The sequence below is a fragment of the Zalophus californianus genome, chromosome 5 (assembly GCF_009762305.2).
Source record: "Zalophus californianus isolate mZalCal1 chromosome 5, mZalCal1.pri.v2, whole genome shotgun sequence".
Lineage (NCBI taxonomy): Eukaryota > Metazoa > Chordata > Mammalia > Carnivora > Otariidae > Zalophus > Zalophus californianus.
Window position 1 is genome coordinate 92,521,704 of NC_045599.1, and position 70,886 is coordinate 92,592,589.

A 70,886-nucleotide genomic window follows, 5' to 3' on the forward strand; every position below is an offset into this window, starting at 1 on the left:
TTCCTGGGGGTCGGATGAGAAAGTTGGGAGACTGGCTTAGTGCAGTGCCGGGCACCCCATAAGGGCTCAATCACTCAAAGTGATCGCGATGGACCAGATAGCTGCCTCTGCTTCCATCTTCCACTTAATGGTTCATTTGAATGGTTTTCACTGAGACCTGGCTGTGAGCCAGGTCCCTACAGGGCATGCTGGTTGTCTCAGGCAGGTTGCAACCTGCTCTGTGACTTGGCCCTGCACAGACCTCTCTGAGCCTCAGCTTCATCCTGCAAAATTAAGAGGTAATCGGTATCTCCCTCCAGGATGGGTGGATTAGAGGAGATGGTAGATGAGGTAACACAAGACTGGCATAAAGGAAACTAATTCTGAACTTCCCCTGGGGTTCTGTCGCTGGCCCCACCTCCAAGGTTTCCCTCACAGGGCTTGAAAAATCCCAGGGGAGGCAGGTGGAGGCTCATGTTCTAAAAGCAGGGCCAGAAGGCAGTTTCCTCATCTATAAGTAGAGGTAAATCATGGTACCTGTTCATCTGGGAGGATTCAGAATGCACAGAGCCAGCACTGGGTCTGGCGGGGTGGGGCCAATGAGCCAAAATCTTCCCCTGGAGGTAGATACACCATGGCCTGACCAGTTGCCTCTCCCTCCTTCTGACCTCCAGCATTACCTTTTCTTTCATTCATTCATTCATTCATTCATTCATTCAACAAGTGGCCTGGTACTTTGGAGAGACAGAGGAAATCAGCCTGAACTGGAAGTCTGGGTTAGCAAGAAGGGTGTAAGGGCCTTGTGTGGCCTGCCGCCAGGCCCAAACCACTATTTGTTGGCCCTCTGCAGGAAGGGAGTCATGCAGTGGTGGGCTTTTGACCACATGTCCTCCCTCCTCAAATTGTGGTCCCCAGTCTATCTGGTGGTAGCCCACAAGCCAGATGCTCGGGCATCATGGGGCAAATTCTAGGTCCCAGTCCTGTTGAATCAGGTGTGCTTTTAGTATGATCGCCAAGAGATTTGTTGGCACATTTAAGTTTAAGAGGCACTGTTATAAAGGACCTCGCTCCTGGAAGCAGACAGGGGTGGGGTTTGCCTTGTCTATTCCTTTTGCCTGGAGCACTTTCTTCTTTGTCTTCCACGCTGCTATATGGGCAGAGACTGTGCATGTCCCCCAATATCTATTCTCCCTTCCTTTGTAACTGTTAACCATGTGAACAGCGCCCAGACTCTGGAGCCACACCACATGGGGTCATGTTCCAGCTTGTCCACTTAGTGACTTGTTTTACATCTGTATCTCAGTTTCCCCATTTGTAAAATGGGGGCAAAAGTAGTACCTTCCTCACAGATCTGTTGTGAGGATGAAATGAGCTGATACGTGTCAAGGACTTAGGAAAGTGCTTTGACAGTCATGCACGATAGGGTTGATGGTCATTGCTGTTTTTGCATGGTGATGGAGCTCTAATGTTTGGCTGGGCCTATGGGTGCTCAGAATGAAAGTTGCATTTTTCAGCTTCCCTTGCAGCTAGGTGTGGTCATGTGACTAAGTTTTGGTCGTTGAGATGTAAGGGGAAACATCTTGTGGCAGCTTCAGGGATAAATGGTATATATTACCTTCTATCTCTGTATCCCTTTCTCCATATGGCTGTCCAGAATGTGGATGCCACCATCTCAGACCACCTGGTAAAGGTCATGCGGAGCAGAGCAACAAGGTAGAAGGAACCTGGATCCCTGTCACTGAGTGGCACAGTCCCTGTCCTCAAACACCTTCCCAGACTTCTAAGCAAGAGAGAAATAAACATCTCTCTTGTTTAAGCTACCTTTATTTTGAATTTTCTGGCACTTGCTCCTGAACCTAATGCTAATACGCTTGTACAGACTAGTTAATTACTCAACAGCTCAAATCTGACATGCGGAATTGGCCAGGACCCCCATTATATGTTTTCATGGCACCTGTAGTTTTCCTTGGGAGACCATGTCACAATTTGTGATTAGATTATTGTTAATTGGCTAACATCTACCTCTCCATCTGACTGGAAGCTCTCCAGGGAGGATGGATGTCTGTTTGCTCACTCTTGTATTCCAGCATCCAACCAGAGCCTGCACTTGGCAGAAGTGCAATAACTCTGGGTCAAAGGCTGGATTGGGCTTCCCAGGGAAGTAGGCCTTCCCACCGAACAGAGGGGGGGGAGGGGACCATATCCATAAGGCTCTCTGTGGGGACTGTTGGGGTCGTGAAACAGACCAGGCTGTCAGGCCCAGGTGATCTATCCACCCAAAAGACAGTGGGAGATAGGACTGAGGAAATCAGATTATGTGCTGCAGGATGTGGGAAAGTTCTGGATCTCTTTGACCAATGGAGTGACTTCATTAAAGTTGAGTTTTAGGATTACTAATCTTGTAGGACCCTACGGTCGCCAGCCTTCAATGATCCTCATCTGATGTTCCCATGACCTTGTGTAATCCTCCCACAACAAACAGGACTGACTTGGGTAACCAACAGGACATTGCAGAAATGACAGTGTGTGACTCCTGAGCCAAAGTCACAAAGGGCAGTGAGGCTTCCGCTTAGGCTCTCTTGAATCACTTATTCTGGAGGAAGCCAACTTCTATGTCACAAAGATACTCAAGCCCCATTATAGAGGGGTCGGTGCAGCCGGGAACTGAGGCCTTCCATCAACAGCCATGTGAGTGAGCCATCCTGGAAGGGGATCCCGAGCCCCAGTCAAATCTTCAAAGCTGCAGTTCTGGCCCACAGCTTAACTACACCCTCACGAAAGACCCTGAGTCAGAACCACCCCGCCAAGCTGCCTCTGAATTCCTGGCCCTTAAAAACTATGTGAGATTATCAATGTTTATTTTAAGCCCCAAAGTTGTGGGTAATCAGTTACACAGTGGTGGAATGAATATAGGGCTCTATCCCCATTTGTTTTTCTATCAGTACCTTCTCCCGGACTTCCTCCACCTCACCCCCAACTGGCCATGCAGACAGTACCTTAGGTGAGTGACCTGGCCACATTGCTTAACTAGCTGGGTGTCTGAGTATGAAATGAAGGATAATAATACCTTATCTGTGGCAGGAAGCCTCTAAAATTGCCACCCTAACCAATCCACCTCCTGGTATTCATACCCTTGTGTAATCCTCTTCCTTAGAGTATAAACTGGACTTACTGATTCACTTCTAAAGAACAGAATATGCAGAAGACATGGCATATTACTCCTAAGACTAAGTTATAAAGAGATCGTGGCTTCTACCTAGGGCCCTCTTGCTGTCATGCACATGGGCGAGCCAGCTGCCATGTTGTGAGGCAGCCCTGTGGAGAGGCCCGCGGGAGTTAGCCAGTGTGTGAGAGGCCTGTGTGAATTCCTGAGGCCTGACAACAGCCCTGTGAATGAGCTTGGAAATGGATCCTGCAGCCTCAGCTGAGCCTAGAGGCAACTGTGGTCCTGGTGGACAGCTTGATTGCCACCTCATAAGAGACCTTGACCCAGCAGCAACCAGCTGAGCTGTCTGTGAATCCAGGGAGATACCAAATGTTTGCTGCTTTAAGCCACTAAGTTTGGGGTGATTTGTTATATAGCGTAACAAGTACGTGGTCCTAAAAGCGTGCTGTAAAGAGGAAGTAACATGTGCCTAGCACATCACAGGTGCTAATTAAATGCTTGCCAAGTGAATCAACCAATAAGCAAATGAATGTTCGATAACATAGAATGTCCCCTGCTTCCAAGTGCTCACTTGCCTCCACCCCCTCCTGCCAAACAGGTCACCAAAAGGTGTTTTAAGCAAGGGAATGGCTGGGTCAGATTTCCTTTTCTGTAATGGGAGACTGGTTTGTGTTCCACAGGTGTGGCTGGTTCAGCTGTGGTTGGTCTGGATGGAGAGAGATTAAGAAATAATAATCTTTGTCAGCTCAGAGAGGTCTTGAGGGTAACTTGGGCCTCTGAACAAACAACTCTTCTTTCTTGCTCTACTCAAGTTTACTCACCAACTAGAAGACATTCATTCATTATGAGTTGTTCACTGAACCCCTCTTGATGACAGGACTTCTGGATGAACATGACACATCCCTCCTTTCAAGAAGCCAGGAAGGAAGTGAACGACAGTGTGATACCACTATAAACAACCAGGGTCAGGGCATTAATTCCTTGTGTGGATGCAGCTTCTTGTGGTAAGTGCCATGGTATGGCCAACACCAGAGGTCCTGGGAGTCCAAGGAGGGGCCCCCCATTGCTCCCATAGGGATTGGAATTGGTCTGAACTCTTTCAGTTGAAGGTGAAAGAAATCATCTCAAATCAATGCACACTGTCTCGGCGGGGGCAGTGGTGGGGGGGGGGCGGCGCGGAGTCCAGAGGTAGATTTGGGTTTCAGATACAGTTGGATCTAGGCACATCACATCAGGAATCTCTCTCTCTCTCTCCATCCTAGGCTCATCTTTTTTCTTCTGACTTCATTTCAAGGCAGGCTTGCCCTTTGTGGTGGCAAAATGTCTGACTGTTGGTCCAGGCTGATGTTTTCCCTCTCAGCAACGTCAGCAGAGATGATGACCCACTCTGCGGATACCTCCAGCAAAGTCTCCTGGGCTGACCCACAAGGGCCTGGCTTAGGTCTCGGCCCTGACCAGTGGCTCCAGGAGAATGGAGTGTGCTGAACACCAGCCTCTAGTGCCTGGAGTGGAATCAGACTCATCCTACGCATACAGATTCAGATGGGAGAAGGGTGGCTTCCTAATGAAATGTCAGCATTGCCATAGATGGGAAGGATGCTGGGAGGCTAAATCACTAACCTCTGTATCCTACACAGGGCACGTTTGGCGGGAGGATACATGGTTGCAGCGCGCTCCGTGTTTCCATTTTATATTAAGTGCCAGGGGTTCCCCACAGCTATGCAGGAAACTTCTTGGTCACCAGCCCCTGGCAGATAGTGTTCCAGCATCTTCAATGCCCATGAGGAAATCTCAACTCTTTGGATTCTCTTTTTCTGAGCCCCACCTTCTTCCTTTTTCATGAGTCTTCACTCTGTCTCTGAATTCAGATAAATCTAGGTGGGTCTAATTTCTCATGCAAGGTGCAGTGCAGTTCAGTCTTGCCTCTTTCTTGAGATCCACTTGCCTGACCTTTTTCTCCTTGGCACATTGACTATTCACTGAACTCCTGATCTGTGAGGCTCACGACCCGGTGTGCTTTTTATCGTGCCGGCATGTGTTTCAGTCCTGGCTCCTCCAGTCTCCAGTCTGTGTGACCCTGGGCAAGTTACTGATCCACTCTGTGCCATGGTTCGCTCATTGGGAAACTGGGTTAGTAATGCTTCTGTCAATTTAAAATGCCTTGATATAGGGCCAGCACCTAACACAGAATCAGGCACATTTTATGTTAATAAAATTGCAGTTTTCCCACACCCTGCCACTCTGAGAATTCTAGGGAGGGCGAATGCAAAAGGAGTGGCATTTGGTCCACGCGGGAAGGGAGCCTTTGTCTCACACAGATAGTAGACCTCTTGATAGCCTAGGGCGTGGCAGTTCATCCACACATTTTTTTTTTAAGATTTTATTTATTTATTTGAGAGAGAAAGAGAATGAGAGAACGAGCAGGGGGAGGGGCTGAGGGTGAGGGAGAAGCAGACTCCCCACTGAGCAGGGAGCCTGATGTGGGGCTCTATCCTAGGACCCTGGGATCATGACCTGAGCTGAAGGCAGATGCTTAACCGACTGAGCCACCCAGGTGCCCTCATCCACACTTTTCTTTCTTTCTTTTTTTTTTTTTTAGGAATAAATAGTTTTTTATTTTTTTAATAATTTTTTATTGTTATGTTAATCACCATACATCATTAGTTTTTGATGTAGTGTTCCATGATTCATTGTTTGTGCATAAAACCCAGTGCTCCACGCAGAACGTGCCCTCTTTAATACCCAATACCAGGCTAACCCATCCCCCCACCCCCTCCCCTCTAGAACTCTCTGTTTTTCAGAGTCCATCGTCTCTCATGGTTCGTCTCCCCCCCCAACTTACTCCCCTTCATTCTTCCCCTCCTGCTATCTTCTTCTTCTTTTTTTTTCTTAACATATATTGCATTATTTGTTTCAGAGGTACAGATCTGTGATTCATCAGTCTTGTACAATTCGCAGCGCTCACCATAGCACATACCCTCCCCAATGTCTATCACCCAGCCACCCCATCCCTCCCTCCCCCCTCATCCACACTTTTCAAGAGCTGTGAAGGTCACCTGTTTGAGGTCTCCTCCAGACGGTGCTAACTTCTGCCTCCAGCAGTGGTCTTCAAGAGCCACGTGACTCAGGGCCACCTGCTTACTTTCTTCATCTCTTTCTGACCCGGAGCTCACCTGGACCCTTCCCTGCATTGTCTGTGGTATGGTTTGGGGCGGGGTGGGGCCTGCATTAGCCAGAGACTCAGCTGTGCCCCCATCCCCATGGGTTTCTCCCTCCATTCCCGCTCCTCGGCTGGACCTGAGGAGCCTGGGGAGGCCTTTGTGTGGCCCAAGCATGAGTGTGTGTCACAGTGTGTGGGTGTCACCATGTGTTGGCAGTGCTGACGTCCAACCTGGGGCAGGTAGGTCTGTTCTCCTGATGATTGTGCATGCTTCCTCAGGGTGAGCTGGTGACTGGCGGAGTGTCAAACCAGCCTTGACTCTGAGGAGGTAATAGAATAGGGAGGCCCAGGTGTGGCTCCACATAACCAAAGTCCCTTCAGCTCCCTGAACCTCAACCTCTTTCCGTGTAAATTGGGGATCTTTGAGGAGTGGAGGTCATTTGCTCATTCATTCACAAGTCAGTGATACATCAGCGAGCAGAACAGAAACTCCTTGCACACACAAGTGTTCAGCGCCCCATAAGTCGTGATAAATAGACAAAAGCCCCCAGTAATAATATGTCCTGGGTGTCCCCAGCCAGATCCACACATTTTCTAAGATGCCTGCAAACAGAGAAAGTCCAAATGAAAACCTGGCTCACTGTGACCCCAAGAGTTACCTGACAAGAGATGAGGTCAAAGGTGGAAGAGAAAGCTCTGGGGTCAGAGAGCAGAATCCTAGGCCTAGCTCAGTTGGTTTCTGTCTGCATCGCCTTGGGGTTGTCTCCTTCCCTACTATAGCCTTAATTTCCTCCTCCGCAAGATGGACGTGGCACCCAGGTCATGGGGTAGTTGGGAGGGTCAAGTGTTTATCCTGTGGTCATTTTGGAGCCCCCACTACTTTCAATCTAGTTCTATCTAGATCTCAAGTCCCACCCCCTCTCTAGTCTCATGGCCATACCAGTGAAGTGAGGAGATCTGTGGGAACAGCCAAGGTCTCTCCTTGCGCAGTGAGTTTATTCTTTTTTTTCTTTTTCTCCTTTCCCAAACAAGTACATTCTTCGCAGACCCTAGATGTGGTTTCCTACTAAGTTAAATTCAAGAAATCCTGACTGAGCCCCAGGAAATGTTTGAATATTTGGAGTATAGATGTCCGCTGGACCCTCCTCTCCAGAAGAGTCACCCCCTCAAATGACCTCTTTATGCCCTGCCCAACCCCCACCCCAAGTCATCTATTCATCAAGAACTCTAATCTGGCCTAGATCAGAGTTATTAAAATAGAATTAGCTTCTGTGATTTCTTTTGTTTTCACGAACTGATTAAAGGAATAGTAATTACTTAATTTAAAAAGTAACATATGAAAAAAGATATTCAAACAGGAATAAGAGTCCGCAGTGGAGAGTGAAGTCTCTCTTGTCCCCCCACATCCCAGCAGAGGTGGCCACTGCTGAAAGTTTTCTTTACTGGACTGGGCTTTTTGGTAGCTGGTGGTGACCCCAGCCTTTCTTTGGGAAGAAAATGGACACAGACACCTCTCAGCTTTCCCAGCCAAAAGCTTTGAGGCCAGGAAGGAGGAGCAAGAGTGGGAGCTTCCCAAGGAGTTGAGGGTCCACCAAAAGGCCAGAGGGACGGCAGTGCCCTCAGGGGCCCTGCTGAGGACCAAGTTCAGTCCTTTAGGCAGCCTCCAGGGGAGGTCTTAGGGTCAGAGGTTGGCCAAGGAGACCTTTATCCCACTTCCAAGAAACCCACTAACCCTGTCAGGAAAGGTCTTCTACAAATATTTGTTGAGTGACTGTGACAGGCCTCCAACTAGGGTTGGAATTAGGGTGAATTAGGAAACTGAACTGGAAAGACCCCGAATCTCACTATGAAAGCAAGCAAAAGGGAGAGAACATTGAGTGAAAATCTACTCTCTGTCAAGGGCGTTTGTCAGGTTGTTTTATTTATTTTTTTTAAAGATTTTATTTACTTATTTGACAGAGAGAGAGAATAGGCAGGGGGAGCGGCAGGCAGAGGGAGAGGGAGAAGCAGGCTCCGCCCCGAGCAGGGAGCCCGATGCGGGGCTCGATCCCAGGACCCTGGGATCATGACCTGAGCCGAAGGCAGACGCTTAACTGACTGAGCCACCCAGGCGCCCCTGTCAGGCTATTTTAAAATTAATTTTTTTAAGTATACAAATAGTGTAGGAATACATTTTCCATGTAAAAACAAAAACCTGACAGATAAGGTGAAGCCCCCCTTTGATCTCTAGCTCCAGTCCTGGTTTTCTTCTGCCTCTCTTTCAATTTCGTGTAAACCCTTCCAATGTTTTTCTCTGCATTTTTCATACATATATGTGTTCTTTCTCTTTTTCCTTTAAGATTAATGGTATCATATGTATTATTCTGCCATTTAATCTTTGGATCAGTGATATATCCGAGAGATTTTCTTTTCAGGTGAATACAGACCTACACAAGAGCTCATGGTGTTCCACTGGGTGCTCGCATTAGCCCCACTACAGATGATCACATAGTGGCTCAGAGAACAGAAGTGACTCACCCCAGCTGGTGAGTAGTGGAGCAGGATTCAGAGGTGGACTTGGTTTTCCAAATTTGGACTCTACCTGCCCTTTGCCTAATCTGCCTGTGGTTTATACCCTAAGTTTCCTTTGGCTTATGACATCATCAGAAGGGTCATTTAAAGGAAATTGATCATAATGCATGGGACAAATTGGACACCTCTCTTTCCTGTTAAAATGCCTCCATGGTTGCCCAGTACCCAGGGGCTGGGTCTAAGTCCCCCAACCTGGTAATATAAGATCTTCGACACAGGGCTCCTTATAAATTCTCCAGCCTCTTCTGGTCAATGCTCCATGCAGAATGTGTTCTCTAGCACCTCCAAACAGTTAACTCAATTCTGGCACTATCTACCTAGAGATAGCATCAGATCTCACAGGTTAAGGACTCAGCCCTATAAGACTGCCCCACTGCAGATGCCATTCTCAAGTCTGGGTTGTCGTCTGTGCTTCTGAGTGGCTATAAGTGAGAGGTTCCTGAGACCCCCTCCTCGGGTTGAATTAATTTGCTAGATTGGTTCCCAGAACTCAGACATTTCTTTATGTTTAGCAGTTTATTATAAAGAATATTATAAAGGTACTGACGAACAGGCAGATGAAGTACATAGGGTGAGGTGTGTAGGAAGGGTGAGGAGCTGCCACTGTCCCAGCACCTCCATGTGTTTCCCAGCATGGAAGCTCTCCAAACCCCGTGCTTTGGGGTTTTTATGGAGGTTTCATTACACAGGTATGACTGATCAAACCATTGCTATTGATGACTGAACTCAATCTCCAGGTCCTCTCCCCTTCCTGAAGGTGGTGGAAGGGGCTAAATTACAACCCTCCAATCAATCTTGTGTTTGGTTCCCCTGGCACCAGCCCCACCCATCTTTAGGGGCTTTCCAAAAGTCCCCTCGGTAACATACATTCAGGTGTTGTTCAAAGCGGCTCACTGTGAATAACGAAAGACAACTTTATCATGCTTATCATTTAGGAAATCTTAAGAGTTTTATTTTTTTATTTTTTTTTAAAGATTTATTTATTTATTTTAGGAGAGAGAGAGAGAGAGAGAGCATGCGCGTGAGTGGGGGAAGGGGCAGGAGCAGAGGGAGGGAAAGAATCTTAAGCAGGCTCCACACTGAGCACGGAATTGATCCCATGACCCTGAGATCATGACCTGAGCTGAAATCAAGAATCAGACGCTTACCCAGCTGAGCCACCCAGGCGCCCCACAATCCTAAGGGTTTTAGAAGCTCTACATCAGAAACAGGATGAAGACCAAATATTTATTTCTTATATCACAATCGCACTCCAGAAAAAAACCCAACTACTGGCGGTTCCCCTCATGCCATGTGGTTATTTCTCCTCCACATCCATGCCTGTATAGTCTTCCCTGCATGGCAGACCAAGCTCCTCATCCTAACCCTTCTTTGCCTAGTTTACTCATCCTTTACGCATCCCTACGTATCCTTTGCAACTTGATAGAGGGCCGTCTCCTGGTCGCCCTTCCAGTCACTCCCAGGCTAGGTTAAATGTCCCACCCCTGTGCTGTGGCCCACAATGTCTTCTACTTATGGAGGTCAAAGCATTTTCCATCCCATTCTAAAAGATTTATTTATTTATTTGTCAGAGAGAGAGAGAGAGAGAGAGAGCACAAGCAGGGGGAGCGGCAGGCAGAGGGAAAAGCAGTCTCCCCACTGAGCAGGGAGCCCGATGCAGGACTCCATCCCAGGACCCTGGGATCATGACCTGAGTTGAAGGCAGATGCTTAACCGACTGAGCCACCCAGGCGTCCCATTTCCAACCCATTCTAACTGCCATTATATCTGCTTCCCACTCTTGAGGGTGAGCTCCTTGAAGTGAGGGTCTCTGTCTCATTCATCTGTATCTCCAGGCTCCAGACAAGTCCTGCACTCAAGGTGGGGGCTGCCTACATGTTTGTGAAGTACAGGCATGCCTCAAAACTGTGAACAATGAGGTCTGTTGTCTTGTGTTGAGCTTTCAGTGATGATATGAGAGAGAGGAGGTACATAATGATAGTACAGAAAGAAAAACTCAAGATCTCTTGAATTAAATTTACCCAAATGGCAGTCATGCTATCCAGATATATGGTGACTGTTGAATCATATTTTCTTTCAAACCATCTTCTAGCTCAACTATTTCTCTTAGCTCTGTGATGTTCCTCTTTTTCTTCTTTTTCATCTGGTCTTTAAGGCTGCTGAAAGGGGATGTGTGCCAAAGTTTTCATCTGAAACCAACACTGACAAGGACTGGTTGAGCCTCGTGGCTTCATCTCCTTGGTTATGTCCCTTGTTTCAAAAGGGCATTAAAACCCTCTGCCCACTCTTGAGACCAGCAGGGATTTCCTGAGAAGAGGGACTGGGGAGTTTGCCTTTGGAGGAACCATTCCCCTCCTCGAGATTGCAGTGAAAACTCATTATCTCTTAATTAGCATTTTGCCTCTTGCCTCAACATTTTAATGTCATCTTCTGTTCCTACTAGAATTAAGGGAAGCCCAAAGCTTTCACCCATTTCCCCTCACTTCCTTTTTCTCTGAACAAATCTGAGGGAAAAATCTCTCTTCGTTTCTTTTTTTCTAAATATAATTTAATGCCTGTTTCCCTATAGAAGTGTGAAAGAATATTTAAAAAAATACAGGAAAATAGAAAGTAAAAGGGCCCTACTTCTGCGACACCATCACATGTAGAGTTCTTCCACTCCTTTTTCTATGTGTAGGTTTTTTAAAATTATGCAATACTGTATATACACACCAAAAGACTATATAATACAGATGCATTACTTAAAAGAATTATAGAGTAAATATCCATGTATCATCACCCCGCTTAGCAAATCATCAGATACCTTAGAAATCCCCATGTGCCCCTCCCTCACAACCCACCCAGGGGTTTATTTATTTACCCGTTCTCTTGCTGATGGACATGTGGATGGTTTCCAGGACTTTTTTTCATCTTTAAAACATTTTTTAATTAAACACAATGATTAAGGATCTATTTTTATTGTGATAAATAGATATAAACATAAAATTTACCATTTTTAAGCGTCCAGTTCAGTGGCATTAAGTACCTTCACCTTGTGTAACCGTCACTCTCATCCAGCTCCAGAACTTTTTTCCTCTTTCCAGGCTGAAACACTGTGCCAGTTAAACAATACCTTCCATTCTCTCCCCACCCCAACCCTTGACAACCACCATTCTAATTTCTGCTGCTATAAATTTGGCTACTTTGGGTACCTCATTTAAGTGGAAAGTCTTTGTCTTTTTGTGAATGGCTTATTTCACTTACCATTATGTCCTCAAGTTTCATTCATATTGAAGCATGTGTTGGAATTTCCTTCCTTTTTAAAGAGAAGTAATATTCCATAGTATGTATATACCACCTTTTGTTTATCCATTCACGTGTTGGTGGATTCTTGGGTTGTTTCAACCTTTTGGCTCTAATGCTGCTATGAACCTGGGTGTACAAATATCTGTTCAAGACCCTACTTTCAATTCTTTCAGGTATGTATCTACAAGTGGAATTGTTGGATCATATGGTTATTCTATTTTTCATTTTTGAGGAACTGCCATATTGTTTTCCACAGCAGCTACACCATTTTACATTCTTACCGGCAGTGCTCAAGGGTTCCAATTTCTCCATGTGCTCATCAACACTTAATATTTTTTGGTTTTGGGGTTTTTTTTTTTTCTTGGTGTTTTAATAATAGCCATCCTAATGTGTATGTGAAGTGGTTTCACTTTTTTTTTAAACAAAACAGTTGTGGCTATTCTAGTATATATACCCTGGTGCACATGTGTAAGAGTTTTTCCACTGATATAATTAAGAATGGAATTTCTGGGTCATAAGATATGTGTGTGTTATTTTTCGGTGTGGCATCCCAATGTACATTGTTGTTCTGTGAAAGGGAGGTATGGGCAAAATGACCTCCAAAGGAGCTGTAAGACTCAAGAAAAAAGCCGACAAGTCCAGCTTGATGAGAAGTGGTTTATTAAGGGGACTTACAGACAGAAGCATGCCTTGGGCATGTCTTGGGCAGCCACAGGACGAGTAGATCTCTGTGACCCCACCTGTGTCAGACCTGCTTTTACAGAGCCGATCAAGGATGTTATACCCCAAGGGTGTATTTAAGGGTGTGGTTAGACAAAAAGAAAGAATGTGGGGGTGGGGGGACTGTGCTCAAGAAAGCTTCAGGTCATAGAGTCGTCATCATGGCAGATTTGTCCAAGATGGCATCAGTATGGTTTACATACCTGTTGTCATCAAGAGTAAGTGATCCTTTTAGCTGCTCAGTATCCTAACACTATTGTCACAGCTACAGTTTTCACTGGTTTGGTGGGTGTGAAACGACAATGTGGTTTTATTTTGCATCTTTATGAGTAATAAGAGGATTAAGCATCTTGTCATAGGTTTCTTGGTCATATTTATTTCCTCTTATGTAGAATATCTGTTTAAGTCTTTTGCTCATTTTCCTATTATATTGTCTCAGTTTTATGAATGTGTAGGACTTTATTTTGGATATTAATCATTTATTGATTATACATTACAGATATCTTCTTCAAATGTATCATTTGTCGTTTCATCTCTTTCGCTGTCTTTTGATGAACGGAAATTATTTTAATCTAGTTGGATGTATTGATTTTTTCTTTGTGGTTTCACTTTCTGTATTTTGCTCAAGAAGTCTGTCTCTCCCTGAGATCATAAAGATATTCTTTATCTTAGTCTAAGAGCTTTTATCTCCCACCTTTATTGAGATATAATTGATAATGTTGGATAAGTTTAAGGTGTATGATGTGATGATTTGACACACATACATATTGTGAAATGATTATCACAATAAGGTTAGTTAATGCATCCATTACCTAACATAGTTACCATTTGTGTATGTGTATGTGGGGGGCGAGGACATTCAAGATCTACTCTGTTAGCAGATTTCAAGTGTACAATGCAGTACTGTAAATATAGTCACCATGCTGCACATTAGATCTTCGGAACGAATTTATCCCATAACTGAAGTTTGTACCTTTTTAAAGAAGATTTATTTATTTATTTGAGAGAGAAAGAGCATGCAAGCATGCGAGTGAGGGAGTAGAGGGAGAAGGAAAAAGAATCTTCAGCAGACTCCCCACTGAGCATAGAGCCCAATGCAGGGCTCAATTTCATGACCCTGAGATCATGATCTGAGCCAAAACCAAAAGTCAGACACCTTACAAATTGAGCCACCCAGGTGCCCCTGAAGTTTGTAGCTTTTGATCAATATCTCCCCATTTCCTCCACTCCCAGCCGTTGGTAACCACAATCTACACTTTGTTTCTATGAGTTCAGTTTTCTTAGATTCCACATACAAATGAGATCACACAGTATTCTTTCTCTGACTTACTTCACTTAGCATAATCCCTTCAAGTCCATCCATGTTGTCACAAGTGGCAGGATTCCCTTCTTTTTTCTATAATTCTTGTAAGTTTTAAGGTTTTTCTTTCATATTTAAGCCCTTGACCCACCTGGAATTGATTTTTCGTGTGCTAAGGGGTATTGTTTTCCCCATTTGGAGAGCCAATTTTCCCAGTCTTATTTATGGAATAACTAGTTCCTTACCTCATTGTTCTTCAGGGCATTCTCCATCAGAAATCAGGTTTTCTAATACATCTGGATCCTTCTATTAGGACCTTTTATTCTAAATGTATTTGTCAATCCCTGTACCAATTTCATACTGTTGAAAATGTGTTTGCTTTATCATATATTTTGATATATGGTATGCTAATTCCCTGCCCAGAATTCTGCTTTGGGAGTGTCTTAACCTTTCTTGGCCCTGTGCCCTTCCATATAAACTGAAGATTCAGCTTGCCAGGTTATCAGAAAAACTGAGTTGGGCTTTTGATTAAAATAGTGTTAGGACACTTTAAGGAGAATTGCCCTCCTATCCATGAACACAGTATGCATCTTCATGTATTTAGGTTTTCTTCAATGTCATTTAATAAAATGTTGTAATTTTCCTAAAAAGGTCTTGACAACTTATGTTAGGTACCTTAAATTTGTGGTTGCTTTTGTAAATAGTATCTTGAGTCCATGTACTTTTAAGACACACTTGTCGTTATGCTATATATAAGGTGCTTTTTCTACTTATGTCGTATTACATCACCTTTTCATAGGCTTACTGAATATCAGTAGGGAGGAGTAACTATGTTGCTATTACTGGACATCTCAGACTTCTGGTTTTCATTTTGCTCAAGTCTCATAAGATATTCAGTCTTCTGTTAGAACTTGGAGTTTGGGGTCTGACCACCTTTAATCACGAACCTTGTTCTCCCTCACCCTAGCCCATATCCTTCACCTCGGTGCACCTGTGTTCTTCATCTCTAAAATGGAAATGATGATGATACCTCCTTTGTGGGCTGATTGTGATGATTGAATGAGATAATAGAGTGCATTGCCTAGCATGGAGCCTGGCGCATAGTAAGAGCTCAGTGAAAGTTAACTATCATTATTTCTTGACACAAACTTTCTACTTCACTTCTGATTTGCTGGGTATTGCTATTTCTAGCTGAAATCAGGGTTTGAAAAATTGGACAACAAAAATCAAGATTTCTGTTTTCCATTTCACCAACTCTTTCTCTCGCATTATTCCCCCTCCTGCCACTCTGCTCCCCATCCCCCACCCCTACCCCCTGGTTAAATCCAGATGATCGGTGTTGGACAGTGTTGTCACCTAGACTCTCTAGGTGACAACAGAGTGGCAAATGAGGACACCTTCTCCTTTACTCCAGGCCAGCTCTTGAATCTGTCCCCACTTTCCCAGTCACTGCCCGAGTACAGGTCTCATGGCCATTGCCTGGTCTCCCCGCTTCTTGCCTCTCCCCATCTTGCCACCTGAGCAAGACTTCCCACATCTCAACTCCACCATCTGGTAGTGCCACCCCTGTTTAGAGCCTTCCATGGCTCCCCACCACCCTCAGCATGAAGCCCACACTCACTAGTCTACTTTTCAAGGCCCTGCATGATCTGGCCTCCACCTAAATTGCCATCACTCACCAAATTCCTGTTCAGTGTCTTACACATGTTGGTGATCTGTGATACAAAACTGGGTAAGAATCATTCTTTCGTTTTTTTTTTAAACATTGTATTTATTCATTTGAGAGAGAGAGAGAGATTACAAGAGAGCACAAGCCAGGGGGAGGAACAGAGGGAGCTGAGCAGGGAGCCTGACATGGGGCTCGATCCCAGGACCCCGAGGTCATGACCTAAGCTGAAGGCAGATGCTTAGCCTACTGAGCCACCCAGGTGCCCCTCATTCTTCCATTTTATAAATGAGGACACTGATGCTCATATTGGTGCAATGACTCCTCAGAGACTCACAATTAGAAGTACAGACACGGGACTTTAATCCCAGTCTCTGGCTCCCCAGCCGGCTTTATGTCCACTTACCTTGGCTCTCTGATCAAGAAATGAAATCTTAGCTTAAGCCAGTTTAACATGTAAATGACCCTGGGAACACACCAATTTGAGCTCATTCACACTGCTTCTGCAGAGGTGACTAAGAGGCTCTGAAATGGGCCAGGGAGAGAGTAAATGTCAAAATAGTAGCTTGAGGTAAAAGAGAAAGTGTGCCCGCTGGCCCTTTTCATCTCAGGCTGAGCTCCGGGTTGGGGGTGAGCTAAGCACGGGGCAGGGAGTAGTGATGTGGCTAATGGGAGGGACAGGGCAGGGAGGGTGGATGAGGTAAAGGCTGAGGATGACGTAAGAGGTGATAAAGGAAGTGATTATGACCAGGAAATAAGTGTGTTGAAACCACCCTAGGAGGATCATCAAAATATTCCTGGCATCGATTGACATTTAAAAAATAGTAACTATATTTAAAAATCTTTGTGCCACTCATTTGCCTGGCCACTCAATCATTCCAATAACCCTGCAAATGGTTATGACTATTCCCATTTAACAGAGAAGGAAATTGAAGCTGCGAGAGCTAAGTGAGTTTGCTCAAGGCCCTCAGCTAAGAAGTGACAAAATCCAAAATGTGCTATAGCTCTGCCTGGTGCCCCAGCCTTCCCTCCTCACAGTGCCCTCCGCCCATGTGCCATTCTGCGGTCATCTTGTTCCTCCAAATGTGGCTGAGTAATTTGGGGGCCATGTAAAGATCATAAATGTTCTGCTAGATGTAAAATGTTCCAACAATAAGGAAGAATTGAAGAGAAAGACACTGGTAATCCTGCTGTTGGATGGATGTAATATTAACACGTCCTCACATTTTTGGGGCACCCAGGACCTGTGCATTTCCTGTTTAATATTCCCTAGTCCATTCCCAGAGCCTGCATAGGCCTCTTTCCAGGCGCTACCTAACAAGGGTAGACCAAAGATCTGCTTTTGGCTGTGAGGGAGTTGGCAGAGCAAATGTGGACCGGGCTGTCTCCAGATGGCTGCCCAGAGGCTGGATCCAGGACAGGAAGGGAAGGAGAGGGTAGGCAGTGGTCACAGGCCTCCTTTTGCTCTCTTTCTCTGCGCCCCTGCAATGTTAGAGACAGGCCTCATGGGGATATCATTATTTATTTATTTATTTTTATTTTATTTTATGTTTTTAAAGACTTATTTATTTGTGTGAGAGAGAGAGTGAGAGTGGGAGGAGGGGCAGAGGGAGAGAGAGCTTCAAGCAGACTCCTCGGGTGCATGGAGCCCGACATGGGGCTGGATCTCACGACCCTGAGATCACGACCTGAGCCGAAACCGAGAGTCGGACGCTCAACTGCCTGAGCTACCCAGGCGTCCCTCATTATTTTTTTTTAAATATAAAATTAATGTACGTGCAAAGAAGAAATTAATTGTTCAAAAGGGTATAAATTGGTATGCCAAAGCCTTGGGGTCCCTCCAGCAGTAACCACTGGAAGGAGTTTCTCGTGAGTACAGGCGAGACCCAGGACACTGAATGGCAGCAGTGCCCCAGCTGCTTGTGTTGACACATGCTCAGTTCCCTTAGCTTTGGTCTTGCCAAGTGGGAAATGGTAGGAAGAGAAAGGAGAGAAAGCCTGGGTGCTTGGAGAGCAGGGAGGAGCGTTCACAGTTGTGGCTGGCAGTGGAGAGCCGGGAAGAGGTGGAGAGGGGCTTTGGGGAAGGGAGCAGGGCTACTTAAGTGGAGTTTTCAGAAGGCTCCAGAGCTTCTGGATGACTTCTGGCCTTCCAGACCCAGGTGCTGTTCTGTCACCGTGTTAGGTGACATGACCTCTGGACTCCCCAGCCCCTTGGGCTATCTTCTGTCTGGTCCCTCTCTATCCCCACTTACCACAGAGGCCTGCTTCTTCCTCTGCCTCCCTGGGGGCTCCTGACCCAAGTACCTGGCACATGGCAGGGCTCACATGTGGGTCGCAGAGGAATAGAGTGAGTGGCAGAAGGACGATTACCTGGGGGCGGGCGGGGGGGCGGGGAGCAGGCACCTACAGCACGATTTGGTCGAAGGCAGCTCTTTTCCTGATGCAATCATGAAAGAAATTCTCTATTCGTGAAGGAATGGAGAAACAGATGAGCAATTAAATGCCTGAGTCCAGAGTAATGATGATTAAGGAATGTTGGGAAAGGACATTATTACAAGGCTCTGAAAGCATTTGAAAGCTCTCAGAGTTCAGGAGAGTGGTTTGGGCGGGCAGGACCCGACTGTTATCAGAAGATGCCAGGCCCCTCATTCCTACCTTGTTAGGTCACTGAGAGCCAAGAGCAAGGCCAGGTGTCATCATTTGCACCCCACCGTAGCTCACGCCCCTTTGAAAGGCAATGACAGACAGAGCTGGGGAAGGGGAGTCCTTGCAGGTGGGTTCCTAAAGAAGGAGAATGTGATTTGTTAAATGGGATAACAATTATGAGACATAAAATTTGTCTCATGAATCCACTAAGGAGATTAAATGAAGTACTGTTGGCGCGGTGCATGGTACAGGGCTCAGCACCTAGTAAAGCCTCAATAAATGGAGTAGGGCGTTGTTAGTGTGTATTTTTCTTTCAGAATGTTTCTTCTAGAACTCCCTGAAGCAGGAATGCTGTGTCTGGCCCCATGGTGCCCCCAGAGTTTGAAACAGCACATGGCACACAGTTGGCACTCAATATACAATTGTTGAGGGAATGAGCAAACCGATTACGTAAGTGGTAACAGACTCAAGAAGACAGCTCCCAGGCCTGAGCACTTGGTTCCCGATGCGCTGTGCCGCAATCTGCCCATTTCCCCGCCAGCCCTGCGGGGCCCTGACAGGCAGTGATCACACAGAGCAGATGACTTGCAGAGTACTTCTCCAAATGCTCCCTGGGGCCGGCGGAATCCCCAGGGCCTGGCTCATCAGAACAGGCAGATGACTTGGGCCCCAGTGTGGCCCACCTTCCCGTCAGCCTGGCCCTGGTCATTAGGCCTGCCAATTCTTGAGGTTCTGCTTGGGGAACGGAACAGAATGTGCTGTCCCAGGGAGGAAGGAGCCTGCACAGGCCCCCTGAAGCAGGAATTGAACCTTCGCCTGTCCTACACGACAGCCTCTTTCTGAAGCTCACTTCTCTCCCTCCTCTGCCCCGATCCTGCCTTGGTCCAGGGAGGCGATTGGGTTCTTTGCAGTGAGTCTTAGCAATATCGACTACTAACCGCCAGGGAACAAGTTCATGAACTATCTGACAGTAATAGTGACCAACTTTTATTGAGCACTTACTCTGTGCCAGGTCCTGTGCTCAATGAAAAGACTTTCTTTCACTTCCTCTAAAGACACACCCAACTCTTCCCCAAACACTCTGTTTTTGTGACGTGGCTGGGCCTTCACATAGGCTATTCCTCAGTTTAAAATGCTCTTTCTGGGGGTGCCTGGGTGGCTCAGTCGTTAAATGTCTGCCTTTGGCTCAGGTCATGATCCCAGGGTCCTGGGATCGAGCCCCTCATTGGGTTCCCTGCTCAGCGGGAAGCCTGTTTCTCCCTCTCCCACTCCCCCTGCTTGTGTTCCTGCTCTCGCTCTCTCTCTCTCTCTCTCTGTCAAATAAATAAACAAAATATTTAAAAAAAAATAAAATGCTCTTTCTGGCTTTATCCATCCAGTGACTACTCACCCTTCAGCACCCAGCTCCTCTGTCACCTCCTCTTGGAAGTCTTCCTAAGTTTGCCCAAGACAATAACATTACAGCTTCCAGTGGGCCCCCACAACCATCATTTGGGTCTATGTGTCTGTTTCCCCTTGAGCTGTGGCCCCTCCAAAGCCCCAGGCTGTACCATTTTCACCTACTTACGCTGCTGTCCACCTCCATGCCTGGCACATGGCAGGGGCACGTAAATGTCAGTGTTTCCCTTCTCAATCCCATGGTACTTTATTTCCATCTCTTGTATGTGCCTCGTTTCTTTGCCTTCATGTAATATTTTTGTCTTTATTCCAAGAACAATGCTAGTTACATTATAGGTATTTATAAATGTAAATTGAATGACACAAATGAATCAATGATCTTACCTGCAGGGTACCAGATAGGTGGCATCGAATTATTTGCCCGTAGACGCCATGGGTACCTCCAGCAAGACATCATCAGAACCGGTAGGGAAGGATGAAGTCAGAAGAAGGAAGAGAATGAGAGAAGATGATGGAACTAACATTTTCTGAGCACTTATGTGTGCGTGCCAGGTGTGTGTTTCACTAACTCCCCACAACAATCCAGTGAAGTGAATACTATGATTTTTTTAATAGACAAATAAATAAAAAACAATAAAGGCACAGAGAGGTAAAGTGATTTGCCTAAGATCACACAGTGAGCAAGTGGCAGAGCTGGGATCTGAGCCCAATCTTCCCAGTTCCAACAGTTGGACGGAGAAGGCTCGGGTGTCCCTGCAGAATGAGAGCTTGGGGAAAGTGAGGAGGGGTACAGGACCGTGGGGGAGAAGAAATGGAATGTCTGCCCCCTGGATCAGAGCCAAATCCCTGGGCATGCCCCGCTCCTGCCTTCCAGATGTCGCATGTCCTGTTTCCTTGGGACAGATGTTTGCTGGCCTACAGACCCACCCCAGACTCTTCCAATACATTTAACCACTTTTAAGCTCCACTTTTAAGTAGCGTCTTTCTTTTTTCTAATATCAGTCTCGTCCTGGACACTTCCCTCTCAGTCCTGGACCAGGGTTCGGGTAACCGTGACCCCACAAGATTGTGCAACACCCACCAAAGCCTCCAGAAACCCACAACTTCTCAATAACGCTGAACTGGGTGAGATTTCCCAGTAACCACCTCCTCTCCCTGACTAACGCTTTCTTAGCTTGGCAATGCAATAACCTATTTTTAAGGAGCCCAGTCATTTGGTTTAGATTCTTTATTTGTTTTATTTTAATGACCTTCTGAATCATTCATTTTTCTACTTCTGAACAGATTCACTTTTGCCACTTCCTTGTATAGAAATCCAAACCTTCCTTTAAAACTCAGCACCAACAGCTCCCTTCTCCTGAAAATTCTCATCCATACCATCCCCTCTTCAGGAAGAAGTATTCCCCTCCCCACTTTCTATACCATTCATCTGGTATTTATGATATTGTCACCATCATTATCCTAACGATAAAAATGCTAAGCCAGCCCCTTGAGTTGCTTCTCAAAATTCTCAGGATGACCCTAGGCAGAGAGTAATTATGATTTCCATTTTACATATAGTGAGACTGAGCCTCAAGGAGCTTAAGCCTCTTGTTCAAGGTCACATGAAGTAAGTGAAGAAGCTGAGATTCTATATCAGCCCAGCTGAACCTTAGAGTGAGTGTATTGAGAGGTAGCTCTTTTGGGGGGATTCCTGGCTCTTGCTGTGACAATGGTTTTGATGCCTGTTACTCCCCACCCCCAAAACTCTAAGCTCCGTAAAGTGTTTGTACCCTCTTGCACTGTACATAACAAATATCTGCAAAAAATAGCTGATGACTTCCTGTCCCTTCTATAGTGTTAGCTGCTTGAAGCTTTACACAATTCTGCATTCTTACAACACCAAGTGCTTAGCAACAAAACAATCAAGGTACATTGGATGAAGGAAGTAAGACATGGGCATGGGCTTGGAAGATTCCAGTGGACATATTTTCTAGCTGAAAATCTTTGAAAAGAAATTAAAAAGAAATTCTCTCTGTAGCTCGGGACCAGTGCTGCTAGACAAGACCTCCATATCCACCCTTTTTTGGGGGTTTGAACTCACATCTTACAGACTAAGGGTTCTTAAGTTCACTCAACACGCCTTTAATCAATACCTACTATAGGCCAGGCCTATACTCACAGGCTAGTGCTAGAGCTGACTGCGTGAGCAATTCACCAGGCAGAAATCCTTTGGGTGCCCACCCTCCCTCCACTCCTGGGAGACAAGCTCACTACTGCTCTGGCACCAGGCAAGCGTAGGGCCTTGGGAAGGGGGGGAGGGAGGGGCTGTAGTCCTGTCTGGTCAAAGAGGACCAGGCAGGAAAGATCTCAACAGGCCAGCAGCCTCCAAGAAGTGACTTCGAGCAGCAGAGTAGCAGAGTGGAGTCCTGGAGGAGGCTGGCTCATCCCTCAGGGATGAGATCTGGGAAGGATAATAAAAATGAGGAGTCAGTTGAGGGGGGCACATAGAGGCAAAGAGAGTTAAAAGGAGACAAGCCTTTGGACTGTGAAGTGACAATGCAAGAACTGGATGAGTGGAAAAGATCTGGGAAGGATAATAAAAATGAGGAGTCAGTTGAGGGGGGCACATAGAGGCAAAGAGAGTTAAAAGTCCCCTTGTCATTTATTGAAGTGCTTTTTACCTCAAATCCTGTTTTGTCCATTATCAGTATTATTAGTTTTGCTTCTTTTTGTTTGTCTTTTCCTGATAATCCTGTACCTAGCTCTTCACTTACACTTCTCAGGGACACTGTCTCAGGTAGGTCTTCTGTCACCAGCCTCTCACTGGCTTTTGGTGTGGGGGTTTGGGACCCAAACTGCAAACTTTGTCTTTTTTTAATTTTTTTTTAATAGGTTCCGTGCCCAGCGTGGAGCCCAATGTGGGGCTTGAACTCACAACCTTGAGATCAAACCTGAGCTGAGATCAAGAGTCAGATGCTTAACTGACTGAACTACCCAGGCAACCCTGCAAGCTTTGTGTTTGGATAAGAGCATCCTACCTGGGAAGCAGTAGAGCCCGGTTGTTAAAATGGGCCTCTGATGCCAGGCTGCCTGGGCTGGAGGGTCTGCTGACGGCCTGACAATCTTTAATAGGGCATTCAATGCACACCTAGCTCTTCCTCTCCTGTTCCCCACTCAACAATAAGACAGAGTAGAGCATCCCCCCCGACAAATGGGGAAACTGAGGCCCAGAGATATGAAGTGAGTTGCTCAAGGCCATGTGGCAGGAACATTTAATTGGCGTGTCAAGGGACCCACACATTTGGGTGGGCCAACTGACCACCTTTAATCCAAGAGCTTCTTGACTCTTAGATTTGGCTGAAAGGATCCCTGACCCCCTTCTAATGGTCCAGGATAAGACTCAGACGTGTTGATGGCAAAGCAACAATAACAGTAATAACAATACTACCAGCAAACATTTATCCAGAATCTACTACGCGTCTAGTATCATGCCATGTGGTTTATATGTCTCATTGTCTTCACTTTTCTCAACATGATGATTAAATGCATGGACTCTGAAGCCAGACAGCCTAGGTATGAATCTCAGCTCAGCTCCCTACTGGCTGTGGACAATTAGGCAAGTTACTTTACATCTCTGGGCCTCAGTTTCCTCATCTCTAAAATGGGGCTGGTACCTTATAATAGATCCCTGGCACTTAGTAAATAGGATATAAATATTACCGTTTCATTTTTTTAACTGAAATATAGTTGACACACAATATTCCTTTAGTTTCAGGTATACAAGATTATTGTTCCATTTTAAGAAATCTAGTAAAAGCTTCCTCTTTTCTTGGCTTGTGGATGATGTGTATAGAAAAAAGAAAACTGATAGGATGAACCAGTTCATTTTTCAGAGCTGCAAGCAAATGGGAAGAGATTTTTTCAATGAAGAAGACATCAGAGCGGATAGCCATGGTCTCCATTTACAAATGGGGAAACAGAGGCTCAGAGAGGGTAAGCTAGTTGCTTGAAATCACACATCTAACAAGTAGCAGATGAGGATTTGAACTCAGACCTGTCTGACGTCACAACTCATGTCCTTAACCCCGACGCCATATGGCTAGTCCTGCTGATCATGGAAAGATCTGGTGCGTGGCCGTGCATTGAAAATGGAAATATGAGTCACCAGCTGTCCCCAGGGATGGCTGGGGAGTGAGAGGAGCTCAGCTATGGGGCAGAATGTTCCGCCAGATGCTGAGGAGCAGCTGCCAACAGTGCTCAGTCTCTTTCATGCCGAGGAAAGGGAGGAGGAGGAGGGCATGGAGGAACAGGGCTCGCAAGCCAGCGGGAGCGCAGCCTGGAGCTTGGTGGGTGACGTCAGGCTCACACATCTGGCCTCCGGAATGCTGAGTCCCCAGAAGAACGCCAAGCTTCTGCTTCTCCTCGCAGCAAGCTTTTTCCTCTGAAATAACTCAGGCAGCTTTGCTGAGAAAAGTCTCAGGCGTTCTAGACTCTCCTGAACCGATCCAGGTGGTGACGTGTAAAACGGGCATGTTCACCCGCTGCTGAAGACTAAGTCTCTGTAGGCACAGGGTTAAGGGAAGCAAGGCTGCAGAGTCAGACAACTCTGAGAAGGATTCCTGGCTGGGTGATCCTGGCCTGTGCCTCAGTTTCCTCTTCCTCGCATGAGGATCGTAGCCCTTCTTTGCAGGGTCTGGAGAAGGAATAGCATGCCGAATGCCCGGCACCTGGTAGACATCCAATCCATGCTCCTGACCACCTGCCCGAGTCAATGAACTAACGAGCGAACTTGTTGAATGGCACCCCACACAGCACCAGCATGCAGCAGGTGGTCACCACCTTGCTGACCCATGTGGTTGGAGGCGTTGTGCCTGGCCTTCCTTTTCTGGTTCCAGCATCCACTTTGCTCCAGGAAGAAGGAAGTCCCATCTGGCCTCTTCCAAGCACCAGGCTGAAGATGAAGAGTTAGGAGGAGCTCAGCCTTTTTGTCCTTGCTGGTGCCCCCATCTGACTCATTTTCAGTACTCGTTGCTGGTTCAACCTGGGAAAGTTTGGGACTGGCCAGTGTGACTTGCTGAGATTGGTGGATTCATTTTAGTCTCAAAGGGAACCAAAAGCCCAGGTCTTCCCAAAGCCCCCTCTGCTTGGGCTGGCCTTATCCCCTCAGTCAGGGGAATGAGTCAGCCCATCCTCAGGACTGCTCCTGTTTTTCACTCTGCCTAGGCCTTCAGAGATCACACAGCAGCTCCTCTTTTCTCTGCTCCTGGGGGAAAAAAAGTGAGTATATAAAGGGAGGATGAAAAGACGAACTAAGCCACCATTCATTCCTTGGTGCCACTGAAAGGGAAGCGACTTCTCAGGTAGGATCATTTGAGCCACGGCACAGCCCTCATCACTGTCCTTCTCTGCCTGGCTGGAGGCCAGGCCTGCCACCTGCACCTCCAAATTCCCTCTCCGCAGGTGGGAAAACAACCTATCCTCTACGATCTGCTGGCATTTAAAAAGATGTCCTCGATGATAGAATTTGCTTGGGGCACTGGTCACTGGTTCCCTGCTTAGATCAAGCATATGACCTCAATTTCCTGCCAAATGAGGATTGTCATAAGGAGCGGGGAAAGCCGTCATGGCCGCAAAGATGACAATGAGTGTGCCCCACAACTGAGTGCCCTGTGGGGTGAGTCCCCCCCCCAGAGCTTGAGTGTGGGCCAGGCAGTGGGTGGGGTGCGAGCTTCTGTGATTCAGGGCTCTGCTTATCTGGAAGTCCAATCTCCTGCCAGAGGCCGGAACCTCAGATATCTGCAGCTCAGCTGTAGGCCCAGACAGAGTAACTGAGCAGAAACTGAGTAGGGCCTGAGCGTCACAGAGCCCAAGTGCTTTTCTTTGATGTTTCTGAGATGATCAGGATAAAAGGAGGTTGAAGCAGGATATCCTCGGAGGCCATCATCTCAGACAGTGAGACGGGGGGTGAGTCGCTTCCCCTTTCTGGGCTGCAGGTTTTTTTCGTTTTTTTAATCAGTAAAATGGAGATGATAATTCTTGCCGCACAAAGCCGTACGGACTTGGGCCTGACCTAGTGATTGCAAGCCTGGCTCTTGGGTTCACACCCCAGCAGAATGAGCCCATCTCATCACGCAGGACCTACCTCGGGCATCCTTATGGTGGTGAGGATGCAGAGGGTTGCCGTGAGGACTGAATGCAATCACAGGGGAAGCGTTTATGGCGGGTGGATCAGAGCATTCAATAACTGTCAGCTGCTATTATATCAATGTCTGAGTTTAGTTTCTGGCATATAGCAGGTGTTCAATCAATGCTAGCTATTGTGGGGATGATGATGCTGTTAACAGAGAACACAGAAATAGAATCATGGAGCATTAGCCATCACAGGGACAGTGGACCAAGGTGATGATCTGATTTTAGATCACCCCCTTATTTTTACTACAAGGGACACGGAGGCCCACAGGGGAGAGATGCCCAGGCTGAGGTCACCTCGAGCTCATTCTTCTCTGCCTAGGGCTCTTCTTACCCTGCCCTACTTCACCCAGGAGACTGGGGCCATTTAGAGGGAGGGCACTCGTGGGCCTCAGTTTCTCCTTAGGAATTGCTGTGTGACTGTCCAGGGCGGCAATGAAGGGGCTTCAGGCTGGTTGGAGCCTTCCAGAAAGAACTGGAGGATGTTCCTGGTAGGGGCAGAGAAATGCCGATGCCTTTCAGAAAGCGCTATCCCCATGTGTCAAGGTGATGGCCCTGCTTTTGGAAGCACCCAGCTCCTAGGGAAGGCGCATGTGTGTGTGTGTCAGTGTGTGGCTCAGAGACAGCTATTCTAGACAATCCCAATGGCCACCGTTTGGTGAGCGCTGACTGTGGTCAGGCCCTGTGCCTAGTGTGTGCGTCTCATAGATCTTCATGGCAACTCTTAGGGGTGAGCACTCTACTGCCCCTGAGGCACAGAAAGGCTAAGGAAGTGTTTCAAGGCGCCCCCAGCTAGTCCATGGTGGAGGTGGGGCTTGAACATAGGTCGTGTGGCCCAGAACTTGCAACCCTCCCCACCACCCAGCTGCGCCAGTGGGCCATGCCTTACACCTGTGTCACCCTTCTCACTGCCCTCCGTGGTGTTTACCTCTGTGATCTCGCAGTCAACCTGTGCGAAGCCCCATGAGGCTCAAAGCGTCGTAGGCTGGGCCCAGCACGGAGTAAGGTCTCACTGGCTCAGCAGGTATTTCTGAGCCCTACCACACGCTGGGGCCTGAGCCAGGGGCTGGAATGAGTGGGAGTAAGATGCTGGCCATTATGCGGCATGTGGCCTGGATTGGGCAGAAATCAACCCGTCCACGGTCAATGCCCTTCTGGGCACTAGAGGTGGGCATGGTGGCTTCCGTGGGAATGCTCAGCCAGGCAAGGGACGTGGGTGGTTGGGGTCAAGAGTCAGGGATTCTGGTCTCTGCTCTGTGCTTGATAATTAGCAGTCACCTTGGCCAGCCCTTACCTCTCATTGGCCTCTGTTGTACCCATTGGAACAATGAGGCAAGGTTGAGTGGAGTGGTCTTGAAAGGCCCATTCAGGTGGCCGAGACAGTGGGGCTATGACCTGCCTGAGACCCCCAACTTGACTGGTGTCAGTCTTGGACTCTGGTCTGAGGCTCAGTCTGGCACCGCCTGGCTCTCAGGCTGCATCTCCAATCCTTGGTCAGCCCCATCGCATGCTGGATTATGGGGTGATAGCAAATGTCCCTCCCCATAAGCCTTTCCTTGGAGCTGACCATCTTATGCCTCCATCCTCATCTGGGAAAGGTCTCCTTTTATCTGTGTCCTCAAGCAGATCAGTAGCATCAAAATACATAAGAAGACAGTGTGTTGTGCTTTTCAAAGTCCCTTTGCAGACATTTTCTCATTTCAAATTAATAAAATGTAAAATTGTAAAATTTTGAATTAATCCAAAACAATCATAAAGTTACCATTTCTGGAGTTGCAGGTGAAGGGGTTTCGTGCACACCTCTCATCCTCACAGGGACCCTTTCAGGGGGTTACTGTAATTAGGATCGCATTTTGCATGGAGAAGGCTGAGGTTGTGACAGGCAGATGCAATTCCGTAAGGTCTCAGAGCTCAGAAGTGACAGGGCTGGCAATGTGGCTCATTCCAGAGCCCAGGTTATGTCCTCTCCCACACCTACAGTACCGGTTCTCCTTTCCTCCAGACACCCACTCTGTGCCAGGCACCCACGAGGTGCTGGGGCGCAGAGCAAAGGGGCCAGGCCAGCTCCCTGGGTGGGTCACAGTCGACGAGAAGTCCGTGAGGAAATACCATTACTCAGCAGAGGCAAAATGGAAGGTCTCTCTGCCTTGGCTCGGCTCCCCCCACTTACCCCCTCTGTGACCTTGGGCGACTACCATCTCTCTCTATTGCCTCTGTTCTGCGGCTGTAAAATAATGAATGTCTGCCTCATCGGGTTGTTGTGAAGACTTCATTAGGAAACACGCATCCAGCTGTTATGGCAGCGCCTGGCCCAGAGAATGTGCTCGGTATTGACAAAGTCTGTCATTACTCTATCTGCAAGCATGCTCTGTGAAGCTGAAGAAATCGAGGCACTGAGGGACCAAGTCTCTAAGACCACAGAGTAATAGGGAAGCTAAAATGGGGCCCTTGAGGATCCCAGGTACGTGCTCTCTCCTCTTCCAGCCCCATGGCACCTGAATGCCTGTGAGCCTTCCCCACTGGGTTCTGAGGCAGCTCCCCAGGTACCAAAGCCCTGACTCCGGGTAGGTAAGGAAGCCAGGAGACAAGGGGTTAAGCAGGTTGCTGCACTGCAGCAGAAATTTCAGGAAGTGCAGAGCTGAGAGGACTTCTAAGAAAGAGGGAGGCTTGAGGGCCAGAGGTCAGCCTGGCTCCTGGCCCAGAGGCTGGCTCTCAAGAGGGCCCCAGCCTCCACACCAGCTTGGCTCAGCCCACCAATGCGGTCTTTGAGGCCGGCTGTGATCCACCTCCATCCAGATCCTTCTCCAGGCTTGCCTCTGGCCCTTCCCAGATAGGTGCCTGAGGCCCAGACCTGGGGTGAGGTGGCCAGGGCTGGGAAGAAAGCCCACTGCCCTATTCAGGTCCTCTGAGAGCACTGTGGGCCTTGTGCTTCGAGGTCAGGGGTCTTGAGTTCTGGCTCTGCCCCTTTAGCGGGGATGCCGGTCATGTGCCCCAATGGCTCTGAGCCCCAGTTTTCTTGTCTGTAAGTGGGGGACGTAATAGTACTGTCACCCTGGGGGCAGGTGAAGTCAGTCTCTCTAAGAACCTGGTGTGGAGCAGGTGGCTCAGTAATGTCAGTTCCTGCTCTTGTAGGTGGGGAAATAGGTGCTGGCACCTTGGCATTCTAAGGGCCGGGTGTGGGGATTTCTCAGTGTTCCTGTGCTTTAAGTTTCTTGGGGTCACAGACATTACCGGGGCCCCTGCTGTGTGTCTAGTAGGGAGGCCACTAGGCAGAGTCCCTTGGACAGCTTGGGTAGGGGGCTGGCCACAGCCCAGCCATAACGTGCTGTGGGGTCCTGAAATTCAGGGGCCTGCACAGCTTAGGGCCAGCACCCAGGCATCCCAAACTGGGCCTCAGTGCCCCGAGCAGCGGCAGGAGGATCCTGATAGGGTGCTCACAGAGCACCGTGTGGCAGTCACATTAGGTAACATGACCATTAGTGGCCTCTCCGAACCCTGCTGTGTGGAGTTTTCTCTGAAACACCCAGAGGCAGCGCTGGGTGGTTGTGTCAGAGTGAGGTCACCAAGATGACGCGACCCCAGGACCATGGCCCAGTGGAGCTTCAAGGCTGGACTCCTGAGGGGCAGCTGGCTTGGGAACTCAGAACCCCAGCTACCCCCGGGACCAAGGCCCGCTCCTGTTGCTACTCTAGTAATGCTCTGCTTCTCAGCTCTCCCGGCATACCTCGGGGTCCCTGCTGCTGGCCTGGCAGGGGCCTCGGGACTTTTGAAGGGATTTTGGAGGGCTGAGCCAGGCAGTTCAGTCCCTACCAGCTTTGGTTCACTGACTCAGTCCCCCCTTGACCTTTCCTTCCCACTGGCTATTTATGGCTATTTCCTGTCCCTTGAATAGGTAAAGAAAAGGGAAGCGAGAGAAGCTCAACGTGGGGCTTCTTTAACCACTGATAAATCATTTTCTTTATTATTAACTTAAAAAATGATATGGGCTTGGAGTGAAGATGGCTATGCCAGAGAAGCACATACACTGAAAAGTGTGAAAAAAGCACATACACTCCATCCATCTTCCACAAGGACCCATGTGCGTGGCTGGGGGCCTCCCAGGTCTTCCTGTGTGGTTGATTACAGGCCCCCACACATACATAGCCTTTAAAAAAAAAAAGCAAGGAAGCTACTCTATATACTTCAATTATTCAGTGACCATATATTGAGCACCTACTATGTGCCAACCACTGTGCAGATTCCTCAGCTTGCTTTTTCTGTCAACAACATGCTGGAAGTTAAAGCTAATCCTTCAGATCAGTACTTTTACTTTTTGAACATAAGAACCCTTGGGATGATTTTAAACGTCCCCATGCCCAGGCCCCCACGTGAGGCTGGTTACATCAGAAGTTCTGGGAGGGGACCCAGGTGTCAGGATTTTGAAGATCCCAGGCATTTCCAGTGTGAACCAGCACTGGTTCCACTGTGCTGGCTGGTCCTAGCAGCTGGAGTAGGAGCTGGGCCTGCCATACGGTATGCGTCACGGGAGCTAATGTTGACAGCGGTCTCTGCTTGTAAATCCAACGGTGCTGCTTTCTGTCTGGGAAAATGAACAAGAAAAAGAAAAAGAAAAAGAAAAAGAATGAGAATTTTTTTTTTTTTACGTCAGAGAGGTATCTCTTTATATTTTTGTCATAATGTCATATTGTCTTTCTTTCTCCTTGGGCAGGTGGCTTTGTCAGGGCCAAGCCTTGGGTGGGCTGGAGGTTCTCCTGCCTGTTAGTCAAAGAAAGCTGCCGGTGATCTGTCCTGTGAAGAGCCTCACCAGGGTCCTGGGATCGAGTCCCGCATCGGGCTCCCTCTGCCTGCCGCTCCCCCTGCTTGTGCTCTCTTTCTATCTCAGATAAATAAATAAAGTCTTAAAAAAGAAAAAAAAAGAGCCTCCCCAGCTTCTCCTTGAGCAAGTGAATCCAGTGTCACCAGTTGTGTTCATTTCTGTAGAAACAGTTCTAGAAGCACGCACGCTGTGGAGATCGGTGTTTTGACAATTAGGTAGCTTACCAATGGTGTGGGTGTATGTGTTTGTGGCCCAGAAACGTGTCTCTTGTTCACCTTGTGTCCCGGCTGGTGTGGCCCGTGGCTTGTGTCAATGAACAGCTGCCAAATAGAGGAAGCCGAACAGGCCGCACCGTCTGTGAGAGCTCGCGGCCTCCAGGCCCTGGGCTGAGGGTTCACTGGCTCTGCCTTATTCTGTCCCTTTAGTGAGCCCTGGAGGGGGTGTCGCTACTCCTCTGCCATCCCTGGGTGAGGAATGGAGGTTCAGAGGCCAAGGCAGTTGAGGCAGCGTGTGGCCCAGTCACCCTGTACTCCGCCCGTCCTTCACGGCCCGGCACCCCTGCACTCTAGGAGCTGGCCACCGGCCCAGGCTTCCCCCGCAGGGCAGGCACTGGCTTCGCCCGACCCCCCCATGGGCCGCCATGATGGGCATCTGTAACCCCAAGAGCATGTGCTTCCCCTCTCTGGGCCTGCAGTGTTGGGGGACAAAATAGTGATCCTGACACTAGCTATTGGGTTTGGTGCTTGCTATGTGACTGTGCTGAGATTTTTACACTGTCAGCTCATCATCCTCTCTCCTAAGTGAAGTGAGTCCTATTAGTACCCTGTTGACACACGTCCTCCCTGTCATTGCTCTGCCCACAGGCTCCACGCTGCTGCCCTAGTCAGAGGCAGAGCCCTGGGGCTCTGAGTGCCCACCAGCCCTACAGGCCCAGCCCGCACCTGCTCTACCGCACTGGCTCCTTCCCTCCTTCTCTCATCCTTTCTTGTTCCCTCCCTCCCTTCCTCCCATACGCCAGATTTGTATTATCCAGACACAGCAGATTCCCAAACCAACATTTCCATTTACTTATATTTCTCTTTTTATTTTTCTATTCTCTGCCAACCTTTTAAAAGAAAGTACATTGTTTGCCCGCTTCATTCACCTCGAAGTGGGCTTTTCCTCCTTTTGCCCAGCATTTTCTTATTTATAGGATAAAGCTGCATTATTTTAAACACATTGTACTTTTGCCATGCTATCTCTTTTTTATTATTCTCACACTCATGTAGGCCTCAAACATAGGCCTTACTCACGAGATCCAATTTTCTTTCTATTCATTAATTTAGCCAGCCTTTGTTGAGTCCCATATGAGCTGGATTTTGTTCTAGGATTCTGAGAATAAACGCTGAGTAATTTTCCTCAAGAAGCTTATACCGAAGCAGAGCCCAGTATCTACACCAATCTCAACGCTGCACAGAGGCTGTGCTGTGGTCCTATGACCCACAGTGCTCGATGGCAAAAGTGTGGCATCTATCCCAGCCTGTCACAACCAAGGAAGGGCTCCTGGACCACGTGTAAATTGAATCTCAACTGAAACTTGAACTGAATTTTTTTGGAATAGCTTTACTGAAGTATGTTTTAAATATCATAAGTTTACCCTACTGAAGTAAACAGTTCAATGCTCTTTTGGTTAACTTTACCAAGTGGTACAACCACCACCATAAATCAATTTTAGAGTGTTCTCATGGTCCCCCAGTACGGTCTCTCCCTCATGCCCATTCATAAGTAATCCCCGTTCCCACTCCAGCCCTAGACAAACACTAATCTATTTACTGTCTCTATCGATTTGCCTTTTCTGGATGTTTCACATAAGTGGAATCATACACCATGAAATCTCCTGTGTCTGGCTTCTTTTCATTTTACAACATCTTTATAATATCTTATATATAACATCTTATAACATCTATATGGTGGCACCTGTCATTCATTCATTGGTTCTTTTTATTGCTGATTAGTGTTCTGGTATATGGATTTACCACATTTTGCCTATCTACTAACCAATCAGTTGATGGACATTTAGGTTGTTTCCAATTTGGGGCTATTATGAATAATGCCGCTATGAACACTGACTCATAGATCTTCCTGTGCACATATGTTTTCGTTTCTCTTAGTAGACACCCAGAAGTCGACTTGCTGGGTCATGTGGTAAGTTTATGTTTAACTCTTTGAGGAACTGCCAAACAATTTTCCAAAGACGCTGCCCCATTTTACATACCTTCCTGCAATGTATGAGGGTTCTGTGTCTCTAAAATCCTAGCCACATTTGTTATTACCTGTTTTTAAAAAAAAAGTTATAGTCATTCTAGTGGGTGTGATACAGATCTCATTTCACATTTGCATTTTCTCACTAATGATGTTGAACACCTGTTCATGTGTGTCTCGGCTGTCGATATATCTTCTTTGAAGAAGTATCTGTTCATATCTTTTGCTTATTTTTTGGATTGGGTTGTTTCCTTCTTACTGAGAACTTACATGTAGAAGTTCTTTGTAAATATTGGATACAAGTCCTTTATAGGATTTGATTTTGCAAATAATTTGTCCTAGTTTATTACCTTTTCACTTCCTTAATGGTGGCTCTTAAGTACAAAAGTTTTGAATCATGATGAATTTCAATTTGCTAATATTTTATTTTATAAACGATGCTAAGAAACGTTTGCCTAACCCAAGGCTTTGACGATATTTTTCCTATGTACTCTTCTGAAAGGTTTATTATTTTGGCCCTTTTATTTAAGTTAATGATCCACTTGGGGCTAATTTTTTGTGCATGGTGTGAGATGAGGATCTAAGTTCTTTTGCCTGTAGATGAGGAACCAATTGTCCCAGTGCTCGTTGTTACACAGACTATCCTTTCCTCCAATGAACTACTTTGGCACTTTTGTCAAAAATCAATTGACCATAATGTAAGGGTTATTTCTGGACTCTCGGTTTTGTTTCATTGATCTGTTTTGCAGTCCTTATACCAGTACCACACTGTCTTAGCAACTGTAGCTTTGAACTCAGAGAAGGGAGGCCCTACAACTCTGTTCTTTTTCAAGAATGTTCTGGGTATTCTAGGTGATTTTCATTTCCATATAAATTTTAGGATCAGCTTGCCAATTTCTGGGGGAAAAGAACCCTGCTGGAATTTTGATCTGGATCATGTTGAATCTATAGATCAGTTTGGGGAGTATTGCCATCTTAAGATTACGTCTTAAAATCCAAGAGCATGACAATGTCTCTACATTTATTCCGATCTTCTTTGATTTGCCTCAGTAAAGTTTTATAATATTTGGTGTAGGAGCCTTGCACATCCTTTGTTAAACTTATTCCGAAGTACTTTATTCTTTTTGGTATTATTAGGAGTGGATTAATCCTCTTAATTTCATTTTTGGCTTGTTGTTTGCATGTAGAAAAGAATTAATTTCTGTACCTGGGACCTTGTTGTATTTATTTATTAGTTCTCATAGTATATTCTTTTTTAAAAAAGATTTTATTTATTTTTTTATTAGAGAGAGAGAGAGGAGAGAGCAGATGGAGGGGAGACGGTCAGAGGGAGACGCAGGCTCCCCGCTGAGCCGGGAGCCCGATGTGGGACTCGATCCCAGGACTCTGGGATCATGACCTGAGCCGAAGGCAGTCACTTAACCAACTGAGCCACCCAGGTGCCCTCTCATAGTATATTCTTTTAGATTCTATATATATGATTTTCTATATATGAATATCATGTTGTCTGAGAATAAGGACAGTTTTACTTCCTTCTTTCAATGGGGATGCCTCTTTGTTGTTTCTTGCTCCCATGAGGCTTATTCCTGTTTTGGGGATGTCTGCTTGGATTGTTCTTCCCCCAGATACCCCATGGCTCACTTCCTCACTTCTTTAGGTCTTTACTTCTTGTTGAGGCCTTCCTGGAACACCGTACTTAAATCCAACCCCTCTGCCCACCCCCAACCCCTGCCCCACACACTATAAACTTTTCCTTGCGTTATATTTTTCCACAGCACTGGCACTTCAGACTTTATACCTCTCCCCTCTCAGGATGGTCCCAAGAGTTCCAAGAATGAGTAATATATCTGGAAGGAGGGTCCAAGCTGATACTTGGCCAGTGTTGGATGAAGGAAGGTCCAGAAAGAGTTGTCTCTGGGGCACTCTGTCCCCTGCCCCACCCTTCCAGGTTAGGCGGGGAGAGGCCCTCTAGGCAGATGGGAAGGCATTCAGGAGGCATTGGGTGGGGGATACCTGGAGGCTGAACAGCTGCTGCTCACACTCAGTTGAAATTTGTGTAAACACGTGCCTCTTCTAGGCACCCCAGCTATGCCAAGACAAGGGGTCCAACCTGAAGCTTGTTTGCACTTGATTTCTCCTGGATAGGAAATGTAGGTGCAGGGAGGTGGGGAGGAGGGAGGAGGGTTCCCAGGAGCAGAGGTGGTTCTGCTTTTGGAAACCCCACTTTATCCCTTGCAACCAGGAAAGTACCTTCTCTGTTTGCATGGGATTAAGAAACAGGATCTCTTTGCATGCCCTCCCTCATCTGGAGTTTGCCATAGCACTAGGATTGGGATTGAGCTGCGGTGCTCCCAGACCAGGCGTAGGTAGGTGGGGGCTGTGGCGGAAGAAGCCCCCGCCTGGGTGTCAGGCAATCCTGTGTTCTTGCAGGAGAGTGAACTTGAGCAGGGCAAGTCAAGGCCTTGAAAACTAGGTTTCCACCTCTGTCAAATGGGTCTGAGGAAGGCGTCCTGGGGGCGGGGGGCTGTGCTCCCCCACTCTGGATCTTCATTTCTTCACCTATACACTCAGTGTAAGAATACTCCTCACAGGCTGGAGGTTCCAAGAAGATATTATCCATCAAAAAAATTTTCTTTATTGGGGGAAAATACACATAATCTAAAATTTACCATCTTAACCATTTTTAAGTGTCCAGTTCAGTGGCATTAAGTACATTTGTCTTGTTGTTGTACCCCAAGAAGATGTAATCCTTTGAGAAGTACCGTTCCTTGCCCACCCTCCCCTCTTGTGTGCCACACCTGTGCGGGCTCTCCCCCTCCACCCTTGTTCTTGCCTCCCTGAGTGGTGAGACTCTCTCTCCCCGGCTGGGAGGATGTCCCGCAGGGGCCCGGCCCAGAGTGGACGCCCTATAAAAAGGTGTGAGTTCCAGAGTCACGCGGCAGGGCCAGCCACCACGGGCTAAGCTGTTGGTGTCGGCTCTAGGGGCAGCTCTGACTGAGCACCGAGGGGCCTGCGTGCTCCAAACCACACACCGTCCTTCCAGCTCGTTCATTCAAATCCCTTATCCTTCCTGAGAGCTTTGGAGGAGGGTGCGACTGTCATCTCCATTTTGGAGATGAGAAACTGAGGCAAAGGCAGGCTATATGCAATTTGCCCCCAACATGGCCTTTCCAAGTTACTGGCAGAGGGGGATTTGAATGCAGGCACTCGGGCAGGGCTGTACTACTTTTCTCTAAATCATAAACCATTTGAATTTTAACTGTTTGATTGATGCAAGCACTCTGCACTGTTAAATTCACTATGGAACGTGATTCAGATTCACTTCAATTGTAAGTTTTCTTGTATTCGCACACCTTGATTTAGAGAATCCCATAACTTTCTCCATTGACAGGTTGCTATGTGAATCATTAGATTGAATGCCCAATTGCTTTATTACAACCTCCTTGTTCTCTATTTTTATTTAAGTGGTGTCTGAAATTACTGAGTGTAAATCAGAGAAGAGAATAGTAGCCCTTAAAAATAGCTAGTCCTTCTAAGATGCATCAGGAAGATCCCCGTTAACTCTTTGGATGACTCATTAAGTAAAATAATGGTCGGTCCAGTTTAATAACTTAGTCCAATTTAAGGCTGCCTCTCCACACCCTATTAATGATTCTCAGGGTCTGGTGTATATATCAGCTTAAAATCTATCAGCAGAGCTGGGGGGAATACAAATCTCCGTGGATGTGACAGTTACCAGATTGCTGAGGGCTTGGTTTCCTCATCTGTAAATGGGAAACTCTTCATGAGGATAATATGAAGATTAATGAGCTGGCTGTTGAAATAGTGCCTGGCCCCCACAGTAAGCATTAGATCATGTTAATAATTATTACCACCTCAGCTGAGCTGGTTGCTTTCATGGACGGCTTCTACTTCACCCGGAGTTCACCTTGAGGCCATGTGACTGGACCCCATCTTTCATGATGAAAAACTGCAGGATACAGAAAGGTTGGAAGCCCACCATTCACGAACACCCTTCTACCCACCACATAGACTCAACAGCTGTTAGTGTTTTGCCATTACTTTGTTGATTTGGAGATTTTCTTCCGAACACTTAGAGCAAGTTGCTAACATCATGACCTTTCTTTTTTTTTTTTTTTTAAGGTTTTATTTATTTATTCGAGAGAGAGAGAATGAGAGATAGAGAGCACGAGAGGGAAGAGGGTCAGAGGGAGAAGCAGACTCCCCGCCGAGCAGGGAGCCCGATGTGGGACTCGATCCCGGGAATCCAGGATCATGACCTGAGCCGAAGGCAGTCGTTTAACCAACTGAGCCACCCAGGCGCCCACATCATGACCTTTCACTGCTAAATTCTTCAGCATGTATCTTTTATGAATAAAATATGCTCCTAAGCAAACATCAAAATTAATAATTCTATAACATCATCTAACAACCAGCCCATAGTCAAATTTCCCTTGTCTCAGCAGAGGGTGCTATCAGATTTTGAATTTTTTTTTTAAAGATTTTATTTATTTATTTGTCAGAGACAGAGAGAGAACACAAGCAGGGGGAGCGGCAGGCAGAGGGAGAAGGGAGCTTGATGTGGGACTCAATCCCAGGACCCTGGGATCATGACCTGAGCCAAAGGCAGATGCTTAACCGGCTGAGCCACCCAGGCAGCCCACAAATTTTGGATTTTTGCCAATCTGATGGACGAGAGTCTCTCAGTGTAGTTATAATTTTCTTGCCTCTTATTATGACAATGAGTGAGCATCTTTTTACACGACCAGGGTTTTCTGCAATCCTTTTTCTGTGACCTATCTGCTCTTGGCTTTTGTCTATTTTAAAATCATATTTTGGGTTTTTTCATCTCTACTTCTAATCACTCCTTATATATTGGTGAAATTACCCTTTGTCTTTAAGTTATGGGTATTGTCTCCCATTTGTATTTTTATTAAGCTTTGCTTATGCTGGTTTTTTGTTTGTTTGTTTTTACCATGAAAAGCTTTTTAAAAAATTTGCTTTAATTTTATGTAGTTGAATTCATCAAATTTTTCTTTTATTATTTCTGAATTTTGAATCCTAAATTGAAAGGCTTTCCTCACTCCTGGGTTATAAAGGAATCCCTTCATGTTTTCACCCAGAATTTGTAAGGTTTCATTTTAAAAATCTGAATCTCGGTTGGGGCGCCTGGGTGGCTCAGTTGGTTAAGCGACTGCCTTCGGCTCGGGTCATGATCCTGGAGTCCCAGGATCGAGTCCCGCATCGGGCTCCCCGCTCAGCGGGGAGTCTGCTTCTCCCTCTGACCCTCTTCCCTCTCGTGCTCTCTATCTCTCATTCTCAAATAAATAAATAAAATCTTTAAAAAAGAAATCTGAATCTCGGGACGCCTGGCTGGCTTAGTCAGTTGGAGCTCTGCCTTTGGCTCAGGTCCTGATTCCAGGGTCCTGGGATCAAGCCCCGCAATGGGCTCTTTGCTCAGTGGGGAGTCTGCTTCTTCCTCTGCCCCCTCTCTCTCCTGCTGTTCTCTCTCAAAAAATAAATAAAATCTTAAAAAAAAAATCTGAATCTCGGGGTGTCTGGGTGGCTCGGTCAGCTAAGTGTCTGCCTTTGGCTTGGGTCATGATCCCAGAGTCCTGCGATTGGGCCCTGGGTCAGGCTCCCTGCTCAGTGGGGAGTCTGCTTCTCCCTCTCTCTCTGCCCTTCCTCCCTACTCGTGCTCTCATTCTCTCTCTCTCTCTTATGAATAAAGGAAAAATCTTTAAAAAATAAAAATAAATAAAATTTCTGAATCTCTGGTCCATTTGGTACTTAGTGTTTGGTGAGGTATGGGTCCACTTTTACCTTTTTTTCAAAATGGCTATTCGATTGTCCCAGGATCACTTATTTAAAAGTCCATCATGTCCCAGTGATTTGAGATGCCACTTTGGTCATACATCAAACTTCCGTATGCAGTTGGGCAAATTTCTGGATTTTTCTATCCTGTTCATTGCTCTGTCTGGCTATGCATGTTCCTAACTATACTATTTTAATTGCAGAGACTTTATGGCATTTAAAAATATCTAGTAGGGATTACCCCCACCCCACTGCCCTTCTTTTTTAGTTTTCCTGGCCTTTCTTGTGTATTATTTCATATCAGAAGTAACTTGTTTAACTCCAGGAAAAAATTAAAAAACCATCTTCAGTATTTTCATGAAGATCATGTGAAAAGGATATATATACCTGGGCTGAATGGACATCTTTATGGTATTGAGACATTCGACCCAAGAACATGTTATTATCAGGTGGCTCTTTGGGGAGCACAGGCTCTTAATAGGTTGAATTGTGTCCCTCCCAAAAGATATACTGAAGTCCTAAGCCCTAGTACCTCAGAATGTCACCTTATTTGGAAATAGAGTCTTTACAGAGGTAATTAAGTTAAAATGAGGTCATCAGGTTAGGCCCTAATCCAATATGACTGGTGTCACTATACAAAGGGGAAATTTGGACACAGACATGAGCCCAGGGAGAACACCGCATGAAGTGAAGGTAGAGGTCAGGGTGAGGTGCCAGCAAGCCCCTGGCAACTAGAACGGGAGCATGAGACAGATTCTGCCTCATGGCCCTCAGAAGACACCAACCTCTCCTGCACCTTGGTCTTGGACTTCTGGCCTTCAGAACTGTTGAGACAAATGTGTTCAGTCCACTCGGCTAGTTGTGCTTTGTTACAGTGGCCTAGCCATCTCCTACGGGCCCCTTGGAGGGTCTCTTGGGCCAGAAGTGAGCAGTCCAGCCACAACTTCGGGACAAGGGGAAGCTTTGTGTGCTTTCCTATCCCTGACCCCAAGCAAGCCCAGCCCGGCCTGTCTGCCTGAAGTTGGATGAGGGAACCAATGAATGCACTGGAAAGCTGGAGGTGTGACTTCACTCTCAAGGGTGGCCAAACCCATTGAGGTCAAGGCCAATGAATAAGTCATCCGTGCAATGTGGCTCAGTGAGTCAGGAGGGCCAGGCAGAAAGTCCAAGTTTGGGGCATATTTTCTCTTCCCTCTCCTTTGGAACCTAGAATTGGCCCCCTAAAAGTCATCAACCCAAGAAACAAACAGTGAAATAGTGTAACGCACCACCCTCATGACACACCCACTGTGTGCTGGGGAAAGATAAGGACAAAGGACTTAGAAAACAGGGAGAATGAGTATGAGGCACCCAGCTGTGCCACTTACTTGCTGTGTGCCCTTGGATAGGTCAGTGAACTTCTCTGGGCCTGGGTTCCTCTATCTCTTCTCATGGGGGGTGGTAGTGGTACCAGTCTGAGAGGGTTAGTGTCACGGCCATACAAGGAAATGAATACAAAGCACCTGGCAAAGGGCCAGGCTCAGCCCAAGTGCTCAACAGAGATTGGCAATGATTATTAATAAGAACTGCCCCTAAGTAACTTACCCACAAAGGCAAAACTGCGATCCACAATTCTTGAGTCTTCGCCTATGACTTTGAACACACTGCAGATAACTCCTGCCCCTCCTTCGTTAGGGAAGTTTGGAAGAGACCAACCATGATCTCATTTGCTCCGTCTACCATTAATTAGTGTTTTCTAATTATGAAAAGGAAATTATGTCTCAATTCATACTGGTCTCAAAGAAATTAACAACAGAAAGGTGTCATTTCGCACTGTGGCGTCAGTCCCCCTGGTAGCCCAGGGCGTGGCTCAGGGCTATGTTGGCAGGCTGTGTCCTTGGTTCAGGGACAAGCCTATCTGAGTCATGGACCAGGCCCTGCTACTTCCTGGTCCCTCTCCTGGGCTCATCTTCATGTGTTTGTTCAACAAACCTGCTTTGAGGTTTGTACCGGGGACCAAGAGAGGCAAGAAGCCACGTCCCTGCTCCCAAGCTAGTGGGAGAGACAGAAATGGTCAGCCATGGAGACTGTTCACACAAGATACCGGGGCTTCATCTGGTCCCACAGCAAATCTGAGAGTTGGTCTCTTGAGGTTATTGCTGTCCCATTTTATAGGAGAGGAAACTGAGGCTCCCAGGGGGAAATGGTAAATAATCAAAGCCCATCTCTCAGAGGCCCTTCATCCAGACATTTCTATTCTACATCCGTCCTTCTGTCTCCATGTAGACACCTTCTCCTTTGGGCATCTTTCCCTCATAACCTTCTCCTAGCTGGGTAAGGGTCCCTTTTTTGGCCTCCCCAATCTGTACCCTGACACTTAGCACCTGAGTCATACTCATTTATTAATAAGTGTGTCCCCCTGTCAGAAGCTTGTTAATTGAATGACTGCAGTGTTTTAATTCCTGTCCTTCTTAAACATTTTACTGTACTGTATTTTACTGGATGTAAGAAGTCAGCAATTCTAAGGCCCCCTCACTAATTTATGCACCATTAAGAAAAGAAAATGCTACCAATTAACTATGTCAATTAACTATGATATTCCTCTGATTGGAAGTCACATTCCACTTTGAGGAATGATAAAATATAAAAAAAAATGTGCCTTAGGTGCAATGAAATATATTATAAAAACAATTACTGCTCTTATTTTTTTTTGTTGTTTTTTTAGAGAGTGGGAGAGAGAGAGAGAGAGAGAGAGAGGCAGAGGGCAGAGGGCGAGGGAACATCTTAAGCAGGCTCCACGCCCAGTGCAGAGCCTGATCCCACGACCCTGAGATCATGACTGGAGTCGAAATACCGAGTCAGATGCTTAAATGACTGAGCCACTCAGGTGCCCCTACAATTACTGCCTTTAAACACATCCTAAGGGAAGAAGAGTTTATAAATACCCACATATTAATAATAACAGAGTTTACTAAACACCCTGTGCCAGGCATTGTTCTAAAGTGCTCTTCATTCAGGATCTCATATCAGAGGTTGGCAAACTTTTCCTGTAAAAGGACAGAGGTAAATATTTTAGGCTTCGTGAGCCATAAAGTGTCACAACTACTCACCTCTCATCGTAGTGCAAAAACAGCCCCAGGGGATATGTAAACCAATAGGTTGGGGATGTTCCAATAAAACTTTATTGACGAATACCAGAATTTGAATTTCAGGCAACTTTCATGTGTCACAGAATATTATTCTTCTTTTGATTTTTTCTTCTGCAACCATTTGACATGTAAAAACCATTCTTAGCTTGTGGGTGGTACCAAAAGAGAGAGTGGGCTGAATTTTGGTCAGGAGCTGTAGTTTACTGACCCCTGTCCCATATGCTCTTCATACCGACCGGCCCTACAAGATGTTATTATTATCCTCATTTTACACATGAGGAAACTGAGTCTTTGAGAGGTAAAGTTACTTTCCCAAGGACACACAGCTGATGTGTGGTCAAGCTGGGATTCTAACCCAAGCAGTCTAACTCTGTAACTTGTCTTTAACAAGTTACCCTAAATACAGTGAGTATGGTTTACCCTAAATATGCCCAGCTTCTAATATTTTTAACTTTTCCCCCTGATTACAACAGTTCCACGTTCGTGTTGAAAAATTCAAACCATACAAATTTATAAGGAAGAAAATGAAAGTAACTCCACCCTCTGGAGATAAACGCTTACGGGTTTTGAACACACAGCTCTCACAATGCTGACTGGATTTAGAATGTTCTGAACACTGTGTGACTTTGGATATGTTGCCTAACCTTTCTGAGCCCTTGTCTCTCAAATGAGGGGGCTGGCTCCAGTGACTCAGCTCAGCAGGCCCTCTCAGGCCTGCCTCTGGGTATGTGTTTGTAAGGATTGTGCAATAGCAGCTGGTTCTGTCGTAACTGCCTGGGTGTGGAAAGTAAAGTCACCCCTTGCCAGCCCCTGGAGATGGGTCAAGTGGTCCCTGCGTGTGGCTCACCCAAATCCCAAGCACTGAGTGAATTCAGACAGCAGGGACACGAGTGCCTGACTCGGTGGTCCTAAGAGGTTCAGGGTCCCTCCAGGGCTGGTGCCAGGGACCCTTCTGCCCAGTGAGCAGAGCTCCAGGCAAGTGGGGAGTCAGGGGCTTCCGCCAGCACTGCCTAGGATGGGACCTGCACAGGCAGAGGCCTTAATAGACTGAGGTTCCTACAGCAGGAGGCCTAGGCCCCGCTCCGTCTCAGTCAGACAGGGCCAGGCTCTGGATCCGTGTCTGATGACTACCAGCTGTGTGACCTTGGGCACATTCCCTCTCTGAGCCTGTTTCCCTGCCTGAAAAATGGGGAGAACAACCACCTCACAGGATCACTGATTAGTTTTTTTTTTTTTTTTTTTAAGATTTTATTTATTTATTTGACAGAGAGAGAGAACATAAGCAGAGGGAGCAGGAGAGGGAGAGGGAGAAGCAGGCTTTCCGCTGGGCAGGGAGCCCGATGTGGGGCTCGATCCCAGGACCCCAGGGACCATGACCTGAGCTGAAAGCAGATGCTGAACCGCCTGTGCCACCAGGCGCCCCGCATGATTAGTTCTTTAGATGATACTGTAATGCAGCTGGCACAGAGCTGAAGCTCAATAAATGACATTTCTGACCCCTTCTCTTCATCTACTTTTGGACAGTATGCTTTCGAAAAGTTCTTCCTCCGTGCCGCAGATTACGAACCTACTATATGCCATGGCTGCATCCAGGGTCGTAGGGTGTGGAGGTCCAAAGATGAGAAAAACAGTCCCTGCCCTCCTGTAACTCAGGGAGGGTGAGATAAGGATCACAGAGACTTTTACACAATCAGAACGTTTGGACAAAGTCCTCCAGGACCCAAGGGCAGGAGAAGTTAGTGAAACCAGGGAAGGCTTCATTGAGATGCCACTTTGGCTGGGTCTTGGCGGATGGAGAAAGATATGGCTGAGCCCAAAGGGGACAGCATCCTGGCAGGCAGAGGGGGAACAGTGTGAGCAAAGGTGTGGGGGTGGGAACACAGGCTTAGGGAGTTTGCCCAGAGAACAACAAGAGAGCCAATCACAGTAGTGGGGCTGGGCCGAATGGATGGGTGAGGCCAGGGGTGGTGTGCCTTGGGTTTGGTGGGAAAGGAGGAGTCATGGAGGATACGGAGCAAAGGCAGGAGGTGTCAGACAGCACAGTCGAAGGCCTGTGGATTCTGAGAGAACATGACCGGCAGGAGCCAGCTCCCTCTCCTGAGAGCACCCGTTCTGGGCGTGACCCTCTCGGGCCCTTTCTCACACATGGTCTTAGTTCTAGATGGATGGTATTCCGGGTTTACATAAGGGGAAACCAAAGCTCACACATGTTAAGCTGCTTGCCCAAGCTCATGGGGTAGACAGTGAGCTGGGGCCCCGTGAGAGCGCCACCCTCTCTCCCCCTGTTCTGGGACCCCAGGGCAGATCCAAAATCCATTCCGAGGGCAGGATTTGGATAGGGCTTGTAGGGTAATGCCATCCCGGGCTACAGTGAGTCCCCCACAGTCCTGGGGTACTTGTCATTGCTGCCATCACAGGCAGGAGGGAGTGGAGGCTCAGCAAGGGGAAGTGACTTATTCAAGGCCACACATTGAGGGTGGGGAATCCAGGCCTTCTGAATTCAAACCCTTCCCACTACCCCCCACTGCCTCCAGGTTTATTTCTAAGTACATCTAAAACTGGAAAGAGCCCAGGTCAGAAAGGCCCAGTTCCCTCCCAAGTCAATATCCACTGATTTCATGCTCCTTCATGGCCCTGTGCCCGCCAGGCCCACGACTCCTGTCCCAATACCATCACCACAGGCCAGATTACGTTGGGCCTCTCTCTGACTCAATCTTCAGCCAGCAGCAGCCTCTCCACTGCCTAGACTGGTGTCTTCTGTGGCTACACCTTTACCACCACACCCCCCGACCTGAGCCATTGTGTTAGTCGGTCTCAAGGAGGGACCTTTTCCTGAACTGGGCCTCTGTTCCAACCACACCTACCAGTGTTTTGTAGTGACCTTCTCCCCAGGTTCTGATGCCAGACCCTGAAACACACATGGTTTGCTGGGAAGGGGAAAACAAGAGACTTAGTGAATCATAATGGGAAGGGGTAATGTAAGCCCTGGGTACCTTACCCTTACCATCTCTCACTTGGGCCTCAAACCATCCATAAAGTAGGCAGTTGTAAACCCATTCTACAGATGTGGGCTTAGAGGCTCAGCAGGAGGTGAGGATCACCTCCTGAGCATAGGATCACCCAGAAGCAAAATAACAGCATGGGGGTTCAAACTATGCTCGTTCCAGAAAAGGATAAAGAAGAAAACCCCACAGAGCTCAGCAGACACCTGACTCCAGGGCCAGACTGTGCCACCACCTCTATAATAGCTGTATGAAAAGTTTTTTTTTTTTTTTAATGTGGGTAGGGGAAGATATAATTAATGCTCTTGGTTAAAAAAAATTGGGGCAGATAAAGTTGGTATGCTGTGAAATGTCAGCAGCTGTAACATTTTATGATTCAATGCAAAAAATATGTTGAGTTCCTCAGCTGAATAAATAGTATAAACAAATAATTTTTTGAAAAGATATAGGGAGGGTGTTGCCATTATCTGAGGGCCTCTTTTCTGTCCTCAGGGTTCATCTAAAGGTAGAAAATGCCCTTAAGAAAACGTACTCAACCCGGAACTTTTCTAGAACGTAGACAGAAAGTTTGAGCATGTGTGAACACAGAAGCTAAACAAGACAAATGCAGAAGTTGTCTCTGATGATACAGTCCACAGATCAACGACACAGGGTCCTTGAAATCCCCATCCCATCCCCCCTCTCCACAGGAGAGGGGAAGAAACCGCAGAATGTTCCTGACTCGGCACCCTGGCCGGATGGCGCAATATTTGTTTGTGTACCTAGCACCTCGGTGCCGCCCTCCCCTGCCCAGGGGGCCGTCACTAGGACTCCGCGCAGGTGGCCGCATAGGGTCTTCCCAAACGTTCGTCCTGGACTCCTAAAGCCCCGTAGTACTGGATTTCGAATTCAGCCCATATAGATGACGAAAGTCAGGGCGTGGGGATTGAAGCCCGAGCTTAGTGCATAGTAGGCGCCCAAACAGTATATACAGAGCTGTCTTAAGCGAACGTGGCCAGAAACGTGCCCAGTGACCCCTGGAGGGCGCTGTCGAGCCACGCCGGGCGGGGGGGGGGGGGGGGTAGTCGCCTCCCCAAACGCCGAACCCAGCAATCCACCACCGCACCTTACGAACCCACACTTGAGATTTCAGTCCCTTTACCCGCCTTTCTCGGCTCCAAGTCCTCTAGGAACGACATGATTAGGGATAACTTGCCCTAGAGGGGCTTCGATTGGAAGGCATTTTACTTGTTTAAATGTGTTTTTCTTAAGTAACAGGAGGACAAGTCTGGGAAACCGAAGCCGAAGGCATTCCCCTGAACTTCACCCCAACTCACCCCGGTTGTCCTACGTAGGAACATATCCATAGGCAAACATTACATTTTCTCCAACCCTCATTTCAGGTTCCTCTCTGTTCCTCTACCCCCAGCATTGTGATATTGGGCAAGTAAATCGCTTCTTCTGGGGAACCTGAGTTTTCCGCGCCTATTGTGACGAGGAAATGAGCGAAAAGGGCACACGTGTATGCAAAGGCGAAGGAAGGCCCTTTCCGTTTGGGCGGAGGGGGCGCGGGGAGGGGCACAGGGGAGGGGAGGGGAGGGAGCGGGGAAGGGGGCGGGGAGGGGGAAGGGGCGGGGGCGGGGGAGGGGGGAGGGGGGGAGGGGGGAGGGGGGGAGGGGGGGGGGGGGGGGAGGGGGCAGGGGGGAGGGGACGGGGGGGGGGGGGGGGGGGGGGGAGGGGGCGGGGGAGGCCGCTGGCCCGCCGCCCGCTCTCCCGGCCGCTCGGATCCCGGAGGTCTGCCTTTGGCTGGCAGCGCGCCCGCCCGCCACCTCTTCTCCCCCCTGGGCCCGGAGAGCGACGCAGGCCGGATCCCCGGGGACGCGCCAGGCGCAGGCCGGACGGCCGGACTGGGGCCGGAGCCAGCAAGCAGCCAGCGGATCCCGCTCCGAGGCCGATGACGTCTTCGCCTCTGGCTCCGCCGGCGCCGTGCCTGGCTGGGCGGGTGACGTCACCACACGGTCACGTGACCGCCATTCAAACAAACAACTCCCCTCCCCCTGCGCGCCCGCTCCTCTCCGCCCCGCTCCGCCCCCAGAGAGGCCACATATAAACGCGTTTCCCCAGTCTGCGCTCGCTGCGAGGGACGCCGGGCTGTAATAGGTGTGCGGAGGGCCAGAGGGGCAGTCGGGGGAGCAGCAAAGAAGCCTAGGCGGCCGAGAGTCCCGCGCGACGCCCCCTCACTCAGTCTAAGGGCAGTCTGGGGTTCGGCGCAGAGAGAACTAGGGTCGGGCTTTTCTTCGAAAGCCGCTGCCCTGCTCTTGGCTTCCGAGGACAAAGAGCACTGAGAACGGGCACGCTGGGGGCGCTAGGGCCGGCCATGGTCATGGAAGTGGGCTCCCTGGACGCCGGAGGCCTGCGGACGCTGCTTCGGGAGCGCGCGGCGCAGTGCCTGCTGCTGGACTGCCGCTCCTTCTTCGCTTTCAATGCCGGCCACATCGCCGGCTCGGTCAACGTGCGCTTCAGCACCATCGTGCGGCGCCGGGCCAAGGGCGCCATGGGCCTGGAGCACATCGTGCCCAACGCCGAGCTGCGCGGCCGTCTGCTGGCCGGCGCCTACCACGCCGTGGTGCTGCTGGACGAGCGCAGCGCCGCCCTGGACGGCGCCAAGCGCGACAGCACCCTGGCCCTGGCCGCCGGCGCGCTCCGCCGCGAGGCGCGCGCCGCGCAAGTCTTCTTCCTCAAAGGTACGTCCTCGGCGAAGCTCTGGCGCCGCTCGTCCCCCGCCGCCTTGCCGCGGGACCCCTGGCTCTCGGCCCCTTGGGGCTGCCCCACTGGAGCGCGTGGGCGCCCGAGGCCTACGTTCGGGGACTTGTCGTTGGCTTTGTTTGGCTTTAAGAACAAAGACTTGCCTGGGCCTCTCCGGGGTAAACTTCAATCCTGGTGGGTGCGGAGGTTGGATGAAGGTGCCTTGTCCCCGACGATACTAATGGAAACAAATATGTCTCTTTGTCTTCCCAGGAGGATATGAAGCTTTTTCAGCTTCCTGCCCAGAGCTGTGCAGCAAACAGTCGACCCCCATGGGGCTCAGCCTTCCTCTGACTACTAGCGTCCCTGACAGCACCGAATCAGGGTGCAGTTCTTGCAGCACCCCACTCTATGATCAGGTTAGTAGGGGCCTGTGCTGGGGGCGGGGGGGGGGGGAAGGACCAGCTGGCAAAGGCCTGGAAGAGCAGTACTAGTGAGAATATCCATAGTAACCTGCAAGTTTATAAGGGAGGGGACATAGGGCTATTAATTTATCCCACGGTGAAGTGGTCTGATGGAGGGGAGTCTAATTGTTGGCACTGCAGAAATGAACTTGAGGCACATGGGTTTAGTCCCCTATTTATTTATACTCCAACAACAGTGCTAAATGCTCCCCCCAGTACCTGCAACTGACTTTTCCAGCAGGGAGTTTTTGTGGGTGTGGGTACCGGCCTTGACTTTGAGCAAAGCTTGACAAGTGTTGGATATTTCTGGATTTCAGGGTGGCCCAGTGGAGATCCTGCCCTTTCTGTACCTGGGCAGTGCCTATCATGCTTCCCGCAAAGACATGCTGGACGCCTTGGGCATCACTGCCTTGATCAATGTCTCAGCCAATTGTCCCAACCATTTTGAGGGTCACTACCAGTATAAGAGCATCCCTGTGGAAGACAACCACAAGGCGGACATCAGCTCCTGGTTCAACGAGGCCATTGACTTCATAGGTAAATGGACAGATGCCTGGGACTTCTGCCTTGCTCCCCCTATTTTAGTCACTGAGCCCAACTCTGTGGCAAGGACTTGAATGACATTCGTCTGAGCCTTCCTCCATACATTAAATATCAGTCTGGTTCTGACAATATCCCTGCAAAATAGGGATTTGATGTCCCATTCAACAAATTAGCAAACTGAGGCTCAGAAAGTTGAATTGACTTAACCCATCCAAGAGCATACTGCTTGGTGGAGATGCCTGGTCTGTTTTAAATCCCTTACTGTTCTTTGCACAGTGCCCACATTGCCTCCACAGAACACTGATGGCATGAGGTGATGTTGCCGTTCTCTGGATAGGACACACTTTCTTAGGCACCCTCTGCCTGGGGTTGGGGTTGTTCCCCTGATCTCTCAAGTAACCAGCCACCCTTTGTTTTCCAGACTCCATCAAGAATGCTGGAGGAAGGGTGTTTGTCCACTGCCAGGCAGGCATTTCCCGGTCAGCTACCATCTGTCTCGCTTACCTCATGAGGACTAACCGAGTCAAGCTGGATGAGGCCTTTGAGTTTGTGAAGCAGAGGAGAAGCATCATTTCCCCCAACTTCAGTTTCATGGGCCAGCTGCTGCAGTTTGAGTCGCAGGTCCTGGCCCCACACTGCTCAGCAGAGGCTGGGAGCCCTGCCATGGCTGTGTTGGACCGCAGCACGTCCACCACCACGGTCTTCAACTTTCCTGTCTCCATCCCCGTCCACTCTACGAACAGTGCATTGAGCTACCTTCAGAGCCCCATTACGACCTCTCCCAGCTGCTGAAAGGCCACGGGAGGTGATCTCCACAACCCACTGGGACTCTAGGCTCCTTGAGGAGAAATGCAATAACTCTGGGGAGGGTGCTTGTGAGGGCTGGTCCTTATTTATTTAATTTCACCCTGAGCTCCAATGGGTTCCTAAGCAGTCATAGTGATGATGTAGCATCAAGATGTTTGCTGAACTCAGCACATTCGGGACCAATATATATATATATAGAGAGAGAGAGAGAGAGAGTGGGTACATCAAGTCCCTCTGACAAAAAGGGGCAGAAGAGAAAGGACTCTGTTTATGAGCCAGTTTCTTTTTGCTTGCTCCTGTTTTTTGTAGGAACTCTTCATGCTTGACATACCTACCAGTATTATCATTCCTGACGACACATACCTATGAGAATATATACCTTATTTATTTTGTGGAGGTGGTCTGCCTTCACAAATGTCAGTGTCTACTCCTAGAAGAACCAAATACCTCAATTTTTGTGTTTGAGTACTGTAATATCCTGTAAATATATCCTAAGCAGGTTTGTGTTCAGCACTGATGGGAAGCACCAGTGTTGGGTTTTTTTAGTTGCCAGTGGTTGTGTGTTTGATTATTTATGAACTGAAATAATATATTTCTTCTTTTAAGAAGACATTTTGTTACGTAAGGATGACTTTTTTTATACAACAGAATAAATTATGGCATTTCTATTGAAATCTTAATGCTTTATTTCTTGGGCAGCCCCAACTAATCCCTCTCACATGAGTGAACCAGAATCTGGACAAGGGCCTCGGCAGATGTGTGTCTTGGGATCTGGTCTTCTACTACTTGAGGGCCCTTCCAACCCAAGATGGCTGGGTTACAAGGGAGGTAGAAAAGTGTGATCTATCATGGAAAACCAGGTACTGCAGCTGAACTCTTGAGTATCAGATCCAGGTGACCACCCACGTATTCCTACCATGTTACACAGGGAGCCCAAGTGTTCCCAGAGCCAAAAAGGAATGACCATTTGCTTGGGTTGCCTTTTTTATTTAATATTTTACCCAGGATAATATAAAAAGCCACCCACATTTCTGAACTGTGTTGGAATTATGAGGATAATGGTTTTCCAAAACACCTGATGTAAACGTGTTCCTGCTATGTGTAAGGTGGTGTGTGCTACCTGTTCCCCAAACAACTCAGCAGGACCCTTTTGCAGACAAAGATGCTGAGACCCAGCATACCTAAGTGGCAGTGGGGGGAATTGGGCCCTACATCTGTTTTGTTCCCTAATTCTATGTGGCTTGCACTTTATCACTTGCTTCTCTCACATGCTCTTTTTTTCTCTCGCCTTTGAAAAGACCTTTATTCTTATGAAAAGAATATGAAGTGCTATGAACAAATACAACACAGACAAATCACCTGAAATTCCCACCCCTGACCTGATAGTTAAAGCTTTGGAATACATCCATGCTAGCATATACATACATATATATATATATATATATATATATATATATATATGTATGTATGTATATATACACACACACACACAATTTTTGGTGGCTGCCTCCAGGTCACTTGCTGCTCTGTTTTCATAATTTTGTTGAAGACAGGCAATCAAATCTGATTTGCTCTAGGGCAAGATTCTGGAGTTTTACAGAACAGGCCAAAACAAAGAGGGTGTAATTGACTACCTACCCATAATCCAGTCTGTTGAATTAAATACAGTGAAGCTCTTGGGTTTACTGGCCCCACAGCTCTGGTGTCCCCGTCCCTCCCCCTCCCCCCCGCCAACCTGTTTCTGGACAAAGTGATGTAGGAAGCAGAAAAGGAAACCTCTTACTTCTCAAGTAGTGCCCCTGAACAGTGGTCCTCGTCCTGCCAGGTCATTTAAGACCTTCACACACAATCAATGTCCTTGACCTTTCCCCACTGGTTCACCATCTGCCACTTGACTCTCAAGGCTTGAAAGATCCCTGTGTTCTAAGAACTTACCCTGAGCTGGCAAGCTCATTTCCTTGGCTGGGCTTTCAACTGCAAGTGTGTTCACGCCTTTCAAAACAAACTGTACCCAGTGTTTTTATCAAACCCTAGAAATTTACTATGGCGAATATCTCCTTTCGTGGAAACATACCAGCAACTTCAAGTCCGTGGCAGATGCTGTGGCTGACTTCCCTGTGGGCTCAGGCCATTGCTTTCTGCTTGGCAGGCACTGGCTGAACCAAAATTAATCTCCAGTGTGATCCACGCAGTGGAAAAATACAGCGGCTGCCTAAGGGAGCCGCCAGTGAAAACAATTCACTCACTTCTCCCAGTGCAAGCTGCTCCACTCCCACCAGCTCAGGAGAGCAGGGGTGACAGCCCTCTTGCTCCATGTATCTGATTCCTGGTCTTTGGGCTCTCTGGAGTATGTCACTTTTGGCCTGAGACTGCTTTTCTGAGGAGGGGGAGGGAAGTACCTCATGATGAGGAGAAAGATGCTCAAACTATTAAAATGTTTGTTTCTCAAGGGAAGATTGAAATAGACAAGTCCATCATTTAATACTTGTAATGTGGTTATAATAGCTCTCAATTTTAGAGCTAGCACCACGTGCCAGCCACTGTGCTGCTTTATGCACCTTCACATTAAAACCGTTAGCAGCAGCACCCATTTTACAGAAGAAGAAACTGAGGCTCAGAGAGAGGAAGTGACATGTCCAAGTTCATACAGCAAGTAAACAGCATTGCAGAGATTGGAACCTGGGTCCAAAAGAAGAATGGGAACCGAAGTCCTAGTTCGGTCCAAAAGACAGCTTGAGGGAGTGGGGAAAGGGTGAATGTTGTAGCCAACCAGACATCAGCATGGTTTACCATATAATTTTGGGGTGGAAAAGCTATTTATCATTTCGGGCCTCAGCAACCTTACTTGTGAAATGGGATAATATAACCTGCTTCACTTGTGAGGAGGAAATAGGCTCATGAATGTCAAGTGCCTGGCAGGTACGGGGCCCTGGAGGTACACTAAGATCCCATCCCCCTTCCTAACGACTTCTAGCAGTTTTCTGGTGTCAGTTTTCCCACCTCTAAAATGACCAATTTGCCCTGGATCTAATGGGTAAGATTCCTCCCAGCCTTAGAAGATGCATCAATGCATTCTTTATGCTTTTCTGTGGTTTCCATTAGGATAGTTCCAGCCCCAAACGCCTCCACCGCATCCTCTCCTTTCCTTGGAATTTTGCAAATCCTAGCTGATTTGCCTCGGACTTGCAGTCTCTGGAGTCCATTTCCCTCCCTCCCTCCCCTGCCCATCCCGGATGACATCATGGTGTGTACACCTTTAAGATTATATAAATCTGTGATCATACAGTGGCCTCCATCCCCATGGTAACGCGGAGGAGTTTCCCTTTTGTGAGGAAAGCTGTCATGTCACTTCCTGCTGCTGACAAATCAGTTTAGGAGATTAAAATAAAGGGGGGGCGGGGTGCGGGAGCCGGGCTCCGAGAACTGCTGGCTGCGGTGGTTTCTGGTTGCCATACACAGAGGCAAACAAAGCCGAGGCCACGCGGGGGTAGCCCCGCCCAGCGCCCGGCCGGGTCGGGTTTCCCACACTTCACTGGCCTGGCGGGGTGGAGCCAGGTCACCCCGGGAGGTTTTCCTCCGCAGGTTGCCTTCTGGGGAGCAGGTGGGAGGGCTGCCCACTTCTGGGGACTTTTCGGGGAGCTCCGTATGGCCAGCCTGCAGGAGAACAGCCTCTGGGTCCAGAGGAACCTCTCTTTCCCTTTATCAGCTCAGAAGGTAGCTTCTTTCCCTGGAAAACAGAGGGTGTGCGCGGTGATAGCACCAAGCAGAAAAAACTGCTCTGCTAAGGAAAATACCTTAAACGCACTTTTTCTTGGTTGTGTCTTTTTAGGCTAAGGAGCAGGTCCACTCATTCATGCATTCATTCATTCATTCAACAAATATTTACTGACACCCTAGGCCCAGGGACACTTTGGTGCAGGACAAGGTTCCTACTCTCCGGTAGCTAATAATGGGGTTGGGGTGGGGGGGGAGAAGAGGGCGATATATAAATAAGATACTTAAGAAATAAGATGAGGATGAAGGCTATGAAGGTGGAATAATAAAAGGGGAGCCTCCTTTAGATTTTGGTGATCAGGGAGAGGTGGCCGAGACCTGAGAGCTACAACCTGCTTGCACTTTTGAGAGGTGAGCTGGGAAGAGAGTTCCCTGCCAGGAGGGTGGCAAACACTTGAGGTTTGCAGGGGGATCTTCGTGGACCACCGGATAGAACCCATGACTCAGAGTCAGCTAGACCTGAGTTCAAGTACTGATTCTGCCACGTATTAGCTGTGTGACTTACTGTGGGTAAGTTACCAAACTCTTTCAACCTGAGTTTCCCCATCTGTAATATGGGCCAATAATCACTGGCCTTCAAAGGCTCTTTAAGGATTAAATGAAAGGTGGATTAAATGAAAGCCGGTCACCTCTGGGCACATCAGAGAGTCTTGAGAAAGGCTCATTCTCCTCTTGTGACTCAGCTGGTCCCCATTCCATCACTCCCCACAGTGTCCTGGTGAAGGGAGACAGGGAGCAGTGGACTGTCCTGCCCCATCCTGACAGATACCCTGAGTCTGTGCTCATATCATACTGCCTCTGGGCCATCAGAGCTTCGCTTGGGGACGGGACGGCCTTTACTTGGAGACCATCTATCCTAACTCACTGACTGTGGCAAGGGAGGCCCTTCCTGGGCCTCAGTTTCCTCCTCTGTAGGAAGCACGTGAAGTGACATTCATGTATTTTCTTTGCCGGCTCTAAGCCCCCTCCTCATCCAAGCCTGTGAATGCTCTGGAACCATTGGGATTCATTTGGGCTGGCTCAGGGAGACAGAGGGAAGAGGAAATAGACACTTTCTGGGAAGGGGCAGCAAAGGGTCCTGGACCTCTAGAAGACAGAGGTGTGATGGAGTTGTGACTGGTCCCTGTGGAAATGGGTCCTCAAATAGTCTCCTGCAAAGTATCACATACTCCCAGCCCCCTTTTCTCCAGCTCTGGGTAATCCTTTGCCATGGACCACACTGCAATGGTCGGGTTTAAAACCTTCATCAAGGTTGACACCAGTGGACCCTGGAGATTGGCTGCCTCCTTCATTCTCCGTGTATACATTCATATATTCATTCATTCAGTAGACACGTATCACTTACCTTTGGTTTGCAAAAACACTCAGTATTTACCTGTCCACAGCCCGACTCAGTCTCTGGGATTTGTAAACTTGTCTATACTCCCTTGACCAGACTCGCTTGGGCACACAATTCAAGGTCCTCCAAGATGTGACCACTGCCTGCCTTTCCAGATCATTTTCCTATCCCTGCTCCTGTACTCCCTGCATGTTGAGACTCGTAGTTCTCATAACACAATATACTCTTCCTTGCTACTCTTACCTCTGCCCATGCTCTTCTTTTGCTTGAATGATGTCCCCTTGCTCAAAATAATACCAAATCCGTGAAGCCTTCTTTGACCTTGAAGATTTCCTCATCTGTCATCAAACCTGAGTTTCCCCATCTGTAATATGGGCCTGAGAACATATGGCTTCATCCTACTGCTGTAACTAAGGGTCATCATCCAACTGCCCCCTGGGCCAGGCAGGTCACATAATTGAGAACTGGGCTACTGGGAACTGTGGTGACCTAGGAAATTCATGCTCTGTTCTACACGGAAGCTGCCAATCAAGGTAGAAATATAGGCCCAGTGTTGCTAGACCTTAACGATTTTTTTTTAGAGACTTTATATTTTTTTAAGATTTTATTTATTTATTTGACAGAGAGAGATAGTGAAAGAGGGAACACAAGCAGGGGGAGTGGGAGAGGGAGAAGCAGACTCCCCGATGAGCAGGGAGCCCAACGTGGGGCTCGATCCCAGGATCCCGGGATCATGACCCGAGCCGAAGGCAGACGCTTAACTGACTGAGCCACGCAGGCGCCCATAGATCTTGCTATTTTTAAAAGAAGATAGGAATTTATATTTTTATGTAAAATCTCCTTTTTTCAGAAACTTTGTATGGACCAAACAAAACATCTGTAGCCTGGCTCCTGCCCATCGGCCGTGGGTGTATGAGTGCTGCTAGCCGTCTTTGTCAGTGTCCGGAGATAAGGGTCCTCCCTCATGTGACTCTGGGCTCCTCGGTCTTAGCCCAGGGCTTGCGAGTCACAGTTACTTATTGTATATGTCTTCTGAATACAAGGGTGAGTGACAGTTATTTATCCCCCACAAAGTGCTCAGTCGATGTTAAAAATATATACAAATTCTGAGATTTTGTTCCAAATGCCTGGGGCAAAACTGATAGACAACTATCTGTATGGCCTTAGGTGGATCACTTCTCTCAAAGCCTTAGTTTCCACATCTCTAAAAGGGAGCAGTGGAAGTATTTGCTGCACATGGGTTGTCAAGATGAAATGCCATAATGTACAGAAAGTGTTTTACATAGTACCTGACACACAGCAAACGACAAATGGTAGCCATTTTAATGGTCATTATCATGATCATCATGATCATGTTTTATTTCCCTCAGATGTCTGGTTACTTTTGAATAAAGTTCGGGCACCGTATATGAAAATTTTAGATCATTTGAGGTTTGGGTCGTGTTATCCTCTTCTCAAGAGGGTTTACTTTTTTTTTTTTTTTTTAAGATTTTATTTTTAAGTAATCTCTACACCCGACATGGGGCTCGAATCTACAACCCTGAGATGGAGAGTCACATGCTCCACCCACTGAGCCAGCCAGGTGCCAGAAAGGTTTACTTTGTTGCAGGTGGCTAGGGGCCGGGGAATCCCAGAGATTGAGATGGTTTGAGAGGACCCAAAGCCGGTTTTAGACCCAGTGATGACTGCTTCATTCTTATTCCAAGGGTGTATCCTTTAGGCTTTACAACTAAAAGCTTGAGGGATTTACCTGACTCCCCAGCCTTGATTACTTTTTCTGGGTAATGCACACACAAGCCTGGGGCGGTACTGGATTCCCCTCGGTGTACCCTGAGCTCCATTGTCTGTCCCACTAGATTCATGAGTGTTTTAGAAGCTCTGCTCAAGTTTTTAAACTTTCAGCCTCCTATTTCAGAATTGGCAGATACCCTTTGGGAAGAAGAGGCCCCAAATGCTGCACTCGTCCCTCTGGGTTTTCCTTTTCCAGATCTTGATCCCACAATTCCTCACTGCCCTTTTGTGCTTGAATGTCTTCAAACTTAGGTATTTAGAAATATTTTGTCCTGCTTTCCTAGTCCACAGCAGTAGGGCAGTGCTGAATGATGTGATCGGCCATGACTGGAAGGGAAGTAGGTAGACTTTTAAAAAACCCAGAGTGAAACTTCTAACATAGCAGGTCATTTTCCTCCTCTACTCTGAGCTCTCTCGTCGTTCTCCCATCTCACTCATACTCAAAAGCCAAGTCCATACAAAGGCTGGAAGAGCTGACGTGACTTGTCTTGTTGACAGGTCTCTGACCACATCTTCTGTCTGTCTTCCCTCCACTCATCTCCTCCAGCCAAGCTGGCCTCATTGCTCTTTCTAGCATGGGCAAAGCTCACCCTGGCTTCAGAGACCCATGCTCCTCCCTCCGCCCAAACCGCTGTTTCTTTAGATCTCAGCAGGGCCAGCTCCCTTACTTCCCTTCACTCTCTGTTCAAAAGTCATCTCATCAGTGGGCCATTCCCTGATCATCCTGCCTCAACCCTGGCCTCCCATATCCCTTTCTTTGCTTTCTTTCTCAACATAGACTTATCACCCCTTAATCTTTATTTATTTGGGTATGGTCTAGCTCCTCATTAGAATGTAAAGGCTTGAGGACAGGGACTTTGTCTTGTTCACTGTGGGATCTCCTGCTCTTAGAGCAGTTCCTGGCATGTGGTGCGCAATACATTTGTTGAATACATGAAAGACCTCTGAAGGCTCTTGACAATTCCTCGCCTTTGTGGGTGGGTCCCGGGCCCACACTAGAGGGAAGTGATTCTTTTCTGTTCAACCAACCTCTTTCCCTTCCGCATGAAGCAATTTCCCTAGGAGACTTTCCAGTAACACACAGTGGTGTGTAAATGAAATAAAGTGTATACACGCACTTTGAAAGCAGGAAGAAACATGAGGGGCCTGGCTGTCTAAGACCTGCCATCCCGGGGCTCCGTTCTTGGGATCAGGGGCTGTGATTCTACAAGGGGCGCTGGTGGGAGGGACTCCACTCTGAGCCCTACCCTCCCACCACTTCCCTCCACATTTCCCCCCTCCTGTCTGAAGGAGAATTCCCCATGGCGTGTGCCTCTAATGAGGAGATTGGGGCAGCGGGTGATTCATGGGGAAGTCTGTAGGGCTGCTTGGGGCTTATGACTCACAGCTTCTCATCTAATAGAAGAATTAGATATCCATACAGAATCTCCTGGAAATGTCCTTCGGCAAGGCCTCTAGTGACCACTGGGGGTTCTCCCCATAGAGCTCTCGACAGCACCTTCCTGGCACTCACCACAACATGTAGATGGATGCCTGTTGCTTCATAAGTACATATGGAAGGAAAAAAGGAAGGGAGACAAAGAGAGGGGGAGGGGAGAGAGAGAGAGGGAGGCAGAGAAAGGGCATCTGCCTGAGCCACTGAGGATGGGATCATGCCCTTTTCATTTCTATGTCCTCAGCTTCCAATGGGAGGCTTGGCATATACTTGGGGCAGTGAATGGTTGTATAAATGAAGAGACATCTGGGGGGTCTTGAGGGACTTTATTCTAGAATATTTCTAGCCCGATAGAGCCTGAAGGCAGCGGCAGGTAGGGAGTTGTGAATGGCAGCCGGGTTGGGCTTTGATGTCCGCTGTGCATCACTAGAGAGGCTAAGGTAGATGGTCCTGTTCAATGTAGTTGCTCCAGCCCACAGTCCAGTCATGAAACTGGCCCCTGCTGAGCTAACTCATGCCCGGCCCTGTGCCGGACCCTGGATGCCCAAGAATGGAGAAACCATGGTCCCTGGACTTGGGCTGTCCTGGCAAGTGGCAGAGATTGATGGGTTGACCCAGGATTTTAGTGCAGTGGTTTGACAGGGAGGTGGCGAGGTGGGCACAGGACAGGGGGCAGGGAGATGTGGGGGTAGCAGGCAGAACAAGAAGGAAAGGCTTTCTGCAGGGGGTGATCCTTGAACCCTAGAAGCCAGAGGACATGGCACAGAAAGAACGCACGTCCTCAGGGTGATGAGGAGTGGCCTGAAGCCAATTTAATATTCAGTAGATTTTACGGAAGGAGGAAGGTCCCAGACTTGTCCCAAGCCTGACCTACTTGCTCTAGAAGTAAATTCCTAAGAGCCCTCATGAGGGTCCCTGCACTTGTCCCCCTCTTATACAAAATGGACCTGTGCCTCCTATGGTGGGCATTTTGGCACACACACACACACACACAAACACACACACACACACACACTTTTTTTTTTTTTTAAGTAGCCTCCACGTGAACCTCACGCTGCCTGCTGTGCTGTAATAAAATCCTTTGTCTCTGACCCAGGAGTCCTGTGTCTTCTGCAAGCATCTCTGAAACTATGATGGGCTCACCTGTTAGTTTGCAAGTAGGAAAGACATCTCAGACCCTTCATGTTTCTAACAAGAACTTCAGGGAGTAGAGCACTATCATTGGCTCCAGTGGGCTTTTCCCCCTTTTCCTAACTTTATTGAGATAATTTACCTCAATAAATGCATCTATTTTAAGTTTAAAGTTTAATGAACTTTGACAAATTTATACAGTTTTACATATTTTTGAATTTTGACAAGTGTATGTAGAATGTATTATGTCTGCTAACACATCCAAGATATATAGAATATATCCATCAAAAAACTTCCTTTGTGCCTCTTCCCAATCAATCCCTAGTCCCTACCTCAGCCAGCTAGGGATATGTTTTTTGTCACCATAGATTAAATTTGTGGTTTCTAGAATGTCACATATATGGAATCATATGGTATTCTTTCTCTTATGTCTGGCATAAAATTAGCATAATTTTACAAGATTAATCTATCTTGTTGTGCACATCAATAGTTGGGTTTTTTTTTTTTTCCCTTTCCTTGGTACCTGTACCTTTTGCCAACCCACAGATGCCTGCATTTATTTTTGCAGGCTTTTTTTCTTGAGGGAATACTCAGTGCTATATTAGTTTTAGGTGTATAATATAATGATTCCGTAGTCATTATACATTACTCGGTGCTTATCGGGTTACGTGTACTCTTAATCTCCTTTATCTATTTCACCCATCCCCACCCCACCATGTATCACTAGTTTTAGAAAAATTCTTTCAGTAGGTTTTGTTTGTTAGAGCAGTTTAAAGTTCACAGAAAAATTGAGCAGAAAGCACAGTGAGTTCCCATACACCCCCTGTCCCCACCCAGGCACAACCTCTCCCACTATCAGCAGACTACACTAAAGTGGGACATTTGTTACAATCGAACCTACACTGGCGCATCATTGTCACCCTAAATCCATGGTATTTACCTTAGGAATCACTCTTGGTGTGGTGCAGTCTCTGGGTTTGAACAAATGTATGATGACACGTATCCATCATCATAGTATCATACAGAGTAGTTTCACCGCCCTAAAAGTCCTCTGTGCTCTGCCTATTCACCCTTCCCTCCACCCCCCCAACCCTTGGAAACTACTGATCTTTTTACTGTCTCCATAGTTTCACCTTTTCCAGAATGTCATTTATGATTACACAGTATGTAGCCTTTTCAGACTGGTTTCTTTCACTTAGTAATATGCATTTCAGTTTCCTCTATGTCTTTTAGTGGCTCAATAGCCCATCTTTTTTAGTGCTGAATAATACTCCCTTGTCTGGATGTACCATAGTTGATCATCCATTCATCTACACAAGGACATCTTGGTTGCTTCCAGATTTTGGCAATTATGAATTAATAATTATACATGTAATTCATAAATGTTAAAAATAATTATGAATAAAGCTGCTATAAACATCCATGTGTAGGTTTTTGTGGGCATATGTTTTCAGCTTCGTTGGGTAAATAACAACAAGCCCGATTACTGGATTGTATTTTAAGAGCATGTTTAGTTTTTGTGAGAAATGACGAACTGCCCCCCAAAGTGGTGGTACCATCTTGCATTCCTCCAGCAATGAGTGAGAGTTCCTGTCACCTCCATCCTCACCAGCATTTGGTGTTGTGTTTTGGATTTTGGCCATTCTTTTTATTTTTTTTTAAGATTTTATTTATTAGAGAGAGAGAGAGAGAACAAGCAGGGGGAGCAGCAGGCAGAGGGAGAGGGAGAAGCAGGCTCCCCACCCAGCAGGGAGCCCGATGCGGGGCTCAATCCCAGGACCCCGGGATCATGACCTGAGCTGAAGGCAGATGCTTAACCGACTGAGCCACCCAGGTGCTCCAGATTTTGGACATTCTAATAGGCATGTAGTGGTATCTGGTTTTAACTTGTGATTCTCTAATGACGTATTTGCCATCTTTATATCGTCTTTGGTAAAGTGTCAGTTCATATCTTTGGCAATTTAAAAAAATCAGGTAGTTTGTTTTCTTACTGTTGAATATCGAGTTTTTTGTAAATTTTGGGTAATGGTCCTTTATGAGATGTGTCTTTTGCGAATATTTTCTCTCAGACTGTGGTTTGTCTCCTCTTTCTCTTGAATCTGGTGAGCCTTTATGTGTGAGAAAATTATATTTCTATATTCCCGTGTTGTTTAAACCACTGTTATGCTGGGCATTTCTTGTACCCGAAATGAATTCTAACTAATACATGAAGTCATACTTCTGCTTAGAACCTTTCAGTGACTTCCCTGCACGCACTCCTTTGTGAGGCTGGTTTCTCGCCCTCCTCCAGAGGTCCTGCATGAACACCTTTTCTAACAAAGCCCCTCCCTCCATTTCTCCACCTTTGTACCTTGTTCCTTGACTACATAGCTCCGCTCCACCATGGCGGCTCCCATGGGGCCAACATTCATTAAGCAACAAGAGGCACCAGCCACAGTCCAATTTCTGTTCTAGGGTAACAGCGGTGTACTGTGGCTTCCTGTCTGCACTGTAAGCACCTGTTGGGCAGGGGCCATATCGATCTTGTTCATAGTGGCAGCCTAGCCCCAGCACGGGCCTGGAACATAGTAGGTGCTCGAGAAATATTTGGGGGAATGAATGAATGAGGGTGCCTGGCTGGGAGCTGATGCCCTTCCTGGATGTTCAGGTTGTGTGAGACCCTGGTGGGTGGTTCTTCTTTCTCTGCTTTTCACAGGGACAGGGATGTGGTCTCCGCTCCTTGGGGGGACTGGTTGTGGAATACACCCCTTCTTCCACTTCCGCTTCCCTCACAAAGTAGGCAGGCAGGCTAGGATGGGATTCAGGCAGCAACGCAGGGAGCACAGGCAGTGTTTCTGCTCCAGAACGTGGCAATGACCCCGGGCATACTGGCCTCTCAGCCGTGGCCCCTCACACTGGGCACAGCACCTTTCTGCCTTGCTCCCACCTTAGATCAGAGCTGTGAGGCTCAGGCCGGGAGGCTGGGCAGGAATCTGGAGCACCCACATATGCTTCCCAGGCATCCTCCTTCCCTACTGGCTTTGGGTTCTCACCTACTCAATGGGAAGCAGGTAGGGGGGGAGATATCATATCTTGGGAATAGAAGGCAGTTTGAAGATAGTTTGAAAATGCATATTCAACCTTTTTTTTTCTTTTCTTTTCTTTTAAACGCTGTGTACCATCAGCAAAAAGCAAGCTTGACAACAATCTTCTTGGGGGTGAGGTAGGGGTTGTAGAGAAATCGAAGCAAAGGTATTAAGGATTTGGAAACACTGCCTTTAGAATGGAGAAATGGTGAAAATGAGATGCTCGGTGTAAGTGTGTGTGTGGCTGTTTAGTGGGCGCACAGGTGCAGGTCGGCACAGAGGGAGCAACTGTGTGTCCCTGTTTGTGTGAGAACTGCCGAGGCCCTTGTGTGATTGCTCAGGTGTGAACGCGTGTGAGGTACTGTCTTTTCTGGATGGAGGGGAAGGACATGCCATGGGATGGAGGAGGGGACATCTCTGAGTGGAAGGCCAGGGTGGTCCTGCCCAACAGCTGGCCTAAGTGCGAGCCAGTCTTTTCTGTGTCTGCTGGACTTAGTCAGCCAGACCAGCAGTGCTCACGGTCATTTAAGGTGCTGGCTGGTGCAGGCAGCTCGCTGGGTGGCGGGCCACCCGGGGCCAAGATGGTGCAGACCTTCCAGGGGGGCCCTAGGAGCTATTTTTAGTGGCCTGGGCTAACTCCCAAATCCTCCTGACTATTTCGGGCAGCAGAAGATTGCCCTGAAGGATGTGGAAAATTTTCATGGGAAGAATGTCTGGTTTCCCTTTGGCTATGCAAGGGCAGAGTGGAGAGACCAGGACAAAGGGCTTGAGGCCTGAGGGCTTCTGGGAAAATTCACCAGCACTGAGAGCATGAAATGGCCTTATTCCTGCCCTTTGGACAGTGGCGTGGACTTTTAAAAAGGCCAGAGTCATTATGGGTAACCATCCGTCCTGGTTTGCCTGGGGTGTCCCAGTTTTAGCACCAAAAGGGCATTCGGGACGTCTTTCAGACCCAGGTAAACTGGGACAGTTGGTCAAGCAAGCTCCATTTCAACCTCTTTCCTTTCCAGAAGTGAAATTAATAATAAGAAGAATTGAGCTACATGCATCATCTTCCAGACTATAATCATCCTAGGCCATTAGTACTATCATCTTCATTTTACACACTAGGATACTGAGGCGCGGAGAGGTAAAGCAACCTGCCTATTGCAAAACAGCTAGGTGAGTGGTGGAGCCAGGATTTAAATTCTGCTGCTCTGAGGGCCAGAGCCCCTCATTATGCTACTCAGAAATAGGATGGTTTTGGACCCAGGAAAATCTGGGTTCATTCACTTTCTAGCCAGACACTTAATTTGGGATAAATAATACCTATTTGGCCAGGTTGTCATGAGGGTTAAATGAGGAAGTGTCGTTGCACTAGGCCTGGCACTACTAGGTGCTCAGGAAGTACTGGCTTCATTCTCCACTGCTGTCCCTTTTGGAACGGCAAGACCTGGCTGTGTAAATCTGCTGGTCTAAGTTGTCCTGAGGCCAATCCCTTGCAGTCCGCTCAGTGTGGCGCCTGGTTACCAGAGGCCCCCGAATTGCTGCCCTCTCGGGCTCCCGTGCCAGGCAGTGAGGGAGGGAAGCGTTACTGTGCAGCGAAAGAGAACCAGGGCCTGCGAGCCCCCAGCCCCGCTTCCACCCTATTTGCCTTGGCCTCCCTGCTCTCCTCTGGCCTCCACTTTCCTCAGCTGTAGAATGGGCGAGTGACCCACCCTCGCCGGGCAGGGGGAGGGGGTTGGGGGAGGGGCTCAGGGAGGTCACGTGGGACCTGCTGTCCCCCATCCTGTCTCCCCGCCCCCAGACCATGCCTCCCCAGGCAGGTCCAGAGCGTGAGCGCCCCGTGAGGGCGGTAAGGGCTGCAAGGGCGGCGAAGGCGGCAGGGCTGGGGCTGTGGGGGGGGGTGCGGGAGGTGCGGACGTGCGTGCACAGCCTGGCACGAATGGAATGCGCTGGCCCCGCCGAGACTCGCTCTTCCTTCCGCAGGCCGCACGTCAGCGCCCAGCAGGAAGGGCCAGGCGGCCTCGCGTTCCCAGCCGCCCTCCTGGCTGGGGAAGTGGCTGAACAATAGGGCCACCCGAGGGACCATGCCTGTGTGTGTGTGTGTGTGTGTGTGTGTGTGTGTGTGTGTGTGTGTGGTGTGTATGTGGTGGGATGTGTGTGTGAGGAGGATGTGTGTGGTGGGGGGTGTTGTGGGGTGTGTGTGTGGGGAAGTGTGTGCAGAGGGGGTGTGTGATGGGGTGTGTGGTGTATGTATGTGGTGGGATGTGTGTGTGGGGTGTGGGTGTGGTGTGGGTGTGGTGGTTGTGTGTGAGGGAGGGTGGGGTTTGTGTGGGGGGAGGTGTGTGTGTGGTGTGTGTGTGGTAGACTATGTGTGCATGGAGTGTAGTGTGTGTGTGATGTGTATGTGGTGGGGCGTGTGTATATGGTGTGTGTATATGTGGTGAGGTGTGGTGTGTGTGTGTGTGTGGTGTGTATGTGGGTGTGTGTATGGGTGAGTGTGAATGTGGTGGGGTATGTGTACGTGTGGGTGTGTGTGGTATATGGAGGTGTGGGGGGTGTTGTGTGGGGTGAGGGCGTTATGGTGGGGTGTGAGGAGGTATGTGTGTGGAGTATGGTGTGTGGGGTATGTGTGGTGGGGAGTATGGTGGGGGTTTGCTATATGTGTGTGGGTATGTGTGGTGTGTGTATGTGGTGTGGGGAGGTATGTCAGGGTGGGTGTGGTATGTGTGGGGGATGCGTGGTGGAGTGTGAGTGTGGTGTGGGGGTTGTGGTGTGTGTGGTGTGTGGGGGTGTGTGGTGTGTGTGTGTGTGTGTGTGTGTGTGTGTGAGAATGGGGAGAGGCCCCCTTCCTGGGTTTACTAAGGTGTCAGGCCAATGACCACATTTTCTCATTTAGTACCCAGAGCCTCCCTGGGAGGGAGGCACTGGCATCCTCACTGCATAGGAAACTGGTGCAGAAGGGGCCACCAGAGGCAAAGTGGGTGTGTGCACTGCTTGGGCTTGCTGGCTTCTGCCATCTTCTAGGAGTGCTTTTGGGCTGAGGCTGGGGCAGGGGAGAGACTGAAAACCCTTGCTGCGTGCCCTGGTTCTACAGTTCATAGAAAGCATGCATGGACACAGCCTTTGATAAGAGAACTGAGCTCTCCACACGTACCAGAATAAGGCTATGAGTTCACCAGCACCTCCATTTTACGGGTGGCCTACAGAGGCTCAGAATAATGTGCCTATTCATACTGCAAGTACATATTTATTGTACCAAAAAGGATTTAAGCTCCTAAAGAAAAGGAAAAGATTATAATTAATCTTACCCTTCCTATATAAATGGTACCTCAGGGTAATCAAATGGTCGATAGAGGGAAGTTTCTATTTATAGATTTATACATGCTTAAAAGTGTAGAAGAAATGATAGAATTAGAGACACAACATCGTGAACCCCTAATGGATGATTTGGGCAGCACAAAAAGACAGGATGAGCCTCCTGATGGAAGAACATGCACCAACCATGATGTAGTCTTGCCCCAAACTCAAACCCGAATGTGATCAGGCCCCTAGATTTGAACAAATTACAGGAACTACAGGGGACAGAGGAACATGTTAAAAGGCACCTCAAGGTTGCAGCCAGCCAACTTCAGATGCTGGAAAATATAGACAGCTGGTTTCTTCTACAAATAAATTGCAAAAAGAGAGCGAAACAGTAAGTAAATAAACAAATAGAAGGGGAATCAAAGGGATAAGGGAGATTTGGAAACACATCAAACAATCACCAGGTGTAGACCTTATTTAGGATTCTGACCTAAACAAATTGTAAAACAACCCAAAAAACGCCAATAAATGAAAACTGCTTATGAAAAAAGAAATTTGAATAGATCCCTACACATTACCTGGCTGGGGGCTAATGATCTACTTTGTACAATGCTCCTAGATGGGATTTTTGGGGTCCAATTTAAGACTCCTGACTTCTTTGGTAAAATGGGAACTGCCAGGGCACTGACACCTGCCTGCCTTCTCCCCCTGGGTAGTGCCAGTGGACAGGCACTCACTGCAGTTTGTGGAAGGAGGGAGAGACGGATTTCTCTATTCTGTCCTCTGCACTCAGGGTCATCTTTTTTTAGTGCATGTATCTTGTAGGTAGCCAGAATCTGCCCTTTTTGTCTGCCCAGAATCCAGTGTTTAAAATTAGGCCCCTTGAGCCAGGGGCTACTGTGATCTTGTTCCCTGGGAAAGAGTGTAAACAACAAGGTCCAGTTGCTGGGACATTGAACATGTGTCCAAATCCGCGGCGGCCCTGGGTGGTAATTGATGTCCCACCCCTCTGAGGGTGAAATCCAGCTGAAATCCAGCAGGGGCCCTCAGGCCAGGATCTTAGTGGTGGGTGCTGGGATATGAACTCTAGGTTGTTGTCTCTGGATGGTCTTTCCATTTTAAAGATGGGAAATGGAGTCACCAGGAGCCTTGCCCAAGGTCAAACAGCAATTTTTTAATTATTACTAATTGATACATGTTGACTTTAAAAAATTCTTATTTAAAATGGTTTGCTTTCATTTTAACAGGTTAGGCCATGTCCATGGCAAAAGATTCAGAAGTACCCAAGAATCTGATCTGTGATAAGTGACTTCTTTCCATACCTAACCTTAGTCTCCTGATTCTCCATTTGAGGAACTGATAATCAGTTTCTCATGTGTCCTTCTGGAGATAGTCTGGCCAGCCTTTCCCAGTGGGGTTCCATGAGAGAACTAGCTCTTAATGCCTCACGGGATTATTGTGTGTAAGGAATGAGCCTTTCTCCTCTGCATCCCATGTGGTACTAGTCATGAACCAGCCTTGAGTGAACTGAGAATTTGTCACATGTCATTTTCCATGTTCTGGGTCAGATCATGACCCCCAGCTGGTCAATTAAACAATCTGTTCCATACTTTTCTTTTGCCCTTACTTTATCTTGGAGATGGCATATTGTTCCTATGTGGAGAGCTGCCTCTTTGTTAAGGCCGTGGGGTACCCCGCCATGGAGAAGGAGGTAGTTCTTTCATCTGCCTCCTTTGATGCTCATGTGGCTCATTGCCAGCCTTTTGCTTTTATCCATAATGCGTTGTGTATAGTTACATGCACATAGACGAGGGCTTCTGTGAGATAAATTCCTAGAGGAACAGGACCTTACTGATGTATGTTAGACCTGGTCCTAGCGCCCAGGCTTCTGGAACAAGGATAAAAATGTTTTGCAGCCCAATCTGGGAACCTGGCCTGTTTATGCAGTCTGTAAGTTAAAGGAGAGGAACAAGAATTCCAGATATTCAAGGAAGAAAATGAACGGTTATTCTGGACATACTACATGTTAGGCATTTCCATGTTGGCCTCTTTAATTCTCACAGCAGCCCTGTGAGGAGGGTTCCCATTTTACTGCAGAAACTTAAAGAGGTTAAGTCACTTAAGTGCCCAGGAGCACATAGTGGGTAAGTGGCAAAACTTTGAACCCCAGTGATTCTGAATCCAAAGCCTGTACCCTCGGCTCTACAATCTGATGGGCTGCAAATGGTTTCAGAATGGCCACGGGTCAGGCTGGCCTGTTGCCCACCTCCAGGGGATATCATTCACATTGTAGTCTGTGTGCTCAGTATCCCTAGCATTGCACAGTGCTGCACATGCCAACATGCTGAGATGCCCGTGCTCTGCTCTCAGCAACAACAAAATCACTAAACACAATCCCTGCCTTTAAGAGCATGCAACGGTAAATCAGTTAATTCATGAATTTTTTTTCTCATGTGTTCATTAAGAAATCATTAGTAGATGCTGATAATATCAAAGTTGAGAAAGAGGCTGTTTTCCACCTTCCAGGGGCTTTCAGTTGTTGTGATTTAGAGGTACTTTGTGACTGAAGAGGAAGACTGGACTGAGCCTGCTGGGCTGAGGATCAGGGAAAGCTTCTTAGAGAAGGAGGCAGTTAGCTGGGTCCTGAAGGATGAGTAGGAGCTGGCCAGGTGGAAGAGGGGTGGAAGGGGAGTGAGTGTGGAGGAAGGGCATTTCAAGCCGAGGGAATAGCCAGCAGAAGGCACCAGGTGTGAAATAAATGGGCCCATCTGGAACTGCAAGTGGTTCCCTATGACTTGGGTGCAGGGGGTGTGGGAGAAAGGGGGGCCCTTGGAGGGGATTAAAACATACACACACACATGTACAGTGGGCAAAGAAGTGACCCTGGAGTCCCTGACTTGGATTTAAATCCTGATCTTCAGTGGATGACCTCGGGCAAGCCCTCCCCGACTCTGGGCCTCTTGTCTGCATGTTGCGGGAGGGAAAGAGTTGTGGTCATATTCATCGAGGGGGTTCTTGGTTGGGATTGTGTGTGCTGAGCCCTGAGCACACAGGTCCCTCGGTTGTCTTTAGCAATGTGTATGCACCTCATTTGCCATGACCCTCCCTCCTGGGGTCAGGCCCAGCCAGGCAACCTGGGAACTCCCAGGGTGTGGATAGGGGCATGGTGGGGCAGGGGAAAGACAGGCTGGTTCAGCTAGTCTGGGAACTGGATGGGCCGGGCATGCGGACAGCTGGGAGACTCCTTCCCATCCTCTGTGGGCTGGCTCAGCCCACCACACACTGCTGTGGGGGTGGGGCAGGGGGCAGTGGGACTCAGAATAAGGAAGCCAGGTATTGAGTACCTACTGGGAGCCAGGCCCATGCCCAGCCTTCCTTTCCCATGGTCTCATTTAAATCTCACCAAGGTGGGGTGGTTGAGGTGACTTCTAAGCTTGAGGTAAAGGTAGTACCTGGGGTATCTCCTTCAAATCAACCTCTTGCACTTGACGCTCTAGCAATATAGTTGCCTATTTGAGGCCTTCATACCTTTGCATATGCTGTTCCCACTGCCTGGAATGTGATTTCTCTTTATCTACCTGGCAAATTCCTTTTTATTCCATCAAAACCCACATTAGGCAGCACCTTCTCCTGGAAGCTGTCTGTGACTGCCCTAGACAGAACCAATCCTTCCTCCCTCTAGACCACCTAGACCCCTTATAACCTCCTTCTCATGGGTCCCCATCTGTAATATGCTTACATGGAAGCTTGTCTACCCCTCAGCTGAGTGATTAATAATCTAAGGGCAGAGACTGGTCTTATTTATCTCTGGACTCTCAGCCCTTACTACAGGCCCCAGCACCCAGTAGGTGCTCAGGAAAGCCTGAATTTAGTTGAGGACTACTTGATCTGTAAAACTAGGTAATGTTTGTTGAGCCTGTACTGTGTGGCACCGTTCTAAATACTTCTCACAACGGCTTCATGATGATCGGTTATTACCCCCACTTCACTGAAGAGGAAACTGAGGCTCAGAGAGGTTAAGGAACAAGCTGAAGGCCACACAGCCAATAAGTAGCATAGCCAGGTCCTAGTTAAAACTGAAGTACCTAGTACCTATTACTGTTTTTCAAACCAGCATGAGATGATTTGAACTAGTACTTAGATTAGCTTTTCTTTTCTTTTTTTTTTTTTAATGACCGAGTATTTATCCGAGCATGTATTGGGGAAAAATAACTAGTATATCAAATTCGTGTGTTCCTGGTAAACTTTTTTTCTTATAGTTTCACTATTCACCTTTAGTCTTAAGACCATATTCACTTGTAAAAAAAAAAAAAAGACTATATTCACTTGTTCATTTAAAAACCTTTAATAGTTGTGTGTGTATGTTACTGTGTATTAGGGGGAAAAAGTAACTCATATATCAAACTCATGACTTTTGGCTGTGGTATTATTTCCTTTTAAAAAATGTTCTTTACGTAAAAATAGCATTGATTTAAATGAAATTTCAAGTAAAAATAGTAAAGTAAATGTGTCAAAAAAAGTAAAGGTATTGAAAAGTTCACTCCTGTGATCTAGAATGGGAGGGGATCTCTTGCCCATGAGCTTGTGGTCTCCTGGACACAATGGAAAAGGTGGAGGACAGACGCAGCCAGAACCCTTAAGGACATTGAAGTCTGTCCTGGTCCCAGGTTTCTCCATACCTACGACCTGTCCATTCCCCTTTATCCTCCCCAACAGCCAGAGTGACCTCTGAAAAATGTAAGCCACATCCTCTCCCTGTATCGTGAACCCCTCAATGGCTTCCAGTTGCATTTAAGAGAAAGAAAGCTCTTCTCCAAGGCTGAGAAGGCCCTTATATAACCCAGCCTGCTCCAACCTATTTTCTCTCTTCACTCACTGGCTGTTAGGTAGAGATCATGTTGCTCTCATTGCTAGTCCTGCCTCAGGCCTTTGCACATGCTATTTCCTCTGCATAGACCATTCTTGTTCTAGATCTTCACACAGATGGCTCTTTCTCAGCTACCTCCCCAGAGAAGCCACTCCCCCGCACCCTCTACAACTAAGAGTAGTACTCACAATCACTTCACACTGGCTCGTGTATCTCAACAGCACCTTTACTACTACCTAATTTTTTTCCCTTTTCCTTTAAAAAAACAAAAACAAAACTGTGTAGTTTTTGTTCCATTAGAGCAAGAACTCTGTCTTGCCACTGCTGTGTCCCCAGAATAGTGTCTGGCATATCATAGGTGCTCAGTAAGTATTTGTTAGGCACGTACATGTGGAGTAGCGGCTGAAAGGGCAGGAGAAATGGGTTTAATTAAGCTCATGCATCCACAACTGGGAGGGCGAGCTTCTCCGAAAACAGCTGAGAGGTTTGAGGTTCCCCAGCTGAACAGTCCAGGCAGCTGAAACCGAAAATGCAGATGGAATTAGTCACCCTTGGAGCCTGGTAACGCTGGCACCGAATGTACTCCCCATCCAAA

At 47.7% G+C, this 70,886-nt stretch overlaps 1 protein-coding gene and 2 long non-coding RNA genes across 5 annotated transcripts; 2 read left to right on the forward strand and 1 right to left on the reverse strand.

Annotated features, from left to right (window-relative positions):
* Positions 1-4,030: 4,030 nt before the first annotated feature.
* On the forward strand, positions 4,031-30,923 carry LOC113929047. 3 transcript variants are annotated; one of them, XR_004820083.1, is made up of 4 exons: positions 8,529-8,830; positions 20,282-20,443; positions 22,766-25,150; positions 30,771-30,923. It is a non-coding gene; the product is annotated as an uncharacterized LOC113929047 (long non-coding RNA). The 3 variants fall into 3 exon arrangements; XR_004820084.1 differs by lacking the exons at positions 8,529-8,830; positions 30,771-30,923 and adding an exon at positions 4,031-4,149 and having other exon boundaries at positions 22,766-25,508; XR_003522076.2 differs by lacking the exon at positions 30,771-30,923 and having other exon boundaries at positions 22,766-25,508.
* Positions 30,924-41,839: 10,916 nt separating this feature from the next.
* Positions 41,840-46,538, reverse strand: LOC113929048. The gene is made up of 3 exons (XR_003522077.1): positions 46,380-46,538; positions 44,926-44,988; positions 41,840-41,959 (listed from the first exon to the last, which is right to left on the reverse strand). It is a non-coding gene; the product is annotated as an uncharacterized LOC113929048 (long non-coding RNA).
* Positions 46,539-47,148: 610 nt separating this feature from the next.
* Positions 47,149-50,275, forward strand: DUSP1 (dual specificity phosphatase 1). The gene is made up of 4 exons (XM_027606962.2): positions 47,149-47,786; positions 48,061-48,206; positions 48,569-48,788; positions 49,216-50,275. Exons 1-4 carry the CDS (start codon positions 47,420-47,422, stop codon positions 49,584-49,586), a joined length of 1,104 nt encoding a protein of 367 aa, XP_027462763.1. The 5' UTR covers positions 47,149-47,419; the 3' UTR covers positions 49,587-50,275.
* Positions 50,276-70,886: the final 20,611 nt, after the last annotated feature.

Excerpts from the sequence above, each read along its gene's own strand:
- DUSP1 (XM_027606962.2), top strand. The coding sequence starts at position 47,420 with ATGGTCATGGAAGTGGGCTCCCTGGACGCCGGAGGCCTGCGGACGCTG. Across the intron at positions 48,207-48,568 it reads GCACCCCACTCTATGATCAG|GGTGGCCCAGTGGAGATCCT; the intron begins GTTAGTAGGGGC and ends TCTGGATTTCAG. Across the intron at positions 48,789-49,215 it reads CGAGGCCATTGACTTCATAG|ACTCCATCAAGAATGCTGGA; the intron begins GTAAATGGACAG and ends TTTGTTTTCCAG.